General features: G+C 35.3%; 1 protein-coding gene and 1 non-coding gene across 2 annotated transcripts; both read right to left on the bottom strand.

Annotated features, from left to right (window-relative positions):
- Positions 1-14,239: 14,239 nt before the first annotated feature.
- LOC108398221 (polyadenylate-binding protein 5) lies at positions 14,240-19,365 on the bottom strand. Its single transcript, XM_017662068.3, has 2 exons — positions 19,019-19,365; positions 14,240-18,481 (listed from the first exon to the last, which is right to left on the bottom strand). Exon 2 carries the CDS (start codon positions 18,326-18,328, stop codon positions 17,180-17,182), a length of 1,149 nt encoding a protein of 382 aa, XP_017517557.1. The 5' UTR covers positions 18,329-18,481; positions 19,019-19,365; the 3' UTR covers positions 14,240-17,179.
- Positions 19,366-56,884: 37,519 nt separating this feature from the next.
- LOC118967620 (U11 spliceosomal RNA) lies at positions 56,885-57,018 on the bottom strand. Its single transcript, XR_005054826.2, has one exon. It is a non-coding gene; the product is annotated as a U11 spliceosomal RNA (small nuclear RNA).
- Positions 57,019-72,089: the final 15,071 nt, after the last annotated feature.

The raw sequence follows: 72,089 nt of genomic DNA, 5'->3' as shown, positions 1-72,089 counted from the left end.
TGTACCATACTTTAAAGTGGTTCAAGGAGATAAAAGCAGCCTGACTGACTTACCCCAGGCTACAACTTAACATAAAATCTGAGTTTAATTATACACTCTTTGTTGTCAAACATACTAGCAGATAAGAGAGAATGAATGGCCCAGAGGCAAGACTGCATATGCTATCATGATTGGTGGCAAAAACAACATCCATTATACTTAAAGCTTTTCTTTTTTTAATGTAAAGGGAAACTTGGAGATGTGTTTTTCAAAACTGAAGAAAAAACAAGATAGCCAATAGTTCATATTCCTTATTATGTTCATATTCCTGATTTTCCTTATTACTAATGAAAATACGGGATTAGAATATAGTTTAGAAATAGATACACAAAAAACAAGAAACACTGGATCTCCAATTTAAAATAACTGTTAAACTTCCCTTTAGATAGACAAATAAATTGCCAAAGTAGCCTGCTTAATTTGTAGCAAATCTAATCATTTGTTTCAGTTCTTGTCATTCCTGTAATTAGATTAATGACATGCTTGTTTTATTTATCTATCAATATTTGCTTTGTTGGTTAAACAATTCATTTTAGAAGTGAATACAGATACCTATTGAGGCTGATATCTACACCACCCTCATTCCCAATATGTCTCTGCTATTTGCTTTTCTAGGACAATTACATAGAATATTATGTTTCTTTTTGTAATGGGTGAAAATACAAACTATTACTTTCAATAGTGGTCTTTGCTTAACACTTTTTTTCTGTTCCAAATATATTTCACTTGGTAAAGCCTTTAAATTTTCATTTCTTTTTTCTTGTAGTTCTGAGTTATTAAATGTGGAAGTTGTATAAGTCAGAAAATATTGGAAACTATCTCTACCCATATACCTGGCTCAAGCATTTTATTTACTTTAACCAGACTACTGTGATAATCCTCCCTCTCCCCAAACACCCAAATACATATAAACAAGCACACCCACACATGGTTGTGTACACAAACATCCTTATTTGAACTAAATGATCAAATCAGTATTTGGTGTAATTTGGACACCACCATAGAAGAAAAAGTTTAAGATCAACGTAATGCTATGAGTTCTGGGTTGGAAGAGGGTGATTTCACTGGAGTATCTCCTTTCTTTCTGGATATTTCTAACAATAGAAAACAGACCATTTCATGGTCAGAAAACAACAGGATGAATGTTTTCATGTTTTCAATAACTCTATTAACAGATGCTGCACAATTTCTATGATCTCAGCTCTGTGTAGCTACTTGAGAAAAGCTGATAGAAAAGAGGATGCCATATCTGAAGAAAAGAGAGTTTTTCTGGCATGCAACAGTTACAATTGCCAACATAATGCACATTTTTATTGGAGATTATGCTGTGGCGTGAGGGTGTGATGTTGTCATGGCCATAGGAGAATGATGAGTTATGAAGATTGCCTCAGAGATCTTTAATGAGGGTTTGAATGAAATAGTCCATTCTAAGGGGAACTGTACATATATGGGTTTTACGATGGTAACCTCTTGTTCAAAAGCTGTAAACTTTAAGGATACTAAAGCAAATTGTCAAAACAGTTTCAAAGAAGTTCTAAAAAGTTAAACCTTGATCAGCAATAGTTCAGAGTGCCTGTTTTAACTATAACCTCACCAACAGTGACTGATTCTTTTCAGTATTACTAATTTGAGAGATGAAAATGGTGTCACGTAAAATTTTTATTTTTTACCATGTTTGTTATCAATTCGTTATTTCCCTTTTCTCTTTTATAATTGTCTATTGATACATTTCTCCCCATAAACTACTTTTGCCCATGTGCTTTTGTCTTGATTTGTGTGATCTCTTTATATAAAAATAAAAATTATCACCATTAATCTGGCATAATTACTATGAATAGTTCCCAGTTTCCAGTTACCTTTCAATTTTTATTTGGTTAAGAGAAATATAGGAGTAAAATGTTGATCTAGGCTAAGCTATTTAGCCTTAATAATTTTTATTCCATTATATTTTAATAATTTTTAAGTTCATCAGTTTTATCCATTATAAAATCATGTGTTCATCAAATATATATTTTTTTCAAATAATAAAAAAGTAAAAAAAAAGAGAACACGTTTTCCCAATTTTCAGAGTCTCACATCCACTATAAATATTTTATAGATTTTCCTTTCAGCATTCATTTTGGGAAGGTTTTTATGATGCTGTTGTTGTTTGTTTACTAGAAAAATGCATTCTGCTTCATTCCCTTAATATCATGATATAATAGTCACTCTTTCCTGTCATATTACATCCTATCATGGCATGTAGTTCATTTATTAAGTAAATACTTATTTACCGTCATTGCGTATCAGTCACTCTTCTAGGCACTGGAACACAGTGCTAGTGGGGTCAGGGACAACAATGCAAATAAACACAAAATATGTCAGGTATTTTTAAATGCTATGAAGAAAATGTAGGCTAAGTAAGAGGAATAAAGAGTTCTGGAAGGGAGTAAGGTTTGCAGTTTTATATAAAGGGGTGAGGAAAGGCCTTTCTTATTTGGTCATATTTTAGCTGAGATCTGAGTGAACTGGTAGAATAAGCCATGCATATATCTGGGTGAAGAGAGTTTCAGGCAAAAGGATAGAGCAGGAACAAAGGACTTGAGATAGGAATGTGCTTGATATTTCTGAGAATATTGAAGTGACAGTGTGGTGGGTGTTAGGCTGGAGAAAAGAAAAACAAGGACATGCAAACAGAACAGAGAGATGCCATAGGGGGAGAACAGACCAGACCCCAAAGTCCGTGCTGTATATGGAAAGGGGACAGCTCTCCCTGAATTCCATCCTGATGTGCCAACTAAGACCCGGATGTCAGCCTCCTCCCTCTTGGAAGGAAAAAAAGTTTCTAGTTGTCTATTATGTCACCTTTATCCAATCATACCTCTCCACACCCCCTAAGATAGCTTGCCCACTCCTCCCCCTCCTAATCCCTTATAAGCCCCCCACCTCCCCAACCGGGTGTGACTTCTCTGGCCTGTGACAAGAAGGCCACAGAACCTCACCTGGGGGTATTTAAATAAATTACCTGGCCCTTTGTTGCCCCTCTTTGCCTGCTTATTTCAGCTAGAATTTATCTTACATATGGTGCCAAAACACGGGAAGGAGCATGAGTGCGGGGCCCTGACTGGCCACCAGCGGCCCTGCCCCCTCCTTCCCCAACCTGGGACCTCCACCTGCTCTCCTCTGCATAGATTATTTTCTGGTGAGTCCCTCAGTTTCCCCTGGTCTGCTTCCCTTCCTAACTCCATTTCACCTGGTCCATCCAAAATCGTAGCTACGTCCAGATCTTGGGTATTCAGCCCATCCATTGCGAGTATCTGGGATACTCGCCCCTGGCCCTGCGGTGTGGGAGATGTCCCTCACCCAGGCTCCCAGGCTGACTTGGTGTGCTTGGGATGCTGGGCACTCCTCTCAGCAGGATTGTTTTTTGGGAAGTAGGCACAGACATGGGGATCCAGCCCATGAAAGCAGAAGCTCAGACCCCGCTGCGGTGTCTCATTTCTAATCTGGCTACTCTCTATTTGTCCCAGGAAGTTCGCAAACAGAAGTTAGTCTTCCTTTGCTCTGAGGCCGGACCTCAGTATCCCTTGGACAACCAATCTCACTGGCCCCCTGAGGGAACTTTTGATTTTAGCCTCCTCACCAGCTTAACTAATTATTGCCACCAGAGCGGAAAGTAGAATGAAATCCCATATGTGCAGGCTTTTTGGACTTTGCACTCCCGGTCAGACCTTTATGTTGTGTTCAATGACTCAGGTTCTCCTAGCCCGATTTCCAGTTAAAGGTTGTCAGCCTCTTACTCTGCTCAGTCCTTCCTTTTCAGATCCGCCAGAAAACCTCAGTCGCCCACCTCCCTCAGCTCACAATCCCCTCCCCCTCTCTCCACCACCATCTTTAAGTCCTTTGTCTTCACACGTGTCACCTCCATCTTAAAGTCTTGCATTCTCAACCATGCCATTGTCCTGCTCTCCTCTTCCAGTGGCTGCACCACCCCCTCCCCCTCTCCTTCCACCTTCACTGCTCTCTTCCCCCACCAGAACACGCCCCTCCTGCCCTCTAGTTCCAGAAGGCACAGACAAAAAGCTGAGAAGAGAGAGGGCAATTGGATATCAGTGACTTAAGTCTTTGTATCAGTTTGTCTATCTGTGTATATGTTTTTATGAAAAAAGTGTTGCTGACTGTAGTCATTGTATCTCAGTTTGTACATTTGTGTGTCTAAGTGTGTAAATGAAAAATATTTTATTTAAAAACAAGTGCTTGTGAAGATTGAGCATTCTGGAACTTCCAGAGAATCTAGTAAAAAATGTTAAGCATTAATGCTAATTTGAGTTTAGCTGAGGCGGGCATGTCCTTGTTGTTATCAGCTGCCTAAGTTTACCTAAGGTCATTTAAGTCAATGTTATCTGCTAAATCCTTTAAGAATAAAATGCTTAAAGGCTTGGCTTTGTCTAACATTCAGTAAAAGTTTTGTAAGTAATCTAGCATAGTTGCTAAAAATAAGTAAACAAGCCTAGCAAATAAATATCTTAATAATAATACTGTATTGATGTATAACAGTATATATATATATATATATATATATATATATATATATATATGCAAACAGCCTGAGAATTTTTGTAGTAAACCAAAATTCTTAGTTTGCTAAGTTATATAGACATATTTTGTGCCTAATAAGAAATTGTGCTATAAAGCACATTTCCAAAAATGATAACATATGTTCATAAATGTATCAATCTGAAAAATGCTAGTATAACAGTTTACAGCAGCCTATTTTTCAGTGTTCACTGAAAGTTGAAGTAATAGTTTTAAGTTCTAATCAAAACTACTTAAAGTAGTAAGGAAAACATTTCTGCATGCTAAAAAATATGTCTTTTGATAAAAGAAAGTTGTAAAGAGTTTGTAGAAGAATTTAATATAGTCATGCTATGTAAAATTAAAGCAAACGAGTCTCAGTATCAGGTACACAGCAAAATTAGAATTTTGTTTTCAGTTAAAAAGACAAAGTTTTCTTAGCTGTTAGTCTGCTCTTAATATTGAAAGATTGCAGAAAGTTCTTCTAATTGTTTTATCAAAGCAGTTTCTTATGCTTAAAGTCTCAGTGAGTTGTCGGAATCTTTAAGAAAATGGGATCTTAATATTAAAAGGACTAAAAGGTAAGCTTTGATAACAACTGTATAACCTTTATTTGCCTTTGAAGTACTTTGTTGTCATTCTAGTTAATTAGATAAGTGTTGCTTCATAGCAACCTATGGTCGTATTTAAGCAAGTGCCTTAAAACTTTTAACAACTTCCCAAAATCAAATTCAAAAAAGTGCTTTTGCCTCTACTTAACTCTGATATTTTCCAGAGAGCCCCTAGAACATGTCAGAAAAACTTTTTCTCATTGGAGAAAGTATTTGGCTAATTTAGCTTATTTATCTGATATATAATTACCTGCTTAATTGCCTGGAGGGCACTGTTAAAAAGAATGATACTAAACTTTGTTAGTGAATGTTTTGTTACAGAAATATCCAAATTTCTTTATAACAACTGTCTTACAGTAAGCTCTCATTAGATCTTTAACCATTGTCATTTGTAAGTCTTCTGTCATGTATACTCACTGTTTTATTACTCCTAAACTAGTAAAAAACTAGATTTCAGCAGAACAAGTATTTGTAACCTAAGATTAAGTAAACCAAGGAAGATGATTTTGTGGCTTTTTGTTTCAAATATTGCTGATAAAGTGTTTTAAGCTTTTTCTCTTACACTGACAACAGTTTACTAATCTTTATAAGCAGAATTGAAACTTATCTTTCTATCTACCTGATCCCTCCAGAATATAAAAACTCTCAGTGACTATTTTTATATTTCATGGCAGTATGTTTATTTGCATAAGTTCAATAAGAACCTGCCTTCCTTGTAAGAGGACCAATTAAAAATACTGGTTATACTACCAAGGCTTTGACTGGAATGTCATACGTGAGAGACATGTGTGTAAGCTCAGATATAAACAGCTTTAAGGAACTAAGGTTGACTTTATAGAGCCAACAAAGCCCCTTGGAAGAACTGGCCTGGTACCTTGCTTACAGGGTTCCCAGCAGCCTTACCAGGTGAGTAAGGAAGGTCACTTCCTGGCAGGTGCAGGAACCTCACGATGTTTTGAGAACCTCAGAGAAGAGAAGAATTCACCCAAATGAACAGGTACTGCAGGCAAAACCTGATGGCAAGTCTGGCTTAGCTTAGCTTTCTGGCCTCAAAAAGCCCTTAAAAGTTCAATCTGAAATTCCTTACAAAAAGTTCCAGCAAAGCATATTTAAAAGAGCCTATGTAATCAATTGCTCTTCTTGCTGCACTTATGCAAATAATCAAGCCAACTGTTAATTATTTTCTTAATCTAGCTACTTCTAATAAAAATTAGGGTGATTTTAGAGAAAAGTATTGTTTCAATAATGCAGTCTTATCTATACTAAATCCTAATACTAGTCATTGAGATGTAAACTCGATCCAGAATTCCAGTCCCCCATAATAGCCTGGCCAATGCCCCTACTGGGCCCCTTAATAACAGTTTGTGGTTTACTCTTAGCTGCCCCCTGTGTCCTCAGGTTCCTCCAACAGCAGCTAACCCAGATGACCCGGGTGGCCACAAACCAGATGTTACTTCACCGTTACACATGTCTTCCCACTGAACCACCCTCCTTCAGCCTAATACCAGCCTCAAACCCCCACGACGCCCCTTGTCAGCCAGAAGTAGCCAGATTGAGTCGTCACCCCTTCTGACCAAAAGGCTGGAATGTTAGGCTGGAGAAAAGAAAAACAAGGACATACAAACAGAACAGAGAGATGCCATAGGGGGAGAACAGAACAGACCCCAAAGTCCGTGCTGTATATGGAAAGGGGACAGCTCTTCCTGAATTCCATCCTGATGTGCCAACTAAGACCCGGATGTCAGCCTCCTCCCTCTTGGAAGGAAAAAAAGTTTCTAGTTGTCTATTATGTCACCTTTATCCAATCATACCTCTCCACACCCCCTAAGATAGCTTGCCCACTCCTCCCCCTCCTAATCCCTTATAAGCCCCCCACCTCCCCAACCGGGTGTGACTTCTCTGGCCTGTGACAAGAAGGCCACAGAACCTCACCTGGGGGTATTTAAATAAATTACCTGGCCCTTTGTTGCCTCTCTTTGCCTGCTTATTTCAGCTAGAATTTATCTTACAGTGAGAGTGAAGTGAGAGAAGGGAAGAGGAATGAGAGATTTAATCAGCCAGGTAAGGCTGTGGTAAGGATTTTTTTTTCTTAAAGTATTTTTTATATTGAGATGCATACAATAAAATGCACAAATCTTAACATACACCTTGATGCATTTTGACATGTGTATACAGTCAGGTAACCATCGCCCAATCAAGACACCAAACATTCTCACTAATTCTTCCCCTTCACATATTTCACCAATTTCCCCCCTCATGGCAATCTCTGTGTTTAAGAGTCTTTGTTTTTGTTCATTTGTTTTGTTTCTTAAATTCCACATGTAAGTGAAATCATACGGCATTCATCTTTGACTTCTTTACCTTAGCGTAATACCCTCTAGGTCCATCCATGTTGTCCCAAATGGCAGGATTTTAGTTTTTGATTTAGTGGCTGAGTAATATTCCATTGTATGTATATACCACATCTTCTTTATCCAGTCATCTATCTTGGGCATTTATTGTTTCCATATTTTGATTATTGTAAATAATGTGTCAATAAACATAGGGGTGCATATATATTTTCAAATCAGGGATTTTGTTTCCTCCAGATAAATTTCCAAAAGTAGAATTACTGGGTTGTACAGAATTTCTACTTTAAGTATTTTGAGGAACCTCCATACTGCTTTCCATTGTGGCTGCAGCAATTTACAATCCCACAAGCAGTGTAGGAGGGTTCCCTTTTCTCCACATCCTCACCAACACTGGGTATCTCTTGTCTTCTCGATGTTAGCCATTTTCCTTTTTAATTTTATTTTGGTATCATTAATCTACAATTACATGAAGGACATTATGTTCACTAGGCTCCCCCCCCACCAAGTCCCCTCCCCACATACCCGTTCACAGTCACTGTCCATCAACATAGTAAGATGCTGTAAAATCACTACTTGTCTTCTCTGTGTTGCACAGCCCTCCCCATGCCCCACCTCCACACTATACATGTCAACCATAATGCCCCCTTTCTTTTTTCCCACCGTTATCCCTCCCTTCCCACCCATCCTCCCCAGTCCCTTTCCCTTTGGTAACTGTTCATCCATTCTTGGGTTCTGTGCTTCTGCTGCTGTTTTGTTCCTTCAGTTTTCTTTTGTTCTTATACTCCACATATGAGTGAAATCATTTGGTACTTGTCTTTCTCTGCCTGGCTTATTTCACTGAGCATAATACCCTCTAGCTCCATCCATGTTGTTGCAAATGGTAGGATCTGTTTTTTTCTTATAGCTGAGTAATATTCCATTGTGTATATGTACCACATCTTCTTTATCCATTCATCTACTGATGGACATTTAGGTTGCTTCCATATCTTGGCTATTGTATATAGTGCTGCGATAAACATAGGGGTGCATCTGTCTTTTTCAAACTGGAGTGCTGCATTCTCGGGGTAAATTCCTAGAAGTGGAATTCCTGAGTCAAATGGTATTTCTATTTTGAGCATTTTGAGGAACCTCCATACTGCTTTCCACAATGGTTGAACTAATTTACATTCCCACCAGCAGTATAGGAGGGTTCCCCTTTCTCCACAACCTCCCCAACATTTTGTGGTAAGGATTTTGAACTTGTTTGCATGTGAGATGGACTACTGTTGGATATTTAGAGCAAGGAAATTACATGATCTGACCTACATTTGTAAGGAATCATCCTGCCAATTGTGTGGAGAAGAGGGTGTAGGAATAAAAGGGTGAGAGCAGGAAGATCTCTACAGAGACTGCTGAAATAATCTAGGTAAGAGATGATGGTAGTTTGGACTGGGCTGTTGGCAATAGAGGTGATAGTAAGTCATAAGATTTTGAATATATTTTCAAGGCTTAGTCATCATAATTTCCTAACAGATTGGATGTGGGGTGTGAGAAAAAGAAAGGAGTCAAGAATAACTCCAGGGATTTTGGCCAAAAAACTGCAAGCAAGGAGCTGCCATTAATTGAGATGGAGAAGATACCAGGAGGAGCAGACAGAGGTGAGGAGATAAGAGTTCAATTATTACAAAATATTTGTAATTATATTTTTAAATAGCTTTGCTTTATTAAGGACATTCTAAATTTTAGTTATAAACTATTTAAAAAATAAAGAAAAAAGAAAGCTCAAATCACCTATACTTTTATAACTAAAGAAAATTATGCAATGTTTAAAGTAACTGTATAGTGTTTACACACACATAAACTGTATATGATGCATATATATATACATATATATATATATATATATATATATAACATTTTTCATACTAAAATGGGATGTTTTTTATGACCTGATCATCTTAGATACTTTCATCCACCATTTGTTTAGAAAATTTTCCCTATCACCAAATTTGGAAACAATCACTTCTACTGTGTTCTAAGTACTTTTATGGTTGATTATTTTTGTTTTACTTTTTAGCTTTATTTCATTTTTATCTTATTTGATTGGATGATATTTATCATCCAGTAACATCAGTTAATAAGTTTTCTTATTTTCTTTTTGATCCAAACTAATTAACCTTGAGAAATACTTTCTAGGCCAGAGTCTCTGGACCAGTGTTTCTATATCAGGGGTTGGAAAACTCTTACCTCGCAGGCAAAAACTGGGCTACCATTTGTTTTAATATGACTTGAAAGCTAAAAAGGATTTTTATACATGAACACATTTATGATTTGATGATTGAGAAAACCAAGTTTTAACTATAATTAAGGAAAATGTAACTGGCCCCAAATTCTTTTCATTAGAACTACATTACAAAAAATATACTTTTATTATCATTATCACTATATTTTGAATTTTGTCTATTTTCAAATGTGTAGAAATCTGTTTTTGTCTTTTTATATAAGTACCTGAGTAATATCCTTGAGTTTACTTCTTGTCCCACAAAGGCTGAAATAATTACTATCTGGTCCTTTACAGAAAAATTTTGCTGACTCCTGTTCTAGATTTTTATAAGTGTGGATAAGAATCACCTGAGGGCTATGAGAAAAATGTAGATTTTTGTTGTTTACTCAACCTTCACCCCACCACATCAATTTTGACTCAGTAAGCCAAGGGCAAATCCTAGGCATATCAATTTTAACACTCCTGGTGATTCTGATACACTGTGAATCAAATTTTGAGAAACAGAATGACGATTTGCACTGGGCAAGTTTCAGTATACAGGTTTAAATTACATGTGGGCCAGTACTTCAACACCAAGCTGGTAAATATCAGTTCTTTGTACAGATCTCAATGGAGTGAATTGCCACAGAGACCCTACTTGCCTACAGCTCTTTCCACTTGCCATCATTTGTCTAAGCACCTTTCCTTGGAATACAGCCTTGTTTGGGAACCAAAGTGCTGTTTTTGGTCTCTTAGGTATGTGGTTCTTAATTTGAACCCATGTGATATTGCATACACCATTGTTCCAGGGTTCCATGCATTTGTTCTTATTTCCCTTTTATTCCCTCTGCATTATTGCTTATTTATATACATATGTATGTATGCACATATCCATCCCTCCAATTTCCCTATAAATCCAAGATTTTAACTTTACTATAATTAGTACTATCTCCTACCCCAATTGCCATGCGAACCTTAAATTTTTTATGGGAATGATATACCATTTGTGCCATAGTAACTATTCTGAAATTTACCAGTGCACCTTGAAAAGAGCAAATATTGGGACATCTGAGTACAAACAATAAAACATACAGAGCTTTAAAAAAATCAAAACACTATAGTACATTTCAGAGTCATTGTTATTAGAAGTTAGAAATTATTGCTGAAATACCTTAAGAAGACTTCCAGGAAGTCCTGAAGCTTTCAGATAATATATGGAAAATTAAGAACAGAAGAAATAATTTATCTTCTGAGACAACTTGAAACGTTAAATCCTGACTCCTCTTAATGAAGTTCCCATGAGATGCCACAAATTCATATTTCCAAGGGCCAAATATTTCCCCTTTTTTCCACCTCCTCTACATTTTCATTGCTCCTTTAGTACTACATCGATGGTGCTCCCGAGCAATGTGGCTCCCCTCTCTGGGGAGCTGTGAGGGATTTCTATGATTTTTTTACCCTTTTGTATCCAATCCTCACTTTTACATATTTTTGTAGGAGCTGTCTCTCTCAGGACCATGTATTAACTAATATTAGTTTTTTGTGTGTGTTTCAAAATATGTGTGTTTAACTTATCTGAAATTCCTCTTTCACTGATGAATCCCTAATACTGACTAAAATCATTATATATAGTGTTCTATTATTCAGTGAACCTTCATTTTGTTTCTCAGGGATAAATTCCATATTGTTTCATATGTAATGACATTTTCACTTTCATCCAGAAACCTGAAAGATAGATAAAGATAGACAGCCTTTGCACATTAAGCAGTATAAACAGTTCTACCAAACAATACTTTAAAGATGTCATCCAATATCAATTAAAGCATAATTCTCAGAGCTCTAAATTCTAGGTGTCAGATAAGAGATAAAATTTCAAGCATGCAATTACTTAGATCAGAAAGCCAGCTTAAATGAGCTTTATCATGAAACTAGCTGTTGAGGAAAGGTTATGACACTGTTTAAAACAATTAAGGCTGCATATAGATAGTTTTCATTGTCTATGCTGTCACTTTAGAATGACAGCTTGGAATGTTGCCTTCATATCTCAAAACTTGTCCCACATTAGTGGCATATATTTCTAGTTGTATTACCCAGTCCTTTGGTATTCAGATGCTTCAGCCCATGTATACATTATGAAACCACAATTCCAGACAGGCCCCTTAGCTTTGCTGTTGATTTAATTAACATCATTCTGGTATTTACATTTTTTAAAACGTATATCTTCAGCTAGACACATTCATCCATATATAAACAGTGGATGTTTCCCACCATCTACTGTGGCTTAACATGCAAGTCCTGAAACTTTATCTCAACAAAATGGTACACTATCACATTCATGCACACCTAATAGAAATTTTTGAGGTGATGATGTTTAGACAAACTATGTAAACCAGAAATACCTTCTAGACACTTAAGTGTTCAGCAAGGGTAGAGTTGAGATTAGGTGATGGAGGTAAGAGAGTAGAGAGGAGCAGATTAGGACCAGTAATCATTTAAGGAATTCATTACAAGTGAAATGTTCCTGAGGTTTAGTATTAGCGTATTAGTAAAATTAGTGTTAACAATAACCATACAAATTGAATAAGATGCTTCACCTTCAAGTAGATATCGAAGTAGGCAGAATTTTACTATTTTTACAGTGTTCATTTACATTTATAACATTTAAATGACTCTTTATTTCTCTATGTTCTGTTTAATTATCCTTGAGTCAATTCACAAATCCTCCATTTTTAAAATTGTAATGAACAGGGAAACACATTCTACATCTTCACTTGCATTACTTTGTTACTGTCCTTACCATAATGTCATAAAGCTGCCCCTTCATCACAAAAAAATATATATTTATTCCTTTAAGGAGATTAACATATAATAGATTTTGTATAATAAAAGCAATTAGGGATATATATGGGCTTTCTGAAACAATGAAAAAGAAACGCCTACAAAATCTTCCCCACATTTGTTCTATTCAAGGATTTAGTCTGCCCCAAATCTTCAGAAAAGTAATTTTAAAGTCATTTGCTATTCTGTGTCAATTAGCTTAAAGTTACTTTTTAAGTGTTACCAAATATTGATTTTAAAATTCCTTCATTTTTCAAAAGCATAATTTGTTCTTTGGAAGTTTAAGATCAATCTCAAAAAGATGTAAAAATATTTATTCTAAATTATAGAAGACTTATTTTTTTTGATACAAAACGTGTCAACATCTGTTGTTTCACTACTAGTTCTAAAATAAAAAGAAACTAATTTACTCTGATATCTGAGACAATCATGTCACACAATGTCACCACTCATTCCTTCTCTTGAAGTACCTCTACAGCACTAAATTTTTAAAAATTAAATAAACTAAGGCGGCCCCAAACTTTTGATGAGAAATTTAGTGAGAACATTGATCTTTTTTTATGCCAAATAGGAGCTCTTTAAAATTGACTTTGACCTTTGAGGGTGAAAGCAGTTAGAGTTACTTTTTTAAAGTTTCATAGGAATTATATCCTCAATACTTCTACATTCAGTTAGGCTTTTATCTTCTCAGATTTCTGATGGTAGCTAGATTATTTCTAACTACTGACCATAATCCCCTGGAGCCAAGAGGGACACATTAACTTTCCCAAGGATCCAAGAAGCCATTTGTTAGGTTATACTTCATGGGAAGTAAATAATTCCCTGAAATATATGACTCAATTTATTTCATATACATAAGCACTGGTCTCTCAAGGATTATTGTGATCACTTGGTTCAGTGTAGGAGCAAGACCTTGTGAAATAGTCTTGGTCTTGAAGCACCAACCCATCAATTTATTTTAAAAATGTTACTCTACAAATAGGCTTTATTTAAGTCATGCCAATTATTAGAAACTTTGAGAGGCTTATTAATCAAGTTTTGAGCAACAAGGAAAAAAGAGAGCATGAGAAATGTAAAAGCACTGATAGTACTTTACCAGTATGAGCATGCGTCTATGTCACCAGTAACACTATGACAGAAGCACCAATCTATGTAACCAATCAGTTCTCAATCATTTCCTCATAGGATGAGATTTACTTAAAAGGGTTTATTCTGTAGTTACTCATTTCTCTTGTCAAATACTTAAAAGATAAATGGAAAACAAACAAATGGAGGGATATAATCCATAGATTATGAACTCATTAACTCAACAAATAATCATAGAATACTAACTATAGTCCAGGTATTGTCATATGTTCTGGGAACACCTGTTTCATCTATATTCAGTAATGTATTGATACATTTATAGCTATTCCCTTAAATTAGACCATTTATTTATAGGAGAGATGGTATTCACTCCATTCCTAACCATTCCCTTAAACAAATGGCTATTCTTACTTCTTTTCACTAGGTTAAAGATAGCATTACACATGATTTTATTTCTCCCCTTACAAAGATACAATTGGAAAGGTGCCAGTATGTATGAAACTTCCTGAACAGAAAAGCCTCACACAAATAACTTTTAATATGATGGTTTACGATCACAAAGCAATGTTTTTAATTTTCTTCTCCCTGGGCACATTTGAAATTTGTACAAGTAACTGTTCTGAAAAGCTACAAAAAACAACCTTGGTTTAAACAATCCATTCTTAAGCCAATCATTTGATGGTATAGTTTTACAAATTTTTATTAATTATCTTGTACTAGGAAATGAACAATAACCTATTTTTGATGCTTTGTCACTGAATTATTTTGCTTCTCCTTGGAAGGCTTAATTATTAGGAGTCTATTAAATGTAGCTTAAAGTGAAAAGTACAAGATTGAAAACTTCCCAGGTGTTTGTGTTCAAATACAGATTATCTTTCCTTGATATTGTTTACCTGCTTTTTACCAACTGAATTTACAGAGTTTTTTTGACTGTTTTGCAAGATCCTAACCCATATATTTTATCTGTATTTAGGCATATTTCAATTACTCCTTTTCTTTATACTGACTGGCATTTTGAAAATAGTAATAATTTAAATACTCAAATAATTTTCCAAAATATATCATATGATTATACTTGAAGATTTTTATCTGCTAGAAATCTTATGCAATTTATACTGAATCAAAACATTTGTAAAGGTTTTAGATTAAACTGGCCACTTCAGGTTTATAAATTTAAATGAAGACTGGTAATGGCTAAAATGGAAAAGAGAGAACATGTGGTAAATAATTTTCTATGTAACTACTTTGAATTTTATATGGAATTGCATCATTTTCGTATATTTTAATGATCACAATGATGTAAAGCAAGTGAGTTCATAAAATATAAAAACTTGTATCCTGTTAGTTTTTTGTCAATTAAATGAATACATCTTGATGTTTTAAAATTTTGATACATATATCAATATGATGTGCATTTTTATTTTTCTAGTAGACTTAAGCTTTTACATGCTATATATTTTTCAAGCTCATATAATTTATATTGTTCTTAAGCAAAGATGTTCATCACAGCATTTTTTACAAATGTAGAAAACATTGAAAAACATAAATCATATTCAATAATGAACTACTTAGATAAGTTATAGTATATCCAAACAATGGAATACTATGCAGTCACTAAAATGATGGTACAGATTGATATGTATTCACACAAAAAGATGATATTTTAATTTAAAATTTAAAAAACACATAATAGTACATATGGCATGTTTTCTTTTATGTTTGTAAAGCAGTGTGTGTATAAATAGGAAAAAGGGCATGGGAGGATATGCACGCATGAAGATATTAATAGTGGTTATTTCTTATCTGAGGGGATTTAACTTCCTTCTTTATAAATTACTGCATTGTGTACAATTTTTTTCAATGAGCATGTGCTATGTTTATAGTCAATAAAAACTGATTTCCACTTAAAATATTTGGTAATGAATTTACATGTAACTTGTAGGTAAACAATTACAAATAGCTTAATAACAAAAGTATTAATAAAATTGTATATTTATATTGTATTATGTATGAAACTTAAGATTTCTATATAAGGTCATAAAAACCAACTGAGAATGGAGACAGAACCTTTTCTTATGGTTGGATCTGGCACATGGTGAATCCTATTTTTGAAAAATAATTACTTAAATTTTACATAAGTTAATTATTTCTCTGTTTGCAAATGGATTTGAACTGGCGTACATTAGAAGAAAAACAACCTTAAGAAAATATAAAAGTAAAATAAATGCAACATGGACGGAAGGTGAATGGGTGGGGAGAAGAGGGAACTGCAAGAGAAATATGGAAAATCGGTAATTTAGAGATTGCAGGCTAAATGTCAGTGCAATATAGAACAAAACACTTTGTCACAATTTACAAGCAGCCAGACACAAAGAGAACCAATATTGGATTAACAGCTCTCATATTATAGATAGAGGTATGTGATATAATCAGGAGAGACAACTTTTTCCTTAACTTTGAAACATCTATGAATATTATTACATAGATATATTCAGCAATTTACAAGAGATAATGACAAGTTTAGTAGATGTTCTTCAAAGTAGTTTTTCAACATGATTTCATGGATTTACCTTTTAGGTTGACACTTAAAACATCATGGTAAAATCTTAAAATTATAGGCAAAGGTAATTCAGTGCAGTTACTCATCTTTCTAGCTAATTTAATATGATCCAATGTAAAAAGTTTAGAAAAATGAGTAGTAAGAATGCTCCTTAGACTGTCCTCAAAAAATCTCTCAGGGAAGGTTTTTCAGATGAAACTCATAATTTAAATAATCAATACCTCAAGTGTTAATTTTCTAAGGTACTGATTAAGAAAACACCAATACGCTTATATCTCTGGGCATGAAATTAATAAACACCCAACATTTAGTCAAAGCCACTATCAAGTTTATAGTATACCCACAATATATTAATAAGGGTAAACATAAATAAATAAAAAACATTCACATCTTTTCAAAAGAATATTCATTTTAAATCATAAAATGAAATTAATCACACACATTAATTGGATCACATACATTTTCCCCTGCTCTGCTGATCTGTCAAAAAGTAAGACGTTTTTGCTGTGATAGATTCAGAAGTAAGGACAATTTCGAGAGTATTTTCATATTAGAGATTAAATTTAGTGTTGTCAAAATTTGGAAGGAAATATACTTAATCAATTACCTCACCTTGACTGGTTTAGGGAAAAAAAATGTGCGGAGGAATAAATTTTATTCAACATATTCCTAAGGATATCATATCAAAAAATAGTACAAAATGACAGTTTTACAATTAGAAATTATGCTTTTCACTAAGATGAACAAGGTGTTCTAAGTACCACTTTTTTCAAAAGAAAGTATTTACTTAAAAAAAAAACCTGTGAATTGGCATAAAATAACCTCTTATCACAAAGTAGCCCATACTAAGTAGGCACCAGCTTTAGGCTGAAACAAATTGAGCATTCTCTTCTTATTCTCACCACCTGCGCCTGGTGTGGCCCAGGGTAACATGCAGGGGCCTGGAGCCCACTATGCGACCATTCATTTCATCCACTGCTTTGGTAGCCTCTTCAAAAGAGGAGAAGCAGACGACACCAAACCCTTTGCCTTGCCCCACTTCCACCATCACTTTGGCCCGACTAATTGATCCAAAAGAAGAAAATTCCTCCTTCAGTTTTTCATCATCGACCCTCTCATCCAGGTTCTTAATATAGATAGGCACCCCTGGAGGACGACTTTTTTCTTTTAATCTCAGCCGTTCAAATCTTCGCCTTAACTCAGCCAGACGTTCAATTTTCTTCTGTGCTCGCCCTACATAGAGGACCTTCCCATCGATGGACTTCCCATGCAGGTCTAACACAGCCTTTTGGGCAGCCTCGTGTGTCTCGTATCTCACAAATCCAAAGCCTTTAGATTTCCCATTGGCATCTCTTATTACCTTAACACTCTCAGTTGGCCCATATTCACTAAAAATTTCCTCCAGTTTTTCGTCATCCATGTCATCTCCAAAGTTTTTAACGAAAACATTGGTGAAAGTTGCTCTATCCCTGGTTCTGACTTCGGCTGCCCGCTCTTCCGGAAATTTGAATCGTCCAACATACACCTGGCGGTTGTTGAGCCGCACTCCGTTCATGTGCCAGATGGCCCTATTGGCAGCAGCTAGGCTGTCAAAGTGCACATAGGCATAACCCTTAGAGCCGTTGTCATCACATACGACTTTGCAGGAGAGAATGTTCCCAAATGCAGAAAATAAATAAAAAAGGGCTCTATTGTCTATGGACTTGTCCAGGTTTTTGATGAATATATTTCCAACTCCAGACTTTCTTAAGCGGTCATCTGGCTGAGACCACATGAGGCGGAATGGTTTGCCATTAATTAGGTCAAAATTCATGGTGTTCAGGGCCCACTCAGCATCTGCAGGGAAGCGGAAGTTAACATAACCGTAGCCCAGGGGGCTGCGGGTCATCGGGTCACGACAGATTCTAGTGAAGCGCAGAGGGCCAGCAGGCCTGAACTTTTTATACAGCATGTCCTCAGTAACATCTGGGTCCAGGTCACCCACGTACAGGGCAGCCTTGAGGTACTTCTTTTTCTTGCCAGCAGGATTAGGCTCCCCACTCCCCATCTCTCTGAGTACAGGGAGGAGGCTCTCTTGGGAGAGAAGAAAAGGCTGCTTTCTCTAAGCTATGGGGCCAAGCAGCTGTTCACAAACAGGAAAAAAAAAAAAAAAAAACCCAGGCGAAGGAAGCTAAAAGCAGACTCAGAATCACTGTTGAGGCTGAGAAAATCAAGTTCAGAAACAGCTGGTCAGCAGGCTCAGAACACAAGCAGCAGACAAAAAGGCCCCCCAATAACGAATCTGTGCTCCCTAAGGGGACTTAAAATTTCCACCCATTCTGATTTAAAATCCGTTTCAAAAGCCAGTAGTAGGAAATTTCCCTTTCCCCGTTAAATTGTAAGAAATCATCAAGCAGCTGGCTGGTTCCCCACATCTAGCAATGCCAACACAGGCCTGGAGACCCGTTTTCTGCATAAATATAGGCCTCGGGCTCCTGTTGGCTTAAAATTCTAGCAACAAGGGTAGGGGCCGGACGTGTATTCCTCCGCCGGCTGCTTGGCCGGTCTCGGGCGGACTCGCGGCTAACTAAGGCCGCTATACACACTCCGCGTCAGCGAAAGGGGAGACTGGACACTTCGTGCGCCAGGCCGGCAGGCAGGCTGCAGGCGGCGGATCGAACCGAGAGACAGACAGACAGACACACGAGCGGGGGACCTGAGACCGCCCAGATACCCAAGATGCCCACTGGGTACGGACCGAGTGACGCGCGGTGATTTCGGCAGCCTGAGGCTCGTGGCGGGTCCGGAGGGACTGACTGGCAGCCGCGCACTGGGTCCGCGGCAGGACGCGAGGCGGTTCCGGACAGATGTGGGGCGGAGTCAGAAGAGACGGGCAGATGCACTGCGGCCGGGCGGACAGAGCGTGGACGGATGGACAAGGATTGCTCTCCGTAGGACAGACCGACCCAGGGACGAAAAGCCTGTATCTGCGGTGGGGAGTGCGCGCGGGCGGGGCGCGAGGAAACCCGGAACCGTGCTAAGTAACTTCCCGCTTTCTCTGTGCCAAGATTTAAAAAAAAGAAAAAAAGGAGAAAGAAAATGAAAATTGTTTTTAGATTTTTATTTTGAACATTTTATTTCATTATTTTGACATACTATCTTTAGGCTGCTTTATTTCGATCCCAAAATCGAGGAGGTGGTAACCTAGGCACCATATAGGAAAGAAAATAATAGAATATAGGCTGCATACTTACCCGAGTGCACTGCAAAGTTAGAAGTGACAGCTGGCCTGGAATCCCAGTTCAGTGTAAATGATCGCAGGGTCAAATAAAACACAAGGCCATATTGTGTTCGGCCTTTATCCTTACTCCGTTAAACTGCAACAGAATGGTAGCATCATCCCCAGATAGTAGGCAGTTCTTTTCACTGCTCCAGTAATGCTAAGGTTTTAATGATTGGGAAGCCATTAGATAGCTTTTAATGGTGCTTAGTGCCACAAAACGGTGAAGATGTGCTACCTCCATGATTACAAATTACAAAATCTTAGTTCAAGAGATAAAAGCTGCAGAGTCAATGCAAAATATAAAACTGTTAACAAAAACTGGTCCTTGTTACCAAAGTAAAATCACAGAACACATTTTGTTTCTCTTCTTAGTTCCTCCTCAGTAACTCCGGACAGGATGGCCTGGGTTCTGTGAAATCTGCTTTCTGCCTTATCTCTGACCTTGAGACTCAGAAAATAGGGAGAACAAACAAACTGCCACCTGTTAGTGGTTACAAAGTTTTTGGAGCTACTTGAGTTCATTTTCAAGTCAAAGTTAGTGTTAAATTTTAAACCCAGAGAATTAATTCAGTTTTCCTCTATTACATAATTGATGTTTGCAAATGAAATAAACATGTAAAGAAATAGGCACTTTATGCAATTAACTACTAATTTCAATATGAGTTGTCAACTGCCAACCCCTGCAGGAAATGATGCTATAAAATTAGACTCAACTCAGAGGTTTCTCTCTTTAAAAGAACATCTCTCTTTAGAGTTGGAGAAACTGTTTTAGAATGGAATTTTGTCCTGTCTTTGAAAAATCTCTAATATCTGTAACACACAACTCCTCATCCAGCCCTTTTCACAACCCCTTTCCTCAAAAAGAAAACCCAAACAAAACATGTTATCAGTACCATTAGGCTGGAAAAGATCCTGGCAAAAAAAGAATGCAAAATAAATCTCCCCAAAAGGTGTTGTCTTAAAAAGAAATTCTCAGGAGTAACAGGCTAAATTCATATGCTGCTTCGTTTTTACATTTTACATTTATTAGACTGTCTGGTTGACTAAAGATGGAATTTATGCTTATTATTTACTCAAATGTTTAGGAATTGTTTGTCTTCCTTGAGCTCTTCTGCTGGCTTCCCATGGTTGTTGTTTAGCTCGGACATGGAGACTATGTGATAAAAGACAAATATAAACAAGAAAAATTATAGAGATAGACTAATAAAAGTTGGTCTTATAATATGACCACAGTAACCAATATGTAGAAACACTTGTGAACACCTGCTTAGTTTATTGTATTGTGAACATAACTTTCATACATAGCTTTCCTCATAAACTTAATTAGCAATGGGCCAGAATATTGGACTTTTCTTTTTCACATTTCAAAGTATTACTTTACTGGAAATGCAGTATTAAAATAACAATGTATATACAAGAGTTTAATTCACACAATGTTATCACTGAATCAAATCAATATTTTACTTGTGTATGTAACCATCTGAATATTCTCCATATTCCAATTCATTTGTACATATTTACTCTTAGATAATAGGTAGAATTGGATTGTTCAAAGTAATTATTTTCAAAATAACCTCCTTTCTACACTAACCAGCCATTTTGGGGTCATTGCAGTATAAGCATTCTAAACTAGAGTGACCTTTTTATCAGATCAAAAATCAGAAATTTAGAACTGCTTTGAAATAAATGAATTTTAGCCAAATTCCCTCTTCTAAGCAGAAGTTTATGGGAAAAAAAAGCATTTTTACCTAAAATTTGCTTAATCATTTTAATATTTAGATCGAGAAGAGTCTCTGGAATAAAAATCAGATATAGAATATTTCTCTTATTTATTTATATATTAAAGGCAAGTTGATTAGTCTATACAAATCTGATTCACATATAATCCATTAAAAAGTCCCACCCAGATTCCTAATGCAGTTGAAAAATCCTGGGCGAATAGCATTCTAAGGGCATCTCATCACACATTGTTATTTAAAGTTGCCAGAAATGTATCAGCATGAGTGGAAGAAGAGGAGAGTTGGGAATTTATTTTTTCTTCCTTGTCTTAACAGGCACTTGATCTGTATTTCCAATTAAAAGGCTCAGCTGTACAAGTTGCTGGCAGTTCACAATGAAAGCAAATTTACTACTGTCTTTAATGAGGTCTGGGACGGCTGGACAAAATATTGTTAAGTGAAAACTATTACCTAGAACTTGGCTCATATTTTTTTAGACAAAGATAGGAAAGCTGCAAGACAATTTGACATTGAGAATGCAGTATTATCAGGCATTTCTACAGTAAGTTTTGAAGCCAGTAGCAATTATTTTTCTCCATTTCCAAAAAATTTGTCGTAAGCCATAAGTGCTCATGCTGTGGATGATAATCCTGAAGATACTTTGATAAGATTAATTATCAGAGATGAAACTGTGCTTATTAGAATGTACTTACTAAAGCAAGCTAAAGGGACCAAAACTGGTAGTTTCAACAGAGTTTACAATGGAACTGGATTTATGCTGAATTGCTAATAAACCAAAAGATCTCATCCTTTAATTTTTAGTCAAAATTTCAGTATTTTCAAATTGTAAAACTACAGTTTAGATATTTATTCAGGACTGTAGCTGTAATTCATACACTTATTTTCTTGGGGAATTTGTTGTAAATTAAAAAAAACACTTCTATAAAAACAGTTTTATGAACTAAATCCCTGTTGAATTAAAAAGACATGCACTCAGCTATGAAGAAATCCCTAGTATTAAAAAACATAATAAAAGTAATACTTTATATATATTTAGGTTTTGTTAGGTCTCCTTAGAGTACTTTTAATTAGATCCTATTGGTTTAAAATAAATCCATGGAAAACTACATGTGAATTTATGCAATTGCTATGTAGTCATAATCCCATCTATTTAGAGTTTTCAATAACATATGTGATGTAGAATCAAAGTACAGTATTTTCTGTTATGATGCATTGAAATAGGGCAGGGTTATCACCCACTAAGTAGATAGTCTCAGACAAATCTTTCTCCTTTCTAGGGTCTGTTTGCTGAGCACGTCTCCTACAGGAAAAATACACACACAGACACACACACACCACATTCTCTGATTAGAAATCTTTAGTTATAGTCATTTCACTTGACCTAAAAGAAATGAAAGAATAATTTTTAAAAATGTAAACCTTATGCTTTATTTTTATTTTCATTTTTAAACTGTGGTAAAATACACAAAAAGTTTACCATCTTAATGATTCTTAAGTATGCAATTCAGTGGCATTAAATATATTAACTACATTCTTATGTAACCACCACCACTATTTCCAGAACTTTTCTCATATTGTCAAACTGAAACCCTGTACCCATTAACCTATGCTTTTAGCTGACACTTAAAATACGTTAAGCCAATTCTTTATAACAGTTGGGCGTTAAATCTGCCTTAAGTTATTTTACTGACATGACACACAATGCTATAATAAACATACTTTTCATATACCTTTGTATATTATTGCTCCTATTTCTGTTAGCTAGAGGTTCAGAAGTGGATTGTACACTTAAATGGTATGTGTATTATTAAATGTTAATATATACTGTCAGACTTATTTTAAAAATGCTGCAATTTACTTATTTTACCAACAACATGAAAATTTAGAGGAAATGGCCATTCCTAGCAAAACAGGAATTACCAGACTTGATTCAAAGGAGAAGTGGAAGAACAGTTGCAATAGAACAGAATGATCACACATATGCTATTAAAAAAAAAACAGGCACAGGTAGTTTTATAGTATAGTACAATTATATCATCTTCAAGAAAATATATGCAGGGCTAACACTATTCAAACTATTCCCAACCATAAAAAGATCCCTAAATCACTGTTATAAAATTATCTCTATGAGAGAATTCTCATAAGCCAAACTCATCTTTTCAAACCAGAATAAAGTTACAGATTGATGGTCAGTACATGTAATGATAGAACTTGGATATATTGACTCAGCTGTTTGTATGTGCAGGCGTGAGAGTAGGCATTTCAGCAGCAAGAATAAGTGTTGTATAATAAGGATTTCAAAGGGGTATATCATGGCAAGATAATGAAAGTCTTCTGGTTTAGAATGTCAAAAGAAGATAAAATATATTCCAGATACTGATCATCATATTTTTTGTAACTTTTTATTTGCTTCTGGATTATCTGGTTAGATAGGTAAAACATGGAACAGTTCTCCACACATAAGGAAAACTAAACACTTAAATAAGCATATGATTGAGGAAAATTCTGTTTCTTCACATATAAGTTCAAATGTAAAACAACACATTATTGTATAAGCTGTATCAATGACAGAATCATAGTTTCTTTCTCTTAAAATATCCCATGTCCCGAAATTCCTGTCTTGTAGCTATACGCACATTAACTATTCAGATAGTTTCTGTGAAATCTATTGGGACTTGTGTACTTCATAGTCATCCATGTTAATCTTTATAGTACGCAACAGAAACTGTATGCCTGCCCACTTTGTTCTGAAATTAATTATTATCTTTATGCTTCCATACATACAGCACAGGTTATATTAAGTGGACTTAAGATTTACAGGGTGAAGTATCCACATTTTCCATCTGACCTTTGAATTCCATAGTATTTCTTTGTCATGATTTTAAATACCTTCTTAAAGATAAGATCTTTTCATTACAGAATTGTCTTTCCATATGTTCCTTATTTTTTGGGTGGGGTGTCATACAGAAATAGTAATACTTTTATTAAAATGTATGATCACTCCTACCACTATTTTATTAAAATAATGCGTTTGATTCCTTTGCCCTCTAAAAATAATTTCTGTACAATATCAGAGATACTAAATGGCAAGATTAGAATATAGCAACATAAAACTTGGAGAAACACCAAGGTTTAAAGTAAAGTAATCCATCTGATCTGGAGAAAAAATACATACTCTAACTGTTTTGATTTTCCTCAAGAAAGAACCATCAGTAATGTTTACTTTTTGATTTACAGTATAATCAAAATAATAATTCATTGACTTGGAGCAATATCTAAAGCCCTAGCATATTTCCCTTAGAAATACAGTCTCTTTTGAATATCCAAATTTAGATTGAAAGGATAAACCTACCACAAAATTTCAAAGGATATAAGGGGTCCTGGAATTTCTACTGTTGACAGAAGTATCCTGCTTGTGATTCCAATTAGTGCCTCTCATTTCTTTTCATAACATATTTAAGTCCTAGTACTACACTTCTGCTGAAACATTCTTGAAACTGATTTACTACTAAGACTAAAAATCATTCATTAAAGATGAGGAGACATTTCTCTTGGTTAATTTATTTACCTATTGTGGCTCCAATACTATTCAAATGACCTTTAGAATGTTTGAATACATTATTCATCAACTTAAGTGTTTCAATTTGACTGCTAGGCATTTTGTGTTTGCTTCAACTCTCTTCCTTCCCCACTTGACATTTGTTTTTCTTCATATAACTGTTTTAAGAAGTTATCCAATTTTCATGACATTTGATATGTGATAGCATCAAGATACATCTTAAGGTCTATTTGTGGTTCATCTACTTACTTATATAAAATATATTTATTGAGGGTCCCCTATGAGGCAGACACTTTGGCACTGCGGATAGAATGTTGAACAAAACAGACATAGTCCCTGCCATTACTAATAGTTCTTACATTCTGGGGTGGGGGGGTGGTATCATAGACAAATAAAAAATAAACAAAACAAGTTAATTCCAATCTGTGGCAAGATCCACATAAGAAATAAATTGGGTGCTGTAATAGCAGATAATAGTGAAGAGCAGACTATGGAAACCATCTTAAAATAAAAAGGACCTTAATAAGTATTTTCAAATAGGTGTGTATTTTACAAACTTAGAAAAGATTTAAATGAAATTTATGTTGATTGATGTAATGAGAAATTATTACACTGAGTGAGGTCCCAGATCATCACTCATTTTGGCTTCCCAGAATAGCAGCTGCATAAGAAAAGATGTGGACATATTGAAAATAATGTATGTTCAAAATTGATTATATTCTTAGTGTCATTTACCAGCCTTGGAAAATATAGGTTAAGCATTAAGTACGGTACCTGTACTACACTTCTCCACAAACCAAGCTCTTGGAAGAATTGCAGAAAAGGCAAAATAAAATATTAACCATATGAATAATTGCTACAAAAACTAGAAATAAAAATGCTTACGATAAATTTATAATATCTAATTATTCATATTCATCTATGCTTTTTTGAAACTTTCTCTATATATTTTGTATAGAACCCCATCCCGTCACCTCTTGCTCTTCCATCTCCTTCCTCCTACGCCTCCCCCATTTCCCTCTTCCTTTCCCTCACTTTGTTGGAGTGGTGATTCCTGATTTAGGATATAAAGGTGCTAAACATGTTTCATTGCATTATACATACTGTTATTGTAAGCACCTTACAATTACTATATTAGAAAAGATAACTTAAAATGTAAAAACTAAAAAGCAAAATAAGCAAAACAAAATAGAAACCTCTGGAATGAAAGATAATTCACTTTTTTTGGTATCATTAATCTATAATTACATGAGGAACATTATGTTTACTAGACTCCCCCCATCACCAAGTTCCCCCTGCATACCCCATTACTGTCACTGTCCATCAGCATAATAAGATACTGTAGAATCACTACTTGTCTTCTCTGTGTTGTACAGCCTTCCCCGTGCCCCCCCCCACATTATACATGCTAATCATAGTGCCCCCTTTCTTTTTCTTGCACCCTTATTCCTCCCTTCCCACCCATCCTCCCTAGTCCCTTTCCCTTTGGTAACTGTTAGTCCATTCTTGGGTTCTGTGAGTCAGCTGCTGTTTTGCTATTTCATTTTATTTCTTTGTTCTAATACTCCATAGATGAGTAAAATCATTTGGTACTTGACTTTCTCTACCTGGCTTATTTCACTGAGCATAATACCCTCTAGCTCCATCCATGTTGTCCCAAATTGTAGGATTTGTTTTCTTCTTGTGGCTGAATAATATTCCATTGTGTATATGTACCACATCTTCTTTATCCATTCATCTACTGATGGACATTTAGGTTGCTTCCATATCTTGGCTATTGTAAATAGTGCTGTGATAAACATAGGGGTGCATATGTCTTTTTCAAACTGGGCAGCTGCATTCTTAGGGTAAATTCCTAGGAGTGGGATTCCTGGGTCAAATGGTATTTCTATTTTGAGCATTTTGAGGAACCTCCATAGTGCTCTCCACCATGGCTGAACTAATTTACATTCCCACCAGCAATGTAGGAGGGTTCCCCTTTCTCTACAACCTTGCCAACATTTGTTGTTGTTTGTTTTTTGGATGGTGGCGATCCTTACTGGTGTGAGGTGATATCTCATTGTGGTTTTAATTTGCATTTCTTTCATGACTAGCGATGTGGAGCATCTTTTCTTGTGTCTGTTGGCCATCTGAATTTCTTCTTTGGAGAACTGTCTGTTCAGCTCTTCTGCCCATTTTTTAATTGGATTATTTGCTTTTTGTTTGTTGCGAAGTGTGAGCTCTTTATATATTTTGGATGTCAACCCTTTATTGGATCTGTCATTTATGAATATATTCTCCCATACTGTAGGATGCCTTTTTATTCTATTGGTGGTATCCTTTGCTGTACAGAAGCTTTTCAGCTTGATATAGTCCCACTTGTTCTTTTTTGCTTTTGTTTTCCTTGCCCGGAGAGATATGTTCATGAACAAGTTGCTCATGTTTATGTCCAAGAGATTTTTGCCTATGTTTTTGTCTAAGAGTTTTATGGTTTCATGACTTACATTCAGGTCTTTAATCCATTTTGAATTTACTTTTATATGGTGTTAGACCATGATCCAGTTTCATTCTCTTACATGTAGCTGGCCAGTTTTGCCAATACCAGCTGTTGAAGAGGCTGTCATTTCCCCATTGTATGTCCATGGCTCCTTTATCGTATATTAATTGACCATATATGTTTGGGTTAATGCCTGGACTCTCTTTTCTGTTCCACTTGTCTGTGGCTCTGTTCTTGTGCCAGTACCAAATTGTCTTGATAACTGGCTTTGTAGTAGAGCTTGACATTGGGAAGCGAGATCCCCCCTGCTTTATACTTCCTTCTCAGGATTGCTTTGGCTATTCGGGGTCTTCTGTGGTTCCATATGAATTTTAAAACTATTTGTTCCAGTTCATTGAAGAATGCTGTTGGTGTTTTGATAGGGATTGCATTGGATCTGTAGATTGCTTTAGGCAGGATGGCCATTTTGACAATATTAATTCTTCCTATCCAAGAGCATAAGATGAGTTTCCATTTGGTAGTGTCCTTTTTAATTTCTCTTAAGAGTGTCTTATAGTTTTCAGGGTATAGGTCTTTCACTTCCTTGGCTAGGTTTATTCCTAGGTATTTTATTCTTTTTGATGCAATTGTGAATGGAACTGTTTTCCTGATTTCTCTTTCTGCTAGTTCATCATTAGTGTATAGGAAAGCAACAGATTTCTGTGTTAATTTTGTATCCAGTTGATTCACTTTTGAACTCAATTTTTTTTCTATTTAGGCAGCCTATGAAGGGCCTGAAAATAAAATAGCATGCAGTACTTATTACTTATTCATTTTCTATTTCTTTACAGTTAGGGTGCCCTTCTTTTATTTGCCTTTTAAAACCCTTCTTTAAGGCCTAGCTTAACTAAATTCGTCCAGGTAAGTCTCCTCCATTTTTAGCCCACTTCAATATTTCCTCTCCTTTTTTTAAAAACTTTTTTCCAATTAATTTTATCATTTGATTATGTTTCTTCTTACATACACATTACTTTTTTGGGGTCATTTACCTTTTCTGCAAGATGTATAAGGTCCTTGGAAATGACTTTAAAATTTTATATTGTAAAAAATCACTTTTCTATGCTCTTACTCATTTGAATTGTATCAAAATGACCTAAATTGACTTGAATTGAGAAAGTTTATGCAGGATCAACTCACATTTAGGGTGTTGTGTGCTCTCTCATAGACAGGGTAGGCAAGACTAATCAATCATGCCACTGAGCCTGGACCTCATTTCATCGTATTTGTAAGCAAAGTGCAACAGGCAGCTACTACTACTCATTAGATTTGGCATGCAAGATAAGGTTTTTCAAGATCCCAGATATTTTCTGTGTGTCCTTAATTATTTCTGACTTTAGCGTAAAATTTAAAAAGCTGTATTTTTAAAGAAATTATAATTTCCAGGTCTTGCCACAATACTGATATCAGGGTGCTTGTTTAAGGAGTCGAAGAATGAACTTGGCAAATGCTCAAGGTAGGCAAGCAAGAAAGAGGCTTTTTATTGAAGGAAGTAAGGATACAGAACCCCCACGCATGAATGTATATTCACCTTTAAGAAACATTATTTTGAATTTGAGTATTTTAACCTCATCTACCTATGTTTCTTTATTGAGCTTGTTGTTTGCTAGAAGCTATTGGCATACAACACTGAACATGAAAATTTACACTGACTACTAAATAGATTGCTTTTAATGTTATATCATATCTTTATACCAGGATACTTAAGGTCTGGGAAAGGGAGATTACTTAAATCAAAATGAAATGCTGATCTTCGTAAAGGTGTAAGGTCAATTTTTGGGAAGTGAGAGAAGAAAAAAGACAAACCAGCAACATAACCACTTCTACTCTAAGGGACACATATAATTTTGGTTGAAAATGCACAGACAGATTAAAGATGGCCATGTGAGAGGTGAGACAGAGGATCCTTCTAAAACTGCATATAATATGAAACTATAATTAACACAAATAATCCTGAAAGAGCAATAGGGAAGAGGACTGTGACAGGCTGCATACACCTGGAGAAAAGAGCAGACCACATGGAACAGGGTAATGTACCAAAGCTGTGGCCCATCAGGATCCAAGCTCTTCCCCCACCCCAGCTCAACAGTGGGAGGAAGAGGAACAGAGCGGGGAGGGAGTGGAGGCCTGGGAATGCTGAATATCTAACTCTGGATATCTGCTTTGGGAGCACAAAACTACATTTCATGGTGCTTCCATGTCACTCTACTGATTAGGGGGTTGGAAAGCTAAGACAGGCAGAATTCCTGGAGAGAATGAGATTCCACCTACTTGTGGAAAGAAGGGATCCATATCTGGCTACTCTGGAACAAAAGGTGGGCAGTCTGAGAGACTTAGACTTCCTAATAAGGAAGCACTTAGCAAGAGGGCTTCGAAGGGGGCAAGGATTGCACAGAGCTTACTGCTTAGGAGAAAGGACAGGTAGACAAAATTGTCCAGGTGCTCACTGCCCCACAGGTTCGGAGCTTTCATGATCCTCAGGTGCTCCAGCTCCCTGGCTGACTACATAGCTCCAAGGATGCCCTCCATGATACGTAGCCTACTGCATCTTTCTTCTTCCCAGCTCCACCTGGCTCACAAACCAGCAAACCCTACCATGGCATTAGGCCAGCCAGAGGGAAAATCTGTCTACAGCAACTACAAATACAAAGCATAGAAGTTTACACCTGTACACTTGGCCCACTGGTTCATGCAGTAGAGACAGGCATAGCAGATGGGAAGCAAGAAAAATGTCTTTCCTCCCCACAGGTTCCAACAGCACTTCCTTGTGACCCCTGACATTGCTTCAGGGGCTGAGCCGCTTCAGATTGTAGAGCTTCTGGGAACTAGAGAGTGCCATATACAAACATGAAATGGTAAAGGAACCTGGTTCAAAGTAAAATTATTAATACAACTCCTTAGAAAGATTTAAATGACATCGACCTTATGAATCTTCTTGAAAGGGAGTTCAAAATAAAAATCATTAACATACTTACAGAGGTACAGAAAGATATTTAAGAACTCAGGAATGAATTCCCTTCAGAGATCCAATCATTGAAGAGCACAATGGAGGGTATTAAAAGCAGATTACGTACAGTGGAGGAGACAATAAATGGAATGGAAACAAGGGAAGAGGAATACAAAGAAGCTGAGGCCCAGAGAGAAAAAAGGATCTCTAAGAATGAAAGAATATTGAGAGAATTGTGTGAACAATCCAAATGGAACAATATTCGCATTATAGGGGTACCAGAAGAAGAAGAGAGAGACAAAGGGATGGAAAGTGTCTTTGAGGAGGTAATTGCTGAAAACTTCCCCAATCTGGAGAAGGAGCTAGTCTCTCAGGCCATGGAGATCCACAGATCTCCCAACACAAGGGACCCAAGGAAGACAACACCAAGACATACAGTAATTAAAATGGCCAAGATCAAGGATAAGGACAGACTATTAAAAGCAGTCAGAGAGAGAAATAAGATCACATACAAAGGAAAGCCCATAAGGCTATCATCAGAATTCCCTGCAGAAACCTTACAGGCCAGAAGGGAGTGGCATGATGTGTTTAATACAATGAAACAGAAGAGCCTCAAACCAAGATTAATTTATCCACCAAGATTATCATTTAAATTTGAAGGATGGAATAAACAATTTCCAGATAAGTAAAAGCTGAGAGAATTTACCTCCCACAGACCATCTCTATAGTGTGTTTTGGAGGGACTGCTATAGATGGAAGTGTTCCTAAGGTTTAACAGTTGTCACCAGATGTAATAAAACCACAGTAAAGAAAGTAGAACAGCCAATTACTAAGCAAATGAAAAATTAAGTTAACTATCCCCAAAGTCAATCAAGGGATAGACAAAGAGTACAGAATATGATACATAATATATAAAGACTGGAGGAGGAAGAAAAAGGAGTAGAAAAAAGAACCTTTAGATTGTGTTTGTAATAGCATAATAAGTGAGTTAAGTTAGACTCTTAGATAGTAAGAAAGTTAATCTTGAACCTTTGGTAACCATGAATATAAAGCCTTCAATAGCAATAAGTACATACCTATTGATAATCACACTAAATGTAAATTGACTGAATGCACCAATCAAAAGACACAGAGTCACTGAATGGATAAAAAAACAGGACCCATCTATATGCTGCCTACAAGAGACTCACTTTAAACCCAAAGACATTCACAGACTAAAAGTGAAGGGATGGAAAAAGATATTTCATAAAACTAATAGGAGAAAAAATCTGGAGTTGCAGTAATTGTATTAGATGAAATAGACTTCAAAACAGAGAAAGTCACAAGAGACAAACAAGGACAATACATAATGACAAAATGGTAAATCCAGCAAGAAAATACAACCGTTATGAATATCTATGGGCCCAGCAAAGGAGCACCTACATATGTGAAACAAATACTAACAGAATTAAAAGGGGAAATAGAATGCAATGCATTCATTCTAGGAGACTTCAACACTCCACTCACTCTGAAGGACAGATCAACCAGACAGAAAATAAGTAAGAACACAGAGGCACTGAACAACACAGTAGAACAGGTGAACCTAACAGACATCTGCAGAATTCTACCCCCAAAAGCAACAGAATACACATTCTTCTCAAGTGCACATGGAACATTTTAAAGAATAGATCATATACTAGGCCACAAAAAGAGACTCAGTAAATTAAAAAAGATTGAAATTGTACCAACCAGTTTGACAGAACACAAAGGTATGAAACAAGAAAGAAATTACGCAAAGAAATGAAAAATCCCACAAACATATGGAGGCTTCAGAACATGCTCCTGAATAGCCAGTGGATCAACGACTGAATGAAAACAGAGATCAAGCAATATATGGAGACAAATGACAACAGTAACTCAACACCACAAAGTCTGTGAGATGCAGTGAAGGCTGTACTAAGAGTAAAGTATATTACAATGCAGGCCTACCTCAGGAAAGAAGAACAACACCACATGAGCAGTCTAAACTCACAATTAATGAAATTAGAAAAACAAGAAAAAATGAGGCCCCAAGTCAGTAGAAGGAGAGACATAATAAGAATTAGAGCATAAATAAATAAAATCTAGAAGAATAGAAGAATAGAAAAAAGTCAATGAAAGCAAGAGCTGGTTTTTCAATAAAGTAAACAAAATATATAAACCCCTTGCCAGACTTGTGAAGAAAAAAAGAGTCTATTCATATAAACAGAATCAGAAGTGAGAAACAAAAATTCACTACTGACTCCACAGAAATACAAGGAATTATTAAAGAATACTATGAAACATTATATGTGAACAAACTGGATAACCTAGAAGAAATGGACAACTTCCTGGAAAAATACAACCTTCCAAGACTGAACCAGAAAGAAATGGAAAACCTGAACAGACCAATTACCAGCAATGAAATTGAACTGGTAATCAATAACCTACTAAGAACAAAATCATGCACCAGATGGCTTACCCATGGAATTTTATCAAACATTTAGTGAAGACTAAATACCCATCCTTCTTAAAGTTTTCCAAAGAGTAGACAAATAAAGAACACTTCCAAACTCATTCTATGAGACCAGCATCACTCTAATACCCAAACCAGGCAAAGACACCACAAAGAAAGAAACTTACAGATCAATATCCCTGATGAACATAGATGCAAAAATATTCAACAAAATATTATAAAACCAAATTAAAAAATACATAAAAAGATCATCCATCATGATCATATAGGATTTATTACAGGCATGCAAGGGTGGTACAACATTCGAAAATCCATCAACATCATCCATGACTTCAACAAAAAGAAGGACCAAAACCACATGATCATCTCCATAGATACTGAAAAAGCATTTGACAAAATTCAACATCCATTCATGATAAAAACTTTTAACAAAATGGATAAAGAGGGCAAGTACCTCAACATAATAAAGGCGCCATTTATGACAAATCCACAGCCAACATTATACTTGACAGTGAGAAGCTGAAAGCTTTTCCTTTAAGATTGGCAACAAGACAAGGATGCCCAGTCTCCCCACTTTTATTCAACATAGTTATGGAGGTCCTAGCCATGGCAATAAGATAACAAAAAAATAAAAGGCACCCAGATTGTCAAGGAAGAAGTTAAACTCTTCCTGTTTGCAGATGACATGATATTGTACATAAAAAACCCTAAAGAATCCACTCTAAAACTACTAGATCTAATATCTGAATACAGCAAAGTTGCAGGATACAAAATTAATATGCAGAAATCTGTGGCATTCCTGTACACTAACAATGAAACAGCAGAGAGAAAAATCAGGACAACAGTTACATTCACAGTTGCATCAAAAATAATAAAATACCTAGGAATAAACCTAACTGAGGAAGTGAAAGACCTATGCTCTGACAACTACAAGACACTCACGAGAGATATTAAAGAAAATACCAATAAATGGAAACACATACCATGCTCATGCATAGGAAGAATTAACATTGTCATAACAGCCATCCTGCCTAATGCAATCTACAGATTCAATGCAATTCCTATAAAAATATCAACAGCATTCCTCAATGAACTAGAGAAAATCAGTCTAAAATTCATATGGAACCACAAAAGACCTTGAATAGTCAAAGCAATCTTGATAAGGAAGAATAAAGCTGGGGAGATTATGCTCCCCAACTTCAAGCTGTACTACAAAGCCACAGTAATCAAGACAGTTTGGTACTAGCACAAGAACAAACCCATATACCAATGGAACAGACTGAAGAGCCCTGATATAAACCCAACCATATATGGTCAATTAATATATGATAAAGGAGCCATGGACATTCAATAGGGTAATGACAGCCTCTTCAACAGCTGGTGTTGGCAAAACTGGACAGCTACATGTAAGAGAATGAAACTGTATTATTGTTTAACCCCATATACAAAAGTAAACTTGAAATGGATCAAAGACCTGAATGTAAGTCATGAAACCATAAAACTCTTATAAGACAACATAGGAAAATATCTCCTGAATATAAGCAACAGCAACTTCTTCCTGAACCCATCTCCTCAAGCAAGGGAACAAGAGCAAAGTTGAACTCATGGGACTACATCAAACTAAAAGTTTCTGTAATGCAAAGGACACCATCAACAGAACAATAAGGCAGCCTACAGTATGGGAGAATATATTTGTAAATGACATATCCAACAAGGGGTTAACATACAAAATATATAAAGAACTTAAACGCCTCAACACCCAAAAAGCTAATAACCCAATTAAAAAATGGGCAGAGGATATGAAGAGACAGTTCTCCAAAGAAGAAATTCAGATGGCCAACAGACACATGAAAAGATGCTGCACATCACTAATCATCAGAGAAATGCAAATTAAAACCACAATGAGATATCACCTCACAGCAGTAAGAATGGCCAGCATTGAAAAGGCTAAGAACAACAAATGCTGGTGAGGACGTGGAGAAAGGGGAACCCTACTGCACTGCTGGTGGGAATATAAGCTGGTTCAACCATTGTGGAAAGTAATATGGAGGTTCCTCAAAAAACTAAAAATAGACATACCATTTGACCCCAGAATCCCACTCCTTGGAATCTATCCAAAGAATACAACGTCTCAGATTCAAAAAGACACATGCACCCCTATGTTTATCGCAGCACTTTTCACAATAGCCAAGATATGGAAGCAACCTAAGTGTCCATCAGTAGATGAATGGAGAAAGAAGAGGTGGTGTATATATACACAATGGAATATTATTCAGCCATAAGAAAGAAACAAATCCTACTATTTGCAACAACATGGATGGAGCTGGAGGGCATTATGCTCAGTGAAATAAGCCAGGCCCAGAAGTACAAGTGCCAAAAGATTTCCCTTGCTTGTGGAGTATAACAATGAAGCAAAACTGAAGGAACAAAATAGCTGCATACTCAGAGACTCCAAAAAGGAACTAGTGGTTACCAAAGGGGAGGGGTGTGGGAGGGCGGGTGGGGAGGGAGGGTGAAGGGGATTGAGGGGTATTATGTTTAGTACACATGATGTAGGGAATCACGGGGAAATCAGTGTAGCACAGAGAACGCAAATAGTGAATCTGTGGCATCTTACTACACTAATGGATAGTGACTGTTTTGGGGCATGGGTGGCGACTTGATAATATGGGTAAATCTAGTAAACACATTGTTTTTTTCATGTGAAACCTTCATAACATTGTATATCAGTAACACCTTAATAAAAAAAATTTTTAAATAAAAATAAAATACAATAACAATGGTAACATTTTTGCTTTTTGTAACGAAAGCATCCCATTTCTCTTTGTGATGATCGTTTGTGGGTAAGTTAATATTAATGGAAACTTTTGTATAAAAAATTTAATTTTAATACTTTACTTTTATTAATTCTTGCAATGTACCCCAACATTGAATTGTATTCCAAAGTAGGTTTCTAGAAATCAAATATTTAGTGTGCTTTTAAGGAAATTATTAAGTAGAGACAGTTGATTTTAGTGACTAATTATAAATTATTCTATCCCACCACTGAAATCAGGTACATCCCCAATACCCTTATTCATTGTTCCCCTGACAGTCAGGGATTTGACAAAAACATGAATCTTTCCAATTCATTGAAACTTGTTTGTTGCCTTGGAAATCCATCATGACACAAGATAGTAGCTAGTTACCTTTATGAACTTTCCAAAAATTAAAAGATTTGATTTTTAAGGCAGTGTTAGAATTACATAATAATTGAGTAGGCAATGCAGAGAGTACCCACATATACTCTAGCTAACCCCAGATATAGCTTCCTACAATATCCTGCACCAGCCTGGTATATTCCTAACAACCGATGAACAGTGATACATCACTATCAACCAAAGTCCATAGTTTACATTAGATTCACCCTTGGTGGAATACACTTACGGTTTGGGCAAATGGATAATGTCATGTATTTACTATTATAATATCACACAAAATAGTTTCATTGCCCTAAAAATCCTCTGTGCTTTGTCTATTTATCCCTAGACCTTGATAATGAGTGATTTTTCTTACTGTTTCCATACTTTTTCCTTTTCCAGAATGTTATATAGACAGAATCATAGAGTATGTAGCTATTTCAGATAGTCTTCTTTTACTTAATAATACACATTCAATTTTCTTCCATGTCTTTTCATGTTTTGATAGTTCAAGTCTTTTATAGTGCTGACAATATTCCATTGTCCAGATGCACCACAATTTATGTAGCCACTTACCTACTGAAGGACATTTTGGTTGTTCCAAATTTTCGCAATTATGAATAAAGCTGCTATAAACAGTCATATGTAGGTTTTTGTGGTTGTAAGTTTTTACTTCATTTACATATCTACCAAAGTGCATGATTGCTGCATTCTATGATAAGAATAAGTTTCATTTTAAGGAAGTGGCTTCATCATATCATTTTGTATTATCATCAGCAATTGATGAGAGTTCCTGTTGTCCACATCCTTGTCCACATTTGGTATTGTCTGTGTTTTATATATTTTCAGTATCATAATAAATGTATAGTGGTATGACACTGTTATTTTGATTTGCAATTCCTTAATGACATATTATGTTGAGCAGCTTTTTATATGTATATTTGCCATTTGTATATCATCTTTGGTGAGGTGTCTGTTCAGACCTTTTGCCCATATTTTTCTTTTTAAAATTTTAATTTTATAGTTGAAAGTACACTCAATATGAGATCTAACCTCAACAAATTTTAAGTATGCAGCATATTATTTTTGACTATAGGTACAGGTTAATAAAGCATATATCTAGAGTTTATTTACCTTCCTTGACTAAAACTTTATGCCTATTGATGAGTGACTTCCCACATCTCCCTCCCCTAGCCCCTTGGAAATCATTATTCTGTGCTTTAATTTTATGTCTTGAACTAATTTTACATATCTCATAAAAATGGAATTATGCAGTATTTATCTTTCTATGACTGGCTTATTTCACTTAGCATAATGTTTTCAAGGTTCATTCATGCACATATTGCAAAAATTTTTTTAAAAGGCTAAATATTATTCCATTGTAAGTTTATATTACATTTTCTTTCTCCACTCATCGGTTGATGGACTAGATTTTTATAAATCTTGGCTATTGTGAAATGTGTTGCAGTGAACATAGGAGTGCTAATATTTCTTCAGATGGGAGACTGTATTTACAAGCCATATATAAGGTAAGAGGTTAATCTCCCAAGTATACAGGCAATTACTACAACTCAGTAGTAAAAAGTAAACTAAAGTAATAACCCAATTTAGAAATGTGCAAAAGTGCTTGAATAAATATTTCTTCAAAGACATACAAATGGCCAACAGGTACATGAAAAAATATCACTAATGATTAGGAAAATGCAAATTAAAACCATAATGTAATATCTACTCACAGTTGGCAGGATGGATATTTAAAGAAAGGTTGTTGGTAAGGATGTGGAAAACACTTACATTGATGGAATGTGAAATATAAAATAGTATGATGGTTCCTCAAAAAATTGAATGTAGAACTAGCATATGACTCAGAAATCCCACTTCTGGGTATTTATTCAAAATAATTTAAATCTTTTTTCAAATTTTCACTGGGTTTTTCATTTTTTTAACTGTTGAGTTTTAAGAAGTCTTTGTATACTTAGGATAATAATCATTTTCCAGATATATCATTTGCAAATATTTTCTCCCAACCTGTAGCTTGTCTTTTATTTCTCTTCAGTCTTTTGGAGAGCAGATTAAAAAAAAAGAAGGTTGGTGAATCCAACTTATTTATTTTCTTAAAATAAATTTATCATTGCCAAACCCAAGGTTATCTAGGTTTTCTCCTATATTACCTCTAGGAATTTTAGAGTTTTGCATTTTACATTCATGTCTATGATACATTATGAATTAATTTTTAGGAAAGGTATGAGGTCTGGAATTTTGATTGGAAGTGTTTTGAATCTATATTTTAAGTTGGAAAGAACTGACATCTTACAATATTGAGTCTTCCCATTAATGAACACGGAATAGCTATTCTTTAGTTTTGCGTTTACTTTCACCAGAGTATTTTAGATTTCTCATGTAGTTTGTCAGATTTATACCTAGGTATTTCATCTATTTTATAATGTAAATGATAGTGGAGTTTTTAATCTTAAATTCTAATTGTTTATTTCTTGTATATGGAAACTAATTGACTTGTATACTAATCTTGTATCCTGCAACCTTGTGATAATTGCTTTTTACACCATGTTTTTTGCACAATTCTTTGCGATTTTCTATATTGACCTTCATGTCACCTGTGAACATAGAAAGTTTAATTTCTTCCTTCCTAATTTACATATTTTGCATTTCCTTTACTTATCTCATTGAATTAGCTATGGCTTTCACTACAATAAGGAATAGTGGGAGTGGTAATATGGGACATTATTGCCTTTTTCCTGGCATTAATGAGGAAACATACAGTTTCTCATCAGTAAATATGATGTTAGCTGCTGGGTTTGTAGATGTCATTTATCAGCTTGAGTAAGTTCCCCTCTATTCTTAGTTTGTTGAGGGTTTTTATCACGAATGGGTTTTGGATTTTATCAAATGATTTTTCTGTATCTATTGATATGATCATGTGATTCTTCCTTGGTCAGTTGCTATGATGGGTTACATGAATTGATTTTCAAATGTTGATCTAGTGTTGCATAAAGGGAACTGTTTAATTCCCTTTATACAATTTGATTTGATCTGCTAATATTTTGTTGAGGATTTTGCTTTTATGTTCATGAAAGATAGTGGTTTGCAGTTTTCCACTGTTGCAATGCCTTTATGTGGTTTTAGTATTAGAATAATGCTGGTCTCATAGTATGAGTTATGATGTGCTTCCTCATTTCTATTTTCTGGAAGAAATTGCAGAGAATTGAGATAATTTCTTCTTTAAATGTTTGGTATAGTACACCAGTGAAACCGTCTGGGATTGATGATCTATTTTGGAAGGCTATTAATTATAGATTCAATATTTTTCATATATATAGGCCTATTCAGATTGTCTATTTATTCTTATTCTTGACAGATTGTGTCTTTCTTTCAAGGATCTGCCTCATTTCATCTAGGTTATCAAATCTGTGAGCACACTGTCGATCATAATATTCTTTTATTATCCTTTTAATATTCATGGTATCTGTAGTGATGTACTTTCTTTCATTTATGATTTTAGTAGTTTGTCTTCTCTTTTCTTAGTTACTGTGCCTAGATCTTTATGAATTTTGCTGATCTTTTCAAAGAACCAGCTTCTGGTTTCATTGATTTTTTTTTTCTATTGATTTCTTGTTTTAAATATTGTGTTCTATTTTAATATTTCTTATTTGTTTTCTTTTGTTACTTTGCCATAGACTGAATATTTGTGATGGTGTGATGGTATTTGGAGGTGGGGCCTAAGGGAAGTAAGGGTGGAGTCCTTTGAATGGTATTTAGTGCCTTATAAAAGAGAACCCAGTGTACTCCCTTGTCCTTGTCCCTTTTCCAGTGAGAACACAGCAAAAAAAATGTCTGTCTATAAACCAAGGCAGGGTCTTGTCAGACACTGAATCTGGCAATGCTTTGATCTTTGACTTCCAGTCTTCAGAGCTGTGAGAAATTAATAGTTGTTGTTTAAGCCACCCAGTCTATGGCATTCTGTTACAGCAGCCTGAATGGAAAAAGAAAACAGCCATAATATTTTCTTGCTTTGTGTGTGTGTGTGTGTGTGTGTGTGTGTGTGTGTGTGTGTCTGTTATTTATATATAAAGTGACTTTGACTCCTGTTTCACATTTCTCTGCCTAAAACTGTCTCACACTAATTTTGCCATACCTGTCCTTTTTTATTATTGTTGTTATTGTTGTTTTGGTTTCAAGTTTTTTATATGTATCTTTATGTTTCTCTTTAGCTGGATTTCTGATATGTTTTAAAGATATAATACAAATCGTGCTATTCAATAAGAGAAAGAAAACACTTTCAATGCTGTGATATATTGTTACATCTTTTCTAGTATTGTATGTGTTTTCAGATTCTCCCCTTTCATTTTCTTCTATTTCTTTTGTTATAAATACTGCATTTTGTTTGCTTCCACTTCTTCAGAAATTTGGACGGTTAAAATCTAATTTCAGTTTTACAAGTATTTACTTAATAGCTTTTCAAGAAAAAAAGTCTTGAACCTCTGCTTAGATATTTTAATGCTGAAGGAAAAACCAAGAATGCTCTACATTCTTTCATGGAAAATGAAGATTATCAAGTTCAGAGTTATTATTACAACATGATCCAATCTTCTGTAATTTTAGCTGAGATTGCAAACCGCATCACAATATTATTTAAGTTTTTATTATTTTTTATTGGTTTCATTTATGATTTCAAATTCGTGTGTAAATTTAAAAGAATTGTTTTGATTAATCTATATGTTTAACTGACTTAAATCCTTATAACATATCCGATTTCTTTCAACAAAACTTAATCATTCTTAAATATTATTCTGTGTCTGGGATCTTAAGATCATTTATAAGTTTATATTGTAGAAAGAGCTTTTTTTAAAATTTTATTTCAGTATCATTAATCTACAATTACATGAAGGACATTATGTTTACTAGGCTCCCCCTTCACCAAGTTCCCCACACATACCCGTTCATAGTCACTGTCCATCAACATAGTAAGATGCTGTAAAATCACTACTTGTCTTCTCTGTGTTGTACAGCCCTCGCTGTGCACCCCCCCCACTTATACATGTTAATCGTAATGCCCCCTTTCTTTTTTCCCGCCCTTATCCCTCCCTTCCCACCAGTCCTCCCCAGTCCTTTTTCCTTTGGTAACTGTTCGTCCATTCTTGGCTTCTGTCCTTCTGCTGCTGTTTTGTTCCTTCAGTTTTCTTTTGTTCTTATACTCCACATATGAGTGAAATCATTTGGTACTTGACTTTCTCCGCCTGGCTTATTTCACTGAGCATAATACCCTCTAGCTTCATCCATGTTGTTGCAAATGGTAGGATCTGTTTTTTTCTTATGGCTGAATAATATTCCATTGTGTATATGTACCACATCTTCTTTATCCATTCATCTACTGATGGACATTTAGGTTGCTTCCATATCTTGGCTATTGTAAATAGTGCAGCAATAAACATAGGGGTGCATCTGTCTTTTTCAAACTGGAGTGCTGCATTCTTGGGGTAAATTCCTAGAAGTAGAATTCCTGGGTCAAATGGTATTTCTATTTTGAGCATTTTGAGGAACCTCCATACTGCTTTCCACAATGATTGAACTAATTTACATTCCCACCAGCAGTATAGGAGGGTTCCCCTTTCTCCACAACCTCTCCAACATTTGTTGTTGTTTGTCTTTTGGATGGTGGTGATCCTTACTGGTGTGAGATGATACCTCATTGTGCTTTTAATTTGCATTTCTCTGATGACAAGTGATGTGGAGCATCTTTTCATGTGTCTGTTGGCCATCTGAATTTCTTCTTTAGAGAACTGGCTATTCAGCTCCTCTAACCATTTTTTAATTGGATTATTTGCTTTTTGTTTGTTGAAGTGTGTGAGCTCTTTATATATTTTGGACGTTGACCCTTTATTGGATCTGTCATTTATGAAAATATTCTCCCATACTGTAGGATACCTTTTTGTTCTATTGATGGTGTCCTTTTCTGTACAGTAGCTTTTCAGCTTGATATAGTACCATTTGTTCATTTTTGCTTTTGTTTCCCTTGCCCAGGGAGATAAGTTCAAGAAGAAGTCACTCATGTTTATGTCTAAGAGATTTTTGCCTATGTTTTTTTCTAAGAGTTTTATGGTTTCATGACTTACATTCAGGTCTTTGATCCATTTCGAATTTACTTTTGTGTATGGGGTTAGACAGTGATCCAGTTTCATTCTCTTATATGTAGCTGTCCAGTTTTGCCAGCACCATCTGTTGAAAAGACTGTCATTTCCCCATTGTATGTCCATGGCCCCTTTATCGAATATTAGTTGACCATATGTGTTTCGGTTAATGTTTAGAGTTCTTGCTGTTTTTGGAAAACTTGTCTATCAATTAAGGCCATCCTCTAAAAATAATCAAATAACAGACTGGAATGGGATTAAACTCTAGAAGTTTGTTATTCTCATGACAAGGCCAAACATTATATTATTCTATAACTCCTAATCATGAAAGAAAAGCTTTCTCAGAAACAACACCTCAGCCTAGCAGATCTTTTCTTAGATCCAATTGGTCCTTATTAAGTTCCAAGTTCAAACTCCTTTGAAGAAATAGATGCAAACATAAGGAAACATGAACATCCAGGACATATATATCCATTTCTGAATGAGAAATGAGAGTAATGTTTATAGCATTCTTTTTAAAATCGAATGGCCTATTAAGATAATAGTTCATTTCTATGTGAAATTTAGCATTTCAATGTTGAATTTCATCTTTTGATATAGGTATTATAAACCCATTCCCACAAATTTAAATTTTGCTTGTATAATTTACTTAATTTTTAACTGTCACCAGTTTACTTGTAAGAAATCTTACATGAAGAGAATTGCTTTAGTCCTACAATTTTCATGTCTCAGTTTAAATTGTCATCACTTGTAATGTTTGTGTTTACAGAACACTATGTGGGTGACAGTTAAAATACAAATATAACAATTTATTTTTATTCAATCTATCCATGACATATTTTGTTGCAACAAAATTTATAGCTCTGAATTTCATGCAATCATTTCATTCTTTTCAGATATCATTCAGGTTAATCAACTACTTGAAAACATATGCTGAAACTAAAAGACATAGTTCCTCTCAATAGATTTAGGTTTTTCTATTTGCTTTCATTTTATAATGGAAAGAATAGTCTGATAGGTCAGTGTTTAGTAATAGAACATGTAAATGAATTTATCAATATAAATACATGTTATGGAATAACACATTTTTTTCCTTTTTTAAAAGTGTTCCACTAAAGTGATTATCCCAGTTTGGCGGAAATAGAGGGGTATAATAGGATATTGGATTTTCAATGCTAAAATAAAAGTCTCAGGAAAACCAGAAGGAGTTGACTGTCTTAATTTCAGAGTTTAAAGCTTTAAAGAATGTATTTTAATTTAAAGTTCATGAATGGATTTAAAGCAGTGGGCAAAGAAATGTATTTCACAGGAAGTCATCTTTCTGTCATCCTTATGATATTTAGTATAACACTTTCTCTTCACTATCTGACAATTTTTCTTTCTTAGTATGTTATTTATTTCCTTTAATCATTCTGCTGTCACATTTTATTCTTCCTTTGGTTTTTATCTCTCATTTAAGATTATTTCTGATTATAAGAAAAGTACAATATAGCACATAATAGTGCAGAAAAGGGTTAACTTTGAAAGAAGCACAACTAAACAACAGGATCTATTAACTATAAATGTAATAGAATATTTTGTTTACATCTGCAGATGTCAAGGAAAATATCACAGTATAAAGGAAGAAAACTATATATAGAGTATGGAAATGTATAGTTTACAGTTTAATCTATATTTAATATATTTTCTCATAGAAAAACAGTGTTTTACTGGCAAACTTAGTCCTGATATGTGAATTGTTTGACAATCACACTTTTGGTAATGTACAGTGGTATGTTTTAAAATAATATTTAGTTAGTGACATGTTGTTGCTGCTTTTATATAATTTTTGTGTTAAATGCATGATTTTAAAATGTTTACTATGCTAAATATGACGTTTTGGTGCAAGAGGTTTTCTATGAAAATTCTTTAATGTTAATGACATTGAGAATTATTGGGGAAATACGTTCAGATTTTTAAATCTTGATGCACTCAAAGTTTTTCAGCAACACAACTTTTGGTAATATTGTAGTTATGTAGTGTGTCTTTTTTATCTACTTTCAATAGATTTATCTATTTACTTACATACTTCCTTATTTTTCAGCTATTCACTTTGCGCCAAGGACTATGATAGGCAACAAGTAATAGTGATCAACAAAACACACATTCCCTACCCTCATGGAGATTTTCAAGTATTTTTTAAGGATATCTCTCTATTTCAGAGATTTTATTTGTGCAAATTGTCACAAATCCTTTTAGGAAGTAGATGAGTTGTAACCAGGCAACAAATTTTAGTCATAGCACATTAATGATAACTTGTGCAGAGTCTCACACAATTATTGCACTAGTCAGAAGGATTTTCAAGCCAGCTCAGTTTAAATGTGTAATTAGTTCCTATGAAAAGAACAAAAAATAATTAGACTCTGAGTAATTGGGCAAAACTAAGCCATACACAAGTAATATTTTCCCTTATGTATGAAATGCAGTGAAAAGTTGCTATAAGGTTATTCACAGTTCCTCCCCTTTTTCATTACACATGAGCTGCCCAAGTTCTACCTCTTAATACACCCATTCTACCACTTAAAACAACTTCTATCTTTCCTTTCTGTCTTTGTATTAGCTAAGGTATTTACAGTCTCTTACAGCTTTACATTGCCACCAGAAAAATCTATGTAAAATGAAAATTATGTTTCTTCCTTGCTTGAAAACATTACATGGGTCTAAATTACTTTCCATTTAAACATAAACTTAGTAAACAAGGTTATTCATCATCAGATCTCAACCAATCTTGTCTGCTTCATTACACACTGCTGTCTACCACATATCATATACTTTTGCTTTATTGAAATAATCTCTTCTCCATTCATACTGTGGGCCTTTAAAACATTTTCATGTCATGCACTTTTACGCTTCTGATTCCTTTGTCTATGATGTCTTTTTTCTTTTTCTACCTGGCCAAATCCTACCCATTTTTCAAGATCCCTCTCTGAAATATTTCCTGTTGTTTTCTGGTAAATATGGTCATTGCCTTACTTGAGTTCCCATAACTATGTGAGTTCCCATATTACACACACCTCTACTATAGAACTTTCTACTTTAATTTATTTTACCTATCTTTCCCACTGTGTTATTAATTAAGATCAGACACTGTCTTAAGATACTTTGAACCTCTAACCCCTGTCATAGAGACTAGCTAATAAGATAACTAGTTAATATTATTGTGTGAGAGATAGTAATATGTCTTAATTATGAAAGAAAATAGTTTAAGAATAATATACTGAATAAATTATAAATTGCATACTCACTAAAACAATATATTTTAAAATAATTTCACCACCAGAGCACTTTTAAAATATTGAAATAATGTGCAAACAGGAAGAAATCCTTGTTAATCTTAAAATTTAAATATTACACTAAAAATTGCTTTAATATTTAGTAGAGTGCTAGTTTTGCAATGCTACCCTGCCACTTACTAATTAGGCAAACTTGTATAATTTATTTAACTTCCTAATCTTCATATTTACATCTTTATGGAGATAAAAACAGTATATACCTCATAAATTTGTTGTGAGGAATAAATACGATAATCCATGTAAAGTACTTAATATAATTCCTGTCATATAGCAAGCACATGATAAATGATTATGATTATTATTGCTTTAAACAATTATTTTTTGTTATGTAATTTTACAGTGTCTTGGATTTGCATGATCTGCCTGAGATTGATCAAAGATCAAAATGGAGGTAAATTATCTTGCCTCATTCCAGGACTCATGGTGTTTAAGTTCAGATAAATTTTCAGTAACAAAGAAACTAAAAAGTGAAGAATGGGTAGTTGTCTTACTTAAGGAGCATAAAAAAAGATGATAAACATTTGAGAAGGTCATGACCCAAAAATACAAGCCTAGTAAAAGACTCACACCTAATCATTGGATTACAGAATGCTTCACCTCCCTCTACACTGTACTGCATCAGTAGGCTTCCTGTGTAATTATAGTGATGACAGCTAAAAGAGATACAATGCTCTGATTTATTTGAGAAGGAGTTTCTAGGGAAACTGAAAGACAACAGGAGAGACAAAAACAAAGAGATTAGAAGAAATTATTGCCTCAGATGCCTACAGAAATAGAAAATGGTAAACAAAGCCTAACTCAAAGCCAGATAAACATAAAACTTCAAATAAAAGCCTATTTTCTCACTTCTTATTACCCATATAATGTCTGGTTTACAACAAATAATTACAAGACATACTAAAATTACAAGAAGGAAATGACACACAAATATTTTTCATGAATATGCATGTAACAATCCTCAACAAAATAGTAACAAATTGAACCCAACAATGTTAAAACATATTTGTACAACATGACTATGTAGGATTTATTCCAGGTTCTCATGAGTTCAAAACTCAAAAATGAATTAATATAATCCATTACCTCAACAAGATAAAGAAGAAAAATCTGTGAGCATAACAATAGATGCAGAAAAAATATTTGATGATCAAAACACATTCATGATTAAACAAAACTCTCAGCAAACTAAGCATAGAAGGGAACTTTCTCAACCTAATTAAGAACATCTACCAAAAGACCTACAGCTCACATATTTCATGGCAAGATTATGAGGAGGGAAAATATGTCACCTGCCAACATTCCTATGCAACATTTTACTAGAATCCCTAGTTGATGCAGAAAGATGAGAAAAGGAAACACATGGTGTAAAAATTGGAAAGAAAGAAAAAAAACCTGCCTTTGTTTATGAATAACATGATGACCTATGTGGAAAATTCCAAATAATTGTCAAAAAACTCCTGCAACTAGTAAGTGATTAAAGCAAGGACAAAGTAAAAATACCAAATGCAATTGCTTTACTATATTCCATCAATGAACAATTGGAATTTTAAATTAAAAACTGAAGATATTTAAATTAGCACTAAAAATGAAGTACTTAGTCATAAATCTAACAAAATATGTTGTAGGGCCTATATGAATGGAGCTATAAAACTATGAAAAAATCAAGGTAATCTAAATGAATGGAGGGTTATTTCCTATTAATGAATAAGAATACTTAATGTTCTAAAAAACTAGCCTTTCCTAACTTCATCTATTTATTCAGTGGAATGCCAATAAAAATCCTAGGAACCATCCATGGAATGAAAAAAGAGAAAAGATTCAGAATAGCTAACACAAGAATAAAGTTGGAAATTGACACTACCTGACTAAAAGACTTACTGTAAAACTAAGACAATCAAATAATGTGATATTGATTAAATAATAGATGGCTAGATTGAAGGAATGGAATGGAGAGCCCAGGAATAGACTGACACAAATATAGTCCACTGATTATTTAATGAGGGAACAAAGGCAATTCAATAGTGAAAGGATATATTTTCAACAAGTGATGCTGAAACACCTAGATATCCATGTGCAGAAAAATGAATCTACATGCTATTGTATCTTTTACAAAAATTAAACCAAAATGGATCATAGATCTAAATGTGAAATGCAAAAACTACAAAACTTCTAGAAGATAACAAAGAAGAGACTATAGGTGACCTTAGATTTGTTGATAAGTTTTTAAGGGAAAAAGCATGATTCATGAAAGAAAAATTTGATAACTTGGACCTTGAAATTAGAATTGTTTTCTCTTCTAAAGAGGTTATGAGATTGAAAAGATAAGCCATAGACAGGGAGAAAATATTTTCAAAACATGTAACTGGTAAAAGACTTGTTTTTCAAAATATACAAAGAACTCTTAAAACTCAGTAAGAAAACAATCTAATTTTAAAAATAGGCAAAAGATCTGAACAGACACTTCACCAAAGATATACAGATGACAAATATGCATATGAACATATGTTCTACATCACTTGTCAACAAGGAATCACAAATTAAAACAATGAGATACCACTACATACATTTTAAAATAACTAAAATCCAAAATTTGATAATAGCAAATAAGGAGGGTGTGGAGCAACAAAGATTCTCATTTTTGTTAGGAGGAATGCATAATTCTGCAGCCACTTTAGTTGACAGCTTGCCAGTTTTTCACAGAGCTAAATTATAGGGCAACTGTGCCTTTATACATTTCCCAATTTATTTGAAAACATGTCCACAAGAAAAACTACCCAAAAATATTTACAGTATCTTTTTTCATAATTGCCAAAAATTGAAAGCAATCAAGATGTCCTTGAAAAGGTGAATAAATAAACAAATACTGATATATTTATGCAATGAATTATTATACAGTAACAAAAATTGAGCTATCAAGTCACAGAGACATGGCAGAACTTCATAGGTATGTTGCTTAGAGCAAGAAGCCAGTCTCAAAATGTTGCATACTCTATCATTTCAAAAATATGATACTTCAGAAAAGACAAAACTGTAGAGACAGTTTAAAAAATCAATGATTGCCAAGTGGTCAGGGATAAGGAAGCACTGATGAATACATGAAGTCCAGAGGAATTTTTGGGCCGCAAACCTATTCTGTAATGATATTTTAATGGTGGCTGTATGATATTATAAATTTTTCAAAAGCTATAGAATTGTACAACACAAAGAATGAGGTCTAATAGAACTATAGACTTTTTTTAATAACAATGTATCAATATCAGTTAATCATTTATTACAAATGTGCTACACTAATTAAGATGTTAATAATAGAGGAAATTGTGAGAGGGTTGGAGAGGGTGTATTTGGAAACTCCTGTACAATCTCCTCAGATTTCTGTAAACTTAAAACTTCCCTAAAAATAAAGACTATTTGTTACACTCCACTACAAAGCCACAGTAATCAAGACAATTTGGTACTGGCACGAGAACAGAACCATAGACCAATGGAACAGACTAAGAGCCCAGATATAAACCCAAGCATATATGGCCAATTAATATATGATAAAGGTGCCATGGATATACAATGGGGAAATGACAGCTTCTTCAACAACTGGTTGTGTCAAAACTGGACAGCTACATGCAAGAGAATGAAACTGGATTACTGTCTACCCCCATATACAAAAGTAAACTCAAAATGGATCAAAGACCTGAATGTAAGTCATGAAACATAAACTCTTAGAAGAAAACATAGGCAAAAATCTCTTGAATATAAACTTGAGCAACTTTTTCTTGAAAACATCTCCTTGAGCAAGGGAAACAAAATAAGAAATGAACAAATGGGAGTACATCATGCTAAAAAGCTTCTGTACAGCAAAGGACACCTTTAGCAGAACAAAAAGGCATCCTATAGCCTGGGAGAATATCTTTGTAAATCACATATCTGACAAGGGGTTAACATAAAAAACATATGAAGAACTCACATGCTTTAACATCCAAAAAGCAAGTAAGCTTGTTAAAAAATGGGTGGAGGGGGTGGTGGTGGAGCAAAGATGGCAACGTGAGTAGTTCAGTGGAAATCTCCTCACAAAAACATATGTATTTATGTAAATACAAAAATACAACTATTCCTAAAAGAGACACCAGTGGATACAGTACAACAGTCAGAATACATCTACATCTGTGAGAACTCAACATCACATGAAGGGGGTAACATACAAGCCATGGCCAGGCGGGACCCAAACACCCACCCACCCCAGAACCCAGCAGGAAGAAAGGAGTTGGAACAGGGAAGGAGTGAAAGCCCAGGACTGCTAAACAACCAGCTCTAGAAATCCACACTCGGAGTGCAGACACAAGGTACATGGGGTGCTGGAAATTAGAGGAACAGAAAAGCAAAACCTGTGGGCAGATCCCTGCAACTGGTACTTAAAGAGACAGGGACCCCACAACTGGATGAAGTCTTCCTGGCACACTTAGCCAGCTGGGAATCCTGGGGAACTTTAGGTGCCCTAACCCCCTGGGCGGCAGCGCAACTCTGAAGCCCCTCATGACACTAAGCCTACCAGTCATTCCCCTAACTGATGCAGACCCCGACACACCAGCCCAGTAATGGGATACTGGGGATGACAGCACCAGAGGGGACCAGGAGCAGCCCGTGTGCACTGGCGGTGCCAGAGGGGACTGGGAGCATCTCATGCGAGCCCACCATGGTGGCAACTGAGCAGCCCGGGAGCGGCCCGTGCACGCCAGCGGCAGTGGTGCCAGAGGGGCCCGGGAGATGTCTGCGCAAGCCTGTGGCACCAGAGGGGCATGGGAGAGGCCCGTGCGTACCTGCAGCAGTGCCAGAGGGAGCAGCTACACTCTCAGTAGCTGACCAGAATCCCAGCCCAATGCACAGCTGCCTGGGCCAGACCACAGCTACCCAGCAGGGGTGTCACTATCATGGAGGAGTGCACCTGGCCTGCCTGCCACTCCCTGCAGGGCTCTTCACTGCTCTGATGGAGACCCTGCCCACAGAAGCTTAGGGGATTAACCTAATGGGTGCTCCAGGAGTGCGGGTAACCGATACAGGCAATGGAGAAGGGCAAGGCATCCAGCAAGCAGGAAAGGACTTTCTTTTCCGAGCTGACATACCCACAACCTGCCTACAGCCACCACTATCACCATGAAAAGGCAGAAAAATTTAGTCCAGTCTTAAATAGTCCAGACAACGCCTGAGAGAGGATCTTCAGAGACAGACCTAACCAGTCTCCCTGAGAAAGAATTCAACATAGAAATCATAAACATGCTGATGGATCTGCAGAGAAATATGCAAGAGCTAAAAGAGCAAGTGCAGAGGGAGACTACAGAAATAAAACAATCTCTGGAAGGACTTAAAAACAGAATGAAGGGGATGCAAGAGGCCATTAATGGACGAGAAACCAGAGAACAGGAACACAAAGAAGCTGATGCAGAGAGAGATAAAAGGATCTCCAGAAATGAAACAATATTAAGAGAACTGTGTGACCAATCCAAAAGGAACAATATCTGCACTATAGGGGTACCAGAAGAAGAGAGAGAAAAAGGGATAGAAAGTATCTTTGAAGAAATAATTGCTGAGAACTTCCCCAAACTGGGGGAGGAAATAGTTGCTCAGCCTATGGAAGCACACAGAACTCCCAACAGAAGGAACCCAAAGAGGACAACACCAAGACACACAATAATTAAAATGGCAAAGATCAAGGAAAAGGACAGAGTATTAAAGGCAGCCAGAGAGATTTAAAAAGGTCACCTACAAAAGAAAACCCATCAGGCTATCACCAGACTTTTCAACAGAAACCTTACAGGCCAGAAGAGAATGGCATGATAAATTTAATGCTATGAAACAGAAGAACCTTGAACCAAGGATACTGTATCCAGCACGATTATCATTTAAATATGAAGGAGGGATTAATCAATTCCCAGACAACAAAAGTTGAGGGAATTTGCCTCCCATAAACCACCTCTACAAGGTAATTTAGTAGGACTGCTCTAGATGGGAGCACTCCTAAGAAGAGCACAGAATAAAACACCCAACATATGAAGAATGGAGGAGGATGAATAAGAAGGGAGAGAAATAAAGAATCATCAGACTGTGTGTATAATAGCTCGATAAGTGAGTTAAATTAGACACTAAGATTGTAAAGAAGCTTACCTTGAACCTTTGATAACCACAAACTTAAAGTCTGCAATGGCAATAAGTACATATTTTTCAATAATCACCCTAAATGTAAATAGACTGAATGCACCAATCAAAAGATACAGAGTAATAGAATGGATAAAAAAGGAAGACCCATCTACATACTACTTGTAAGAGACTCATCTCAAACACAAAGACATGCACAGGTTAAAAGTCAAGGGATGGAAAAATATATTTCATGCAAACAACAGGGAGAAAAAAAAGCAGGTGTTACAATACTAGTATCAGACAAAATGGACATCAAAACAAAGAAAGTGACAAGAGATAAAGAAGGACATTACATAATGATAAAGGGCTCAGTCCAACAAGAGGATATAACCATTACAAACATATATGCACCCAATACAGGAGCACCAACATATGTGAAACAAATACTAACAGAATTAAAGGAGGAAATAGAATACAATGCATTCATTTTGGGAGACTTTAACACACCACTCACTCCAAAGGACAGATCTACGAGACAGAAAATAAGTCAGGACACAGAGGCACTGAACAACACACTAGAACAGATGGACCTAATAGACATCTATAGAACTCTACACCCAAAAGCAACAGGATACACATTCGTCTCAAGTGCACATGGAAAATTCTCTTGAAAAGACCACATAGTAGGTCACAAAAAGAGCTTCAGTAAATTCAAAAAGATTGAAATCCTACCAACCAACTCTTCAGACCACAAAGGTATAAAACTAGAAATAAATTGTACAAAGAAAGCCAAAAGGCTCACAAACACATGGAGGCTTAACAACATGCTCCTAAATAATTAATGGCTCAATACCAAATTAAAATGGAGAGTCAGCAATATATGTAAATAAATGACAACAACAACACAAAGCCCCAACTTCTGTGGGATGCAGCAAAAGCAGTCTTAAGAGGAAAGTATATAGCAATCCAGGCATATTTAAAGAAGAAAGAACAATCCCAAATGAATAGTCTAATGTCACAATTATCAAAATCAGAAAAAGAAGAACAAATGAGGCCTAAGGTCAGCAGAAGGAGGGACACAATAAAGATCAGATTATGTGAAAACAACAACCTAACCTTTCACACTAAAATATTTGAAGAAAGAAAATTAATCCAGTGCAAGAAGAAAGGAGAAATAAAGGTTAGAGTGTAAATTAATTAAACAGAGAATAGAATAAAATACAGAAAATCAATAAGCCCTAAAGTTAGTTCTTGAAAAAAATGAACAAAATTAGCAAACCTTTACATAGATTTACAAAGAAAGAAATAGAAAAGAGTCAAATTACCAAAATTAGGAGTGCAAGATGGGACATTACTACTGACTAACAGAAATAAAGGAATTATAAAGGAATACTATGAAGTACTGCATACCAACAAATTAGATAACCTAGATGAAATGGAAAAATTCTAGAAACACACAATGTACCAAGACGGACTCAGGAAGATACAAAAAATCTAAATACACCTATAATATGTAAAATGATTAAATTGGTAATCAAAAACATATCACCTCCCAAAGTTAGGTACAAGATGGCTTCAATGGTGAACTATCTCACATTTAAAGGAGAAATCAATAATAAGTTCTGTCAAAATCTTTCAAATATAGAAAAGAAGGACCCTGCTTTAACCAAATCAGCGAGGCCATTGATACATTGGTATCAGTATCAATCCTGATACTACACAAAAAAAAGACATAAGAATAAAACTGCAGATCAATCTCTTATGATTATAGATAAATAATTCCTCAAGAAAATAATATTATGTCAAGTCCAACAATATGTGTAAGATTATATATCATGACCATGACCAGATATAATTTCTCTTCTCCCAGTAATTCAAAGTTGTTATAAAATGCAAAAATTAATTCATGTAATTTATTACTCCAGTAGAATAAAAGACAAAATCCATGTGATTATTTTGATAGCTGCATCAAAAGCGCTGGACACAGTTCAATGCCCCTTCATAATAAAAACATTAAAAAGATTAGGAATAGGAGGGAATATCCTCAACCGAGTAAAAGGCATCTATGAAAAAAAAATCCACAGCTAACATCATGTTATTGGACAAAGACACAAACTTTTCCCCTTACACCATAAAGGTGTCTACTTGTATTACTTTTATTCAACATTGTACAGGAGATTCTAACCATGGAAATTATGCAAAAATAATAAAAAGGACTTTATATCAATATAAACCAATGAAGAAAATCATCCAGCTTAGAAAGGAAGAGGAAAAATTACACCTGTTCACTGAAGACATGATCTTACATAAAGAAAACACTGAACATTTCACAAAAACCTTTTAGAACTAATAAACAAGCTCAGCAAGTTTGCAGGATACATATCAATTTGCAAAAACCAATTGTGTTTAAATATACTAGCAAAGAAAAATATGAAATAAGTTAAGAAAGCAATTTCATTTGCAATATCATGAAAAAGAATAAAATAATGTATTTAGCAAAAGAAATGTAAAGAATTATAAAACATCACTGAAAGAAATTAAAGAAAACCTAAAGCAATGTCATCATCATGGTGGAATAGAATTTTCTAAGATCTTCCCCACAAATAACACCCATTAAGAAAACCATTCATGTATGAGAGAGACTTTGTGAAAGTCCAGTAATCCAGTACAGAATTTCTAGCACAGCATTGGAGCAAAGAAAAATATGAGATTCCATGCATTCAAGAATGTAAGAGGAACAGTTTTACTTTACCCACATTATCCCTTGCTGAAGGCTGTGGTACAGCTCAGTAGTGAGAACTTCTTGGCTCATTTATTTTCCCATGGAAAAAGTGGGAGTATGTGAGTACCCATCTTCCCAAGGGGGTGAAGCCAAAAAGACCCACTTCTTTCTTGCCTTATCCAGAATACTAAGGTGTGCCATGTGACTGGGAAGCAGGAAGCAGATGGAGGAATAGCAGACAGGGCTCTTGGAGAGAATCAAAGGGACAGGGACCCTATCAAGTATGTCACAGACTCCATCAGGAAGACTGTAACATGCCACCGAGGGTGACTTGCCTTTGGATCCCCCTAACTGGTCCACAGGCAGCTGCAATATTCTGTGTGCCTCACCACACACAGACACATTTCCCATCCCCTGGATGGTTCCCTAGGTGCACTCCCAATGGCAGTGAGAACAAGCCATTGCAGGTGGCTACTGAGGTGTGAAGAAAGCTAACCTGAATCCATGGGATTGGGAAAAACGTTACAAACTTGAACATTCAAAACCCCCCTAGGAAAGCAAAACAGGCTTACAGCACCCAGCCTGGCTTTGCAGGACTGAGAGAAGGCGTATAATCTTAAGAATTCCCACACAAGAGGGAATAATTATGGAGCAAGCATATTCACAGAAGAGGTCTGAGAAAGCCTTAGAATCCCTAACAGGGCCAGTGTAAGGTAATTCTCTCTCAACACCAGTAAGACCTGAAAAGATTGATTCTTCAAATACAAAGAACACAAATATCAAGGAAACATGAAAACCCCAAAGGAATACAATAATTTTGCCAGAACCAACTCCAAGGAAATGGATATATGTGATTTGCCCAATAAAATTTCCAAATAGTTGTTTCAAGGAAGCTCAGCGAGCTGTAAAACCCAGAAAGATAATATAATGAAATCAGGAAATACATGAACAAAATGAGAAGTTTAACAGAGGGATAGAAATCATAAAAATGAACCACACAGAAATTCTGGAGATGAAGAACACAAGCAATGAATGAAATATGCAACAGAAAGCATCAACATCAGCCTGAATCAAACATAAGAATCTGAAGTAGAAGACAGACTTTGAAATTACCTGGTGGTGGTTACATGTAAACATTGGACAATTGGCATAGCACTATACATGCAATGTAAATTTCCTGGTTTGGGTACAATTGTTACATAAGATGTAACTCTTGAGGGGAAACTAGATGAAAGGTACAGAGGACCTCTCTCTATTCTCTTTGCCATTTCCTGTGAATCTAGAATTATTTTAAAATAAATAAAATACATCACAATGAAGTAGGATTTATTATGTGTTTAAGGTGGCTAAAAACTGAAAAACTCATCAATGTAATTCACCTCATTAACAGAAAAATATGGTTACTTTAAATAATTAAAAGTATACTTGATAAAATTTAATCACTTTTTCTAAATTAAAAATATTAGCCAAGGAATGGTGGGAAAGAAAGCTTCAATGTGGTCAAAGACATTTTCAAAAACTACAGCTAATATTTAATCATCCAACCTAAGATTTGGAATGGGGAATGAAAGCACACTCTCCTCACTTCTATTCAGTGTGGTCCCAGGTAATGAAATATGGCAAAAACAAGAAACAACATAATAAGTATGGAAAAATAAAATAAAATCTTCAAATTTTATGTTTTCTTTAAAATATTCACACATAGAATAATCGAAATTATTAGGGACTATGTCATGATTTTTATATACAAGGCCAATATAAAAAAATGAATTTTGTTTCTATATGCCAATCACAAAGTAAAACATGAACTTTTAAAAATGACACCAATTACATGATAAAAAACATCAAGTATCCATAAAATTAAATCTAATTAGATGTGTAAGATATTTGCAATGAAAACAATAACAAAAAAGTAGTTTACAGAGAAACTAAGGAAGAAAAAATGAATGGAGGGATAAATTCTATTCAAAGTTTGGAAGTTTCAAAATTGTAAAGTTGTAAATTCTCTCAAAATGTATCTAAGGTTTAAGATTCAAGATATAAATCTAAACACCAGCAGAATTTTTTCAAAACTGACATACTTAGTTTAATATATATATGGAAATGCAAAGAGTTAAGGATAGTGAGTTAGACATGAAAAATAACAAAAATGGAGGGTGTACACTAACAGATATCATGACCTAGTATAAAAAATTAATAAAAACTATGTAAAATTTCTACATATATGAACAATTAATGCAATAAAAATGGAGCACAGAAACAGATCTACACATGTTATTAAATGATTTGGGACAAAGGCAATACTGCAGTGCATTGGAAAAGACTACTTTTTTCAGTACATGATATGGGTCAAATGGACTTACATATGGATAAGCATAAATTCTGACACCTATAACAAACATCAGTTCTGGAAGAATTGTAAATCTAATTATGGGAAAAAGATCATTAAACTTACAAGAAAACATCAGCAGTATATCTTCAAATACTTGAAGTAGACATAGAATTCTTAAATAGGACCATGAAAGCACTAATCATAAAGGGGAAAAATGAGAAACTGAATTACATTAAAACTGGGTACTTCTTTTTTTTTTTTTTTTTTTTTTTTTTTGGGGGGCGCCAGGACCAACGATCACTAGCTGCCCAAGTACCAAAAAATTATGCTTCCGAAATCTCTTGATGTCGATTCCGCACGAAGAGCATACGAGCTGCCCCACGTGTGCCACTCACGACAGAAGCCCTTTTTTTTTGGGTACTTCTTTTTATCACAAGACTGTAACTAAGAGAAGGAGAAAGGAAACCTCACAATATATACTTGTAATAGTTACATCTAAAAAAATGGACTCAAATTCAAAACATATACTAATTCCAGATACCCCACAATCTATTCAGAAAATTCATCCTTAGGATTCTATTCCTCTAGAACCAATTGTGGTACCAGAATCTGTACTAGTCAGAGTTCTCCAAAGAAAAATAACCAAAGAGATGTAAGATGTTTGTGTGTGTATGTGTGTGTGTATGTGTAATGAGAGAGAGAGGGAAAGAAAGAGAGTAGGCTGAAGAATTGGCTCACACAACTGTGAAAACAGGAAATTTCGAAATCTGCAGGGTACAATAACAGACTGGAGACCCAAAAAAGAGTTCTTGATTTTGCAGCTCAAATCCAAGAACAATCTAGAGGAAGAATTCTCTTTTCCTTGAGAGATCTCAGGGGTTTTTTTCTTACGGTCTTCAACTGATTGAGTAAGGGCCATCAATTTCTGTGTGGTTCATTTTTATGATTTCTATCCCTCTGTTAAACTTCTCATTTTGTTCATGTATTTCCTGATTTCATTATATTATCTTTCTGGGTTTTACAGCTCACTGAGCTTCCTTGAAACATTATGGAGGTAAATCTCCCTTACTAAGTCTACTGATTTACAATTATGGAAAAAGATGTCAAAGTAGGAAGACAAGGCAGAAATGTCCTCCCATGTACACAGCAAGGAAGCAACTATAGTAAATGCAACCAGCCCTGAAAATGACCTAAAGATTGAAGAACAGAACATCTATACCTAGTGAAAAAGGGAAGACCACATGGCAAAGGGTAAAGTGGTACAGCACAAATCAATTGGGGTAGAAGCCTTTCCCCATCCCAACCCACAAGCAGAAGGGAGAGGAATGGAGCAAGGAAGAGATAAGTGCGCAAGAATCCTGCCCATCTGGCCCTGGAGATATGCTCCAAGAACATAAGTCCACATTGCATTGCGCCTTGCTGATTAATGGGCTCTACAACAGGGAGAGTTGGAGCACACAGGGAGGTCAAGACTCCTGTCACTTGTGAAGGACAGGCACACTCCATTGGTCTCACTGAGACCCAACACAGAGGTGGTAGTTTGAAAGATTTACCAGCAGTGGGAAGTGTATCAGAGGAGTTGGGGTTGGAAGGAACTCTCTCTGGAGGAGAAAGAGCAGGTAGATGACACTCCTCCAGTGCTCCCTTAGATGAACTGGTTGGGTGCTCACAGGAGCCAGCTCCAAATGCTTCATCTCCTTCACTGGCAGCTCAGACCTGTGGTACATTTCCCTATGCACCTATTCTTCCTGGCCCACTGGACCCAACAGTGGTCAAACTTTGCTGCATGGCAGGCAGGTGGGTACTTTCCAAGTTTTCCTGGTCCTCCTACAGCACAGGTGGTGGGGGAATTGCAGGAGCCAGCTTTAAACTTTCCAGCTCCCTTGCTGGTGGCTAATCCCTGTAGGGACCTTTCCAGTGCACCTGGCCCACATGGCCCACCCTTCCTAGCAGAGGCTTCCATTGTTGCCTGGCATGGAGAGGGTAGCACTGCCCACAATGAATCTCAGCTGAAGTATCAAAGAATATACAAATGGCCTTCAGAAGAGAGTCCTTAGCTTTGACTGACAGACATAAGCCACTGCCAGAAGACAGGCAGAAAGGGAACACTGCTAAAGCCCACCAACAGCAACTGTGGCTCCACCTTAAAGGAGAACAAGGCACTGCTGAGCAGAGTCTTGAGCTTTTGGGCACCACAGGATGCATTCTTCATAAAGTCATTACTCTCTAGACCAGGAAACATAGAGGATCTTTCCAATACAAAGGAAGAAAGACAGAAACCCAGACAATAAAAGGAGGCAGAAGAATATGTTCCAAACAAAAGAAAATAAGATACCAGAAAGAGGGCTAAATAAAATGGATATCCCAAATCTTCTTGATAAAGATTTCAAAGTAACAGTCTTAAAGATATTCACTGACTTTGGATAAGAATTGATGATCTCAGTGATAATTTCAACAAAGAGATAGAAAATTTGGAAAAGAGCCACTCAGAGTTGGAGAATATAATAACTGAAATGAAAAATACAATGGAAGAAATGAATAGTAGACTGCTGGAGTAGAGGAAAAAATAAAAGATTTGGGAAATAGAGGAGAGGAAAACAACTAAGATGAGGAACAAAGAGAAAAAATAATTTTTAAAATGAAAAGATTCTGGGAGAACTGTGTGATCATTCCAAATGGAATAATATTTGCATAATATAAGTACCTAAAGAGAAGAGGGAGACAAAAAAGTAGAAAGTTTTTTGAAGAAATAATTGCAGAAAACTTCCCCAATCTGGGGAAAGAAATTGGCATCTAGATTCTAGAAGCACACAGAATTGCTAACAAAAGGAACCCAAGGAAGACAACACCAAGACATACATTAACATGACAAAGATTAAGGTTAAGGAGAATGTAGTGAAAGCATCTAGAGAGAGGCAAAAAACTACTCATAAGGGAAACCCCATTAAGATATCAGAAGATTTCTCAGCAGAACTTTACAGGCCAGAAGAGAGTGGCATAAAATATTTAATGTATTGAAACAGAAGGACCTTTAACCAAGAATCTTCTACCCAGCAAAGTTATCATTCAGAATTGAAGGAGAGATTAAGTTTCCCAGAGGAACAAAAGTTAAAATATTTCACCATCATTAAACAGGCCTTACAGGATATGTTAAAGAGACTTCTATAGATGGAAATGTTCTTAAGTCTAAATATTTTTAATCAGTGAAAACAAACCTATAGTAAAGGTAATAGACCAATTACTTAAACAAGTATGAAATTAAAAAGAACAAAAGTAGTAAAATAACTATATACAAAATCAGTCAAGGGGTAAAAAAATTGTAGATTATGATATCTTTACATCAAGTGTGGAGGAGGAAGAATTTAAGAAGTAGTACATTTAGATTGTGTTTGAAATAGAGTGATCATCAACTTAACATAGACTTACATATTTAGGAAAATACCTATGAACCTTCTGGTAACAACAAACCTAAAGATGGTAATAGACACAAAAAATTAAAGAAAAATCCAAGCATAATACTAAAGAAAAGCATCAAATGACAAGACTATAACAGAGGAATAAAGGATCAGATAGGAACTACAAAAAAAAAACAGAAAACAATTAATAAAATGGCAATAAGGACATACCTATCAAAAATTACTTTAAATCTAAATGGACTAAATGCACCAATGAAAAGACAAAGGGTGGCAGAATAGATAAAGAACAAGATCCGTCTATATGCTTCCCACAAGAGACCTATTTAAGACCTAAAAATATAAATAGACTGAAAGTGGAGGAAAGGAAAAAGATATTTCATGCAATTAGTAAGGAGAAAAAAAGCAGGAATAGTAGTACTTATATCAGACAAAATAGCTTCAAAAGAAAGAAAGTAACAAGAGACAAGGAAGGACATTACATAATGATAAAGGGGTCAGTCCAACAAGAGAGTATAGTAATTGTAAATATCTGTGCACCACAGGGTCACCTAAATATGTAAAACAAATACTAACACAATTAAAGATAGAGATAGAAACACAACCATATTAGCAGATTATGACACACCACATATATCAATGGACAGATCAACCAGCCAGAAAATAAACAAACACCAAGCAGTACATTAGATCAGATGGACTTAGCAGATATCTACAGAACATTCCACCCAAAAGCAGCAGGTTCTCAAGTGCACATGGAACATTTCCCAGAATACATCACATATTAGAAAGCAGAGTGAATCAATAAACTCAAAATGACTGAAATTGTATCAAACTTGTTTTCAGATCCCAATTGTATGAAACTAGAAATAAATTACACAAATTAAAAAACCCCACAAATGCATGGAAGCTAACCAATATTCTTCTCAATAATCAATGGATCAATGAACAAAACAAAGAAATCAAGAAATATATGGAGACAAATGAGAAAGAATACAACAGTTTGAAATATATGGGATGTCACAGAAGTGGTTCAAAGTGAGTACATAGAAATACAGACCTAGCTCAAGAAATGAGCAAAATCCCAAATAAACAGTCCAAACTCACAACTAAAGAAACTAGAAAAATAAGAACAACTGAAACCCAAAGTCAGTAGAAGGAGGTACATAATAAAGATCAGAGCAGAAATAAATAAAATAGAGAAGAATAAACAATAGAAAAATTCAGTGAAACCAGGAGCTGGTTCTTTGAGTAAATAAACAAAATAGATAACCCCCTAGCAAGACTTATCAAGAAAAAGAGTGTACACACATAAACCAAATCAGAAACAAAGAAGGAATAATCACAATGGACATCAAAGAAATACAAAGAATTATTAGATAATATTATTAAAAACTACATGTCAATAAATTGGACAACCTAGAAGAAATGGACAACTTTCTAGAAAAATACAGCCTTCCAAGACTGACCCAGGAAGAAACAGAAAAACTGAATAGACCAACTACCAGAAATGAAATGAAATTGGTAATCAAAAATTACTTAAAAACAAATGGCCAGATATGGATAATTTTACAGCTGAATTCTACCAAACATTTTAAGAAGAGCTAATACCCATCCTTCTTGAAGTATTCCAAAAAGTGAAAGAGGAGGGAGTACTTCCAAACTCATTCTATGAGGCCAGCATCACTCTAATACCAAAACCATATAAAGACACTACAAAAGAAGAAAATATAGAGCAGTATCTCTGATGAATATGGATGTAAAAATACTCAACAAAATATTAGCAAACCAAAATAAAAAATGCATAAAAAGGATCATCCATCATAATGAAGTGAGATTTATTACAGGGAAGCAAGGACTTTACAATGTTCATAAATCAATCAACATGATATACCACAATAACCAAAAGAAGGAAAAAAACCATGTGATTATCTCAATAGATGCTGAAAATGCTTTTGACAAAACTCAACATCTATTCATGATGGAAACTCAACAAAATGAGTATAGAGAGAACCTATCTCAACATAATAAAGGTTATATATGACAAAACCACAGCCAACATCATATTGGTGAAAACCTGAAAGCTTTTCCTCTAAGATTGGAAATAAATTATTTCTCACCACTTTTATTCAACACATACTGGAAATCCTGGCCATGGTAATCAGACAAGTTAGATGAAAAGCATCCAAATTGCTAAGGAAGGAGTAAAATTATAAGTATCTGCAGATGATATGGTACTATATATAGAAAATCCTTAAGATTCCACAAAAATAATGTAGAACTAATAACTGGATTCAGCAAAGTCACAAGATACAAAACAAATATATAGAAATCCATTGAATTTCTGTCTACTAAACACACTAGCAGAAAGAGAAATTGGAAAAACAATTCCATTTATGATTGCATCTAAAAGAATAAAATACCTAGGAAAAAACCTAACCAAGGAGATGAACAGCCTGTACTCTGAAAACTATAAAACACTCATGGGAGAAATTAAAGAAGACAGAAATAAAAGGAAATATATGCTATGCTGATGGATAGGAAGAATTAATGTTGTCAAAATGACTATTCTGCCCCCAAAGCAATTTTCAGATTCAAACCAATTCCTATCATAGTACCAATGGCATTTTTTAATGAACTAGAGCAAATAATCCTAAAATTCATATGGAACTACAAAAGACCCCAAATAGGCAAAGCGTTCTTGAGAAAGAAGAACAAAGCAGGGTGTATTATGCTTTCTGACTTCAAGCTATTCTATAAAGCTACAGTAATCAAAACAATATGTTACTCACACAAAAACTGACCCTTAGATCAATGGAAAAGAATAGAGAGCCAAGAAATAAATCCAACATATATGGTCAATTAATATATGATAAATCAGCCATGAATATGAAATGGGGAAAAGAGTGTCTTCAATAAATGGTGTTGGGAAAACTGGACAGCTACATGCAAGAGAATGAAACTGGATTACTCTCTAACTCCATACATAAAAGTAAACTCAAAATGGATTAAAGACCTCCATGTGGGACATGAAACCATAAAACTCTTAGAATAAAACATAGGCAAAATTATCTTGAACATAAACATGAACAAGTTTTTTGCTGGATACATCTCCTTAGGCAAGGGAAACAAAATAAAGTATGAACAAGTGGGACTACATCAAACTAAAAAACTGTACAGCAAAGGATACTATCAACAAAACAAAAAAGCAACCTACCATTGGGAGAATATATTTGTAAATGATTTATCCAATAAGAGGTTAACATAAAAAACATGTAACAAACTCATGTGATTCAACACCAAAAGAACAAATAACCTGATTAAAAATGGGTAGAGGTCCTGAATAGACATTTTCCAAAGGACAAAAACAAATGGCCAACAAGCACATGAAAAATACTCCACAGTACCAATCATCAGGGAAATACAAATCAAAACCACAATGAAAAGATGCTCCACATCGCTTGTCATCAGAGAAATGCAAATTAAAGCCACAATGAGATATCAACTCACACCAATAAGGAGTTATTTTTTCATAACAGTTAGAATGGCTTCTGTTCAAAAGAAAAGACATAACAAGTGTTGGCAAGGTTGTGGAGAAAAAGAAATGCTCCCCTCTCTTAGTTGGAATGTCTATTGGTACAGCCATTGTGGAAAGTAGTATGGAGGTATCTAAAAAAATGAAAATAGAAATATCATATGACCTAGCTACTCTACTTCTAGGAATTTACCTGAAGAAAACAAAATCTTTTATTTGTAAAGATGTTCACCTCTCTGCTTATTGCTGCATTATTTATAATAGCCAAGATATGGAAGCAACAGATGTCTGTTAATAGTTGAATGGATAAAGAAGTTGTGGTACATATATACAATGCAGTATTATTCAGCCATAAATAAGAAGGAAATCCTGTCATCTGGGACAACATGGATGAACCTGGAAGATATTATGCTACATGAAATAAGCCAGAAAGACAAATGCAGAATGATTTTACTTATTTGTGGAATCTGAAAACAAGTAAAACAAAATGATAAAAACACTAGTAGTCTCATAAACACTTACAACTGACTGGTGGTTACCATGGGGTAGGATTGTGGTGGGTTGGTTGAGCCCATGTAGGGGATAAGGAGGCACAAAATCACAGTCATCATAGAATTTGACCATGGGAATGGAAGTGGAGCAGGGAGAATATTGTCATTGGTCCTGTAATGTCTTTCTGTTAACAGATGGTAACTTCACAAGTTGTGCTGAGGATTCAATAATGTGTGTACGTGTCAAGTCACTGTGTTGTATACTTGAAACCAACATAATATTGTGTATCAACTCTACTTCAATCAACAAAAAGAAAGAAAGTCTACTGATTTAAACATTAACCTCATTTAAAAGATACTCTGACAGCAGCATCTAGACTGGTGTTTGACTAAATATCTGGGTAATGTGGCCTAGCAACTTCACACATAAATTTAACCACTATGGAAATGAACAATAATGTTTCATATTTTCTGATTCTGTTGCTTCAGGTGAAGCATACTAAATTAAAAATATTCCAATATGCAATGAACAGATATTTATTAAATATCTACTGATAAAAGAAAGTTCAGACCATATACTGATTCTCCATTACAGTAGATGAACATTACATTGCTAAGTGAACAGGTGTGTAATAAAGAATATTAAAAATGTTGGTTCATGCTATGAAGTGGATTTTACACATCATGTAATACTACTTATTAAATTTTTTTCTAGATCTTTTTCTGTTTAAAAGGATTTTAGGATATTTGTTTGTGGGAGGAGTTAAACATCTCAAAAATAAAATATTGATTAAAGGATAACCTGAGTGGGTTTTTATAAACTGCCAAGTGCTTTGTTTCTCTCACTGAAGTTAAATTTTGCTGTGCTCTTTGTGAAATAACAGTGATATTGAGAAAGTTTTCAGTTTTCCCCATCAATAATAATACTATAAAGGGATTATTTCCTCTCTGGAAAACTGTAATGCAATCCCTGGTCTTCCAGCAAATAACTGAAGTCTGTGCACATTTATAATTATACAAATCTCATCTAAATTCTGACATTTTAATTCTAATGTAGTTAATAAACAATTATTTTGAAGCAGCATGGGGGTCTTGTTTTCATGGTTATGTGTTACTGATAATTTATATTGTATATGTTAATATTAATGTATTTTTATTAGTGTTTTTCAACGTTACTGATATTACCATGCTGGTGAATACATCAGTGTCCAGAGTGGTTGTCCTCAATAATGGAATTTTTCTTTATTTATACTTCACAACAAAGTTATTAATAACACTAAAAATTGTAATTGTGTATGTGTTAATGTGTATATGCTTCTTAACCTAAATTTTAAAGATGACTGAAATAGATCTGAAGGCACAGAGTTGATGGGTATAATGTCAACAGGGCTCAACAAAACATCAAATGTAATAATTCTTCACCAATATCCACAGAAAATCTATAGACATTTACTCCCAAAATGCCTTATAACTATTCTGCAATAGATTTTTGTTAGTTTTGAAAATTGTTGCTGTAAGCCTGACCGGCTGACTCTATCACTCCCACAGTTACAAAATAACATTTCAAGGAGATGAAAACATCACCTATTTATTATATCACAGTTTCTGTCCATGGTTCAGAAGTCTAAGCGGGGCTTAATTCAGTCCTTAGCTCAAAGTCTCATAAGACTGCAATCACTATGTTGGGTAGGATATATTTCTTTCTAGAAAACCTCTTCCAAGCTCACCTAGTTGTTTTTTTTGGTTGTCAGACTAAAATTGCTATTTTCTTTTAGGCTGTCATCCAACTCTTATAGACTATTTACCTGCAGTTGCCACATAGCTCTGTCACAAATTGACAGCTTACTTTTTTAGCCCAACAAGAGAATATTTCATTTCAATCTTGTAAATGAAGTCTCATATAATATAACCTAATCAAAGAAGTGACATTCCATCATATTTGCCATATTCTATTACTAGAAACAAGTTACAGACTCTACTTCCACTCCAAGGGAAGGGAATGTAGGACAGTGTGACTCATTAAGGGTCACCTTTGCGTGTTTATGCCCATAGCATATTCTATTCTTCAACATTATAAATGTTATAATGGGGTATATATATGCCTAGAGTAAAATCAGGTGCAACCCAATGCCTTAAAATGCAGGCATGATGAATGCTAACATGTAATTTACAGAAACTCTCCATTTTCCTAAGAGACATTTTCTGAATACTGTTTCTTTTCCCACTTTTGGATTACAGAAATATCAGTAAGTCAAAGTTCTTAAACTGGGAATTGGATTAAAGATGGTGCCATGAAGGGTGAGACAGAGGCTTCCTCCTAAAACCACATAGAATATGGAAATATAATTAATACAACCAATCCTGAAAGAGCAAGAGGAAAGAAGGCTGCTCCAGACTACATACACCTGGAGAAAAGAATAAACCTCACAGAACACGGAACCAACACTGCTCCCCTGTGACCCCCAACATTGCTCCAGGGGCTGAGCAGCTCCAGAGAGAAGAGCTTCTGGGCGCTAGAGGGCACTGCATACAAATATGAAACATCAAAGGAACTTGGTTGAAAGTAAAATTACGAACACACCAGAGAAAGATTCAAATGAATTCGACCTTTAGAATCTTCCTGAAAGATATTTCAAAATAAAAATCATTAACATGCTCATGGAGGTAGAGAAAAGTATTCAAGAACTCAGGAATGAATTCTAGTCATAGATACAATCATGATGGAACACAGTATAAGAAATGAAACATACAATGGAAGGTTTTAAAAGCAGAGCAGATATGGTGGAGGAGATGATAAATGAAATAGAAATTAGAGAAGAGGAATACAAAGAAGCTGAGGCACAGAGAGATAAAAGGATCTCTAAGAATGAAATATTATTGAGAGAACTGTGTGACCAATCCAAACGGAGCAATATTCACATTATAGGGGTAACAAAAGAAGAAGAGAGAGAAACAGGGATAGAAAGTGTCTTTGAGGAGGTAATTGCTGAAAACTTCCCCAATCTGGGGAAGGAGATAGTCTCTCAGGCCATGGATATACACAGATCTCCCAACAAAAGGGACCCAAGGAAGACAACACCAAGACATATAATAATTAAAATGGCAAAGATCAAGGATAAAGACAGACTATTAAAAGCACCCAGAGAGAGAAATAAGATCACATACAAAGGAAAGCACATAAGGCTATCATCAGACTTCTCAGCAGAAACCTTACAGGCCAGAAGGGAGTGGCATGATGTATTTAATGCAATGAAGCAGAAGGGCCTAGAACCAAGGTTACTTTATCCAGCAAGATTATCATTTAAATTTGAAGGAGGGATTAAAAAATTTCCAGATAAGCAAAAGCTGAGATAATTTACCCCCACAAACCATCTCTGCAGTATATTTTGGAGGGACTGCTATATATGGAAGTTCTACTAAGGTTTAATAGCTGTCACCAGAAAAACCACAGTAAAGAAAGTAGAACAGCTAATTACTAATCAAGTGCAAAATTGAATCAACCACCCCAAAGTCAATCAAGCAATAGACAAAGAATACAGAATATGATACCTAATATATAAAGAATGGAGGAGGAGGAAAAAGGAGGAGAAAAATGAACCTTTAGATTGTGTTTGTAATAGCATTCTAAGTGAGGAATGTTAGACTCTTAGATATTAAGGAAGTTAACCTTTAACCATTGGTAACCACACATCTAAAGCCTGCAATGTCAATAAGTACGTACCTATCGATAATCATCCTAAATGCAAATGGCTGAATGCACCAAACCAAAGACACAGAGTCACTGAATGGATAAAAAAACAAGATCCATCAATAGGCTGCCTAGAAGAGACTCAATTTAAACCCAAAGACATACACAGACTAAAAATGATGGGATGGAGAAAGATATTTCATGCAACTAATAGGGAGAAAAAAACAGGAGTTGCAGTACTTATATCAGACAAAATAGACTTCAAAACAAAGAAAGTCACAAGAGACAAACAAGGACATTACATAATGATTAAGGGGTCAATCCAACAAGAAGATATAAACATTATAAATATCTATGCATCCAACACATGAGCATCTACATATGTGAAACAAATACTAACAGAATTAAAAGGGGAAATAGAATGTAATGCATTCATTCATGGAGACTTCAACACTCCACTCACTCTGAAAGACAGATCAACCAGACAGAAAAATAAGTAAGGACACAGAAGCACTGAACAACACATTAGAAGAGATCAACCTAACAGACATCTACAGAACTCTACACCAAAAAGCAGCAGAATACACATTCTTCTCAAGTGCTCACGGTACATTTTCAAGAATCATTATATACTAGGCCACAAAAAGACCCTTGGCAAATTGAAAAAGACTGAAACTGTACCAACCAGTTTCTCAGACCACAGAGGTATGAAATCAGAAATAAATTACACAAAGAAAATGAAAAATCCCACAAACACATGGAGGCTTCACAGCATGCTCCTAAATAACCAGTGGATCAATGTCTGAATAAACACAGAGATCAAGCAAAATATGGAGACAAATGACAACAATAATTCAACACTGCAAAATCTGTGGGGCGCAGTGAAAGCCATGCTAAGAGGGAAGTATGTTGTAATACAGGCCTATCTCAGGAAAGAAGAACAATCCCATATGAACAGTCTAAACTCACAATTAATGGAACTAGAAAAAGAAGAAAAAATGAGGCCCAAAGTCAGTAGATCGAGGGACATAATGAAGATGAGCATGAATAAATAAAATAAAGAAGAATAAAACAATAAAAATAATCAGTGAAAGCAAGAGCTGGTTATTTGAGAAAATAAACAAAATAGATAAACCCCTACCCAGACTTATTAAGAAAAAAAGAAAGTCTACACACATTAACAGAATCAGAAATGAGAAATGAAAAATCACTACAGACACCACAGAAATACAAAGAATTATTAGAGAATACTATGAAAAATTATATGCTAACAAACTGGATAACCTAGAAGAAATGGACATCTTTGTAGAAAAATACAACCTTCCAAGGCTGACGCAGAAAGAAACAGAAAATCTGAACAGACCAATTACCAGCAATGAAATTGAATTGGTAATCAAAAAAGTACCTAAGAACAAAACTCCTGACCCAGTTGGCTTCACTGCTAAATTTTATCAAATATTTAATCTAATACCCATCCTCCTTAAAGTGTTCCAAAAAGTAATAGAAGAGGGAATACTCTTAAACTCATTGTATGAGGCCAGCATCAATCTAATACCAAAACCAGGCAAAGACACTACAAAAAAAGAAAATTATAGATGAATATCCCTGATGAACATAGATGCAAAAATATTCAACAAAATATTAGCAAACTGAATTCAAAAATACGTAAAAAAGATCATCTATCATGATCACCTAGGACTTATTCCAGGGATGCAAGGATGGTACAACATTCGAAAATCCATCAACATTATCCACTACATTAACAAAAAGAAGAACCAAACCACATGATCATCTTCATAGATTCTGAAAAAGCATTTGACAAAATTCAACATCCATTCATGATAACAACTCTCAAGAAAGAGGGTATAAAGGACTAGTACCTCAACATAATAAAGGACATATATAACAAACCCACAGCCAATATTATACTTAACAGCAAGAAGCTGAAAGCTTTTCCTCTAAGATCAGGAACAAGGCAAGGAAGCCCACTCTCCCCACTTTTATTCAACATAGTTCTGGAAGTCCTGGCCACGGCAATCAGACAACACAAAGAAAGAAAAGGCATCGAGACAGGCAAGGAAGAATTTAAACTCTCCCTGTTTGCAGATGACATGATATTGTACATAAAAGCCATAAAGAATCCACTCCAAAACTACTAGATCTAATATCTGAATTCAGCATAGTTGCAGGATAAAAGTTAATATGCAGAAATCTGTTGCATACCCATACACTAATGGTAAACTAGCAGAAAGAGAAATCAGGAAAACAATTCCATTCACAATTGCATCAAAAAGAATAAAATACCTAGGAATAAACTTAACCAAGGAAGTGAAAGACATATACTCTGAAAACCACAAGACATTCATGAAAGAAATTAAAGAAGATACCAATAAATGGAAACGTCCTGTGCTCATAGATAGGAAGAATTAATACTGTCAAAATGGCCATCCTGCCTAAGGCAACCTACAGATTCAATGCAATTCTTATCAAAATACCAACAGCATTCTTCAATGAACCAGAGCAAATCGTTCTAAAATTCATATGGAACCACAAAAGACCTCGAATAGCCAAAGCAATCCTGAGAAGGAAGAATAAAGCAGAGGGTGTTATGCTCCCCAACTTCAAGCTCTACTACAAAGCCACAGTAATAAAGAGAATTTGGTACTGGCACCAGAACAGAACCATAGACCAATGGAACAGACTAGAGAGCTCAGATATAAACCCAACCATATATGGTCAATTAATATATGATAAAGTAGCCATGGACATTCAATGGGAAAATGACAGCCTCTTCAACAACTGCTGTTCATAAAACTGGACAGCTACATACAAGAGAATGAAACTGTATTATTGTCTTAACCCCAAACACAAAAGTAAACTCAAAATGGATCAAAGACCTGAATGTAAGTCATGAAACCATAAAACTCTTAGAAGACAAAAGAAGCCAAAGTCTCCTGAATATAAACATGAGCAACTTCTTTCTGAATGCATCTCCTTGACCAAGAGAAACAAAAGCAAAAATGAACACATAAGACTACATCAAGTTCAAAAGCAAAGGACACCATCAACATAACAAAAAGACATTCTACAGTATGGAAGAATATATTTGTAAATGATCTATCCAACAAGGGTATATATATATATGAAGAACTCACACATCTCAACACCCAAAATATATGAAAGAACTCACACGTCTCAACACCCAAAAAGCAAATAATCCAATTAAAAAATGGGGGAAGGATATGAAGAGCAATTCTCCAAAGAAAATATTCACATGGCCAACAACACATGAAAAGATGCTCCACATGACTAATTATCAGGGAAATGCAAATTAAAACCAGTAAGGATGGCCAGCATAGAAAATACTAAGAACAACGAATGCTGGCAAGGATGTGGAGAAAGGGGAACCCTCCTGCACCGCTGGTGGGATTGTAAACTGTTGAACCATTGTGGAAAGCAATATGGAGGTTCCTCAAAAAACTAAAAATGGAAATACCATTTGACCCTATAATCCCACTCCTTGGAATCTACCCAAAGAATACAAGTTCTCAGATTCAAAAAGACATATGCTCCCCTATGTGTATCGCAGCACTATTTACAGTAGCCAAGAAATGGTAACAACCTAAGTGTCCATCAGTAGATGAATGGATAAAGAAGAGGTGGTATATATACACAATGGAATACTATTCAGCCATAAGAAAGAAACAAATCCTACCATTTGTAACAACATGAATGGAGCTGGAGGATATTATGCTCTGTGAAATAAGCCAGGTGGAAAAAGATAGGTGCCAAATGATTTCCCTCATTTGTAGAGTATAACAAAGAAGCAAAACTGAAGGAACAAAACAGCAGCAGACTCAGAGTCTCTAAGAAGGGACTAGCGGTTATCAAAGGAGTGGGGTGTGGGAGGGTGGGTTGGGAGGGAAGGAGATGGTCATTGAGGCATATTATGTTTAGTACACATGGTGTGAGGGGTCACAGGGAAGACAGCGTAGCACAGAGAAGGCAAATAGTGAATCTGTGGCATCTTACTTCACTAATGGACAGTGTCTGCAATGGCATATGGGTTGGGACTTGATAATGTGAGTAAATGTAGTAACCACATTGTCTTTTCATGTGAGATCTTCATAAGCATGTATATCAATAATACCTTAATAAAAATTTTTTTAAGTTCTTAAATTATTTGTGCAAAAGTAAACTAAATTCACAGACACCCATTTGATTGGATGGCTATGTATCGTTTCTTTTCAACTCTTCTAAAAATATGTTTTCTCTCATGCACATTCCTATTTCTTGTGATCACCTTAAAATCAGGATCTTGATTCATATAGTCATTTAGCTTTTAGCAACCGGGG

The sequence above is a fragment of the Manis javanica genome, chromosome X (genome assembly GCF_040802235.1).
Source record: "Manis javanica isolate MJ-LG chromosome X, MJ_LKY, whole genome shotgun sequence".
In the NCBI taxonomy this organism is placed as follows: Eukaryota; Metazoa; Chordata; class Mammalia; order Pholidota; family Manidae; genus Manis; species Manis javanica.
The sequence above is the reverse complement of the archived record's forward strand: the minus strand, read 5'-3'. Positions and strand labels throughout refer to the sequence as shown.

What these genes read in the sequence shown, in the direction of transcription:
- LOC108398221 (XM_017662068.3), bottom strand. Translation starts at nt 18,328, where the DNA reads ATGGGGAGTGGGGAGCCTAATCCTGCTGGCAAGAAAAAGAAGTACCTC.